Source organism: Crinia signifera, chromosome 9, assembly GCF_055691185.1.
Source record: "Crinia signifera chromosome 9, ASM5569118v1, whole genome shotgun sequence".
Lineage (NCBI taxonomy): Eukaryota > Metazoa > Chordata > Amphibia > Anura > Myobatrachidae > Crinia > Crinia signifera.
Genome location: NC_139225.1, coordinates 61,885,286 through 61,957,374, shown reverse-complemented (window position 1 = coordinate 61,957,374; position 72,089 = coordinate 61,885,286). Strand labels below are relative to the sequence as shown.

The following is a 72,089-nucleotide window of genomic DNA, read 5'->3' as shown; positions in this document are numbered from 1 at the left end:
GGCTCCCTTATATTTTAGACTTTGCCTGGCCAAACACAATAAAAATGTAGAGAAAAAATATAAAAATGAATAAAAATATATTTAGTACCCCTCTCTTAGGTTAGAGATGAAGAGAGGGGAAGAGAAAAAAAATAAAAATAAAAATCCAAAGGGAGAAATCTCCCTGTTCCTGCTGTATGTGCACCGGTGCAGTTTTATGGGCTGTGTTGCAGCAGTCTTTTTAAAGTTCCTGGAAGCCCGGGCACCGGGTTAGATTGAAAGTGGTGTGGTTACCAAACCCAGGAGATTTGCTGCAGGTAACAGGGCTCTATTTCTCTGGCACTCCGGAGAGGAGGTTGCTCAGTCAGAATTAGCGGTATGATGCGTTTCCCCACCTCCTTAGGGGTTCGGCGGCTTCTTCAGATAGTGAGCTGGTCAATATCTCATCTCCGGAGTGCCAGAGAAATAGAGCCCTGTATGGGGTTTCTCAGACCAACATACATCCAAGGAAAAGGACTGTCCTAGGGCGGTCAGAGGGCGCTGTTTATGGGATGTGAGTCAAGTACAGCTGCTACTTAGAGGGACTGAGTGGGTCCCTAAAAATGTAAGTAATAGAAAAAAGAAAAAAGTAGCGCTTGCCAATGAGGAATATCAATGTAAAAAACAATTTATTAAACATATAAAACAATTGCATGAACAAGATAAACAATAAAATATATAATATATAATAAAAGTATATAATAAAAGCTCAGATGGGCCCTCTCTATGTGCCACTGTGCAGGAAGTGTTAATAGGATCCGTCCTATTTATGCCGTTTAGGTGAAGAGTCCCAATTGGACCGATACAGTTCTTTTGAACAGAGAATGTATTAAAGCTTTCCACTGGATTCAAATAAGCGTGATGGAAGATGGATATAGTTACCACTGACTGTCCCTTGGGAGTCTTGTGTCCATGTAGGACTGCTGAACAAGCTTTGATCTCCGTAAAGGGGATGGGTGGAATCTTCTCCGCTTGGAAATCGCAATGACTTGTGGAGAGCCAGATGGAAGGTCTCAGAGGGTAATTTTCTCCAAAGATGGAGGGATGAAAAACGGCTGGTTGGATCCAGAACTGACACGGTGTGGCGATGGCAGTGAGGGGCCTTTGAGAGCAAGCAGCTTCCAACGCGTTTCACTGCCTCTAGGGGCAGCTTTGTCAAGGATATGCTGCTATCAGTCCTTTGGGGGTATTTATACCTGTGTTTGATAATCAAACTTGGTGCACTTGTGTGCTAAAAAACATCTCATTGGCTTTTACATATATCATTTCGATTCATGAAGAGCAATAGAAGGCAACAGTAAAAAAAGGAACACTCAGAATATATAGTTTAACCCGGCAGCTCCAAGCTCTCCACCTCAGGTGAGGTAATCCTGGATCCAACAGGTGCTTGTCTACAAATAAATAAGGAGAGCGAGCGCTCTATAGTGCATGAATCTGTATGATAAATTTATTCAAGGTACACACAGGTTTACAGGTTTACAGATGGCTTAAAATCACGTACCAAACAATGCGGTACTAAACACCGCAGATATAAAGCATAGGCGTGCTGTCTCAGCAGCAGCCGGGTGTTGGAGAGGTTACACTCACACGGCAATCCGACTTAGCAGCAGCAGCAGCGGTGAGACTCCACACGTCTGAGCGGCACGATATCCCCACAGGTTACTCCGGTCAGAGACGACGCTAGGCCACGCCCCAACGCGTTTCGTAATCAACTTCGTCAGAGGGCTCGACTGCTGCTAAGTCGGATTGCCGTGTGAGTGTAACCTCTCCAACACCCGGCTGCTGAGACAGCACGCCTATGCTTTATATCTGCGGTGTTTAGTACCGCATTGTTTGGTACGTGATTTTAAGCCATTTGTAAACCTGTAAACCTGTGTGTACCTTGAATAAATTTATCATACAGATTCATGCACTATAGAGCGCTCGCTCTCCTTATTTCTTTGTATATATATATATATATATATATATAACTTCTTGGGTGGAGGACCGGCACTCCCAGCTTAGATCACTAGACACTGTACTGTCGTTTATTTGCTGTAAGACCTGAGTGCCGCACCATCGTTCTCCTATATATATATATATATAGAAGAGTTGAAAAAGGGCACTCACCAATTTTTGTAAAATCTCAAAAGGTATTTATTGGCAACAATGAACTGTTATACCACCATCAACGTAACGTGACATTTCGGCCCACAATGGACCATCATCAGGATAAGGTACAGCATTTAGGTACAGCAAAACACAACAAGCAACCTGGCATCCATCCTCCAGAGAGGACACGGATGCCATTGTGGGCCGAAACGTCACGTTACGTCGATGGTGGTATAACAGTTCATTGATGCCAATAAAAACCTTTTGAGATTTTACAAAAATTGGTGAGTGCCCTTTTTCAACTCTTCTATACCTTGATGTTTTGTCATCAGTAGGAGCACCCCCCTTACTTGATATCTAATAGAGTGCGGATCACCTGGAAATATATACATATATATATATATATATATATACAGTCACATACAATCCTGCGTTACTAAAAACAAAACGTACTGGTGGAGGGAGGCAAGGCGCTGTACACACCATACAGAATGCATCAGTACAATATAATCAATAAGACATAGGAAAGCATATACAAATTACATGAATACGAAGTAAAAAAAATATATGTGCATATGCTAATTGGATAAACACTCACAGGAGAAAAAATAACCATTCATAAAAAAGCATGGAGACCTAAATGGTCATTGAGTCCAAATGGTATCATCGTCCGAAGACGATGGATCCAACGGGACTCGCAGCGGAGGAGCGCAAGAGATCGATTGCCACCTCTTAACTTAGGGGGAACATGGTCTATAATAATATATTTAAGATTAGCCATACTGTGACCAGCCTGGGCAAAGTGTCTTGCCACAGGCTGGTCACTGGTACCGCTACTGAGGGCGGTCCGGATTGCCATGCGATGTCCGGCCATCCTCTCCCGTAAGGTTCTGTCCGTCTTCCCCACATAGTGAAGGCCACACGGACAAGAGATTAAATAGACAATAAATCGTGTAGTACAAGTCACTTTAAATCTGATTTTATAACGTTTCCCGGAAAAAGGATGACAAAAACTATCACTCACAGTAAGACTTCTACATGTAATGCAGTTAAGGCATCTGAAACAGCCATTGCGTCTCCCCAAGAAGGCACAGTCTGGTGCCCTATCCTTGCGTGGTGTGACATCCGTCCCGATGACCCAATCCCTGATATTTTTACCACGCGTATAACAGGGCATGAGATCAACAGTAGACAGGTTGAGATCCTCATCAGAGGCAATAATAGGCCAATGTTTTTTGGCTATCCTACGTACTTGCTCGCTACCTGTGCTGTAGTGATTCACCCATGGTAGTATAGATCTGGTAGAATTCCCAGATTCATCCTTAGGTTTAAGTAACTCGCTCCTAGGGATAGACATCGCCCTAGACTTTGCTTTCAGAAGAAGCTGTAGATCATAGCCCCTTACCAGGAAATTACCAATCATAATCTCAATTTGTTCTTCTGCCTGTTTGATGTCACTACAGATACGGCAAGCTCGAACAAACTGTGAAAAAGGAAGACCAAACTTCAAAGGCTGTGGGTGGAAACTAGCACAATGAAGTATGGTATTCCGGTCAGTTTCTTTTCTAAATAAATTGGTCGCAATCCGACCCTGTGTGATACTAACTGCCACATCAAGAAAATTGACCCTAGTTTTACTGGTACAAAAAGTAAATTTCAAGGGGGATGTCGACTGGTTGTGTCGACACATGAAATCAGTAAACTGTTTTTCAGTGCCCGTCCAAATTAAGAAGACATCATCTATGTATCTGGCATAGTAGAAGACCATGCCAGACACACAGGGATCATCAAAAAAGATCTGCTCCTCTGCCCCAAACATATACGCATTGGCATACGATGGGGCCACATTCGACCCTATCGCACACCCTGATTTCTGGAGGTAAAACCTCCCATCGTGTATAAAGTAGTTGTGAGTAAGCAGCAGAAGGAGCAGATCACATACAAAATCAATGGGCGGGCCAGCATATTTAGAGTTATTGGTCAGCAGATTCCTGACCGCAAGTATCCCCTCAGTGTTAGGTATAACCGTATATAGGCTGGACACGTCCACACTACACAATAGACTGCCCACAGGAATAACACCTAATTGTAGCAGACCATTAATGAAGGTGGTAGTATCCAGTATATATCTAGGGTGATCCCTGATGCATGGTTGCATAACCGCATCCAGGTACAGTATACAGCACAATTCTGAAAAAGAGAGTCATTGGCCGCTATAATGGGCCGGCCAGGGGGTACAGTCGAGTGCTTATGTATTTTTGGGAGGGTATAGATAATAGGTGTCACTGGCCACGCAGGGACCAGAGCCTCACCCAATGTAGCACTAATATGGCCATCAGAGACTGATTGTTTTACCATATTTTTAAGCATAGTACTGTAAGGTCCAGAGGGATCTTTGGGCAAAAGTTGATATACAGCACCATCCGCCAATTGGCGTTCAATCTCCGACTTATATGAACCCAAGTCCTGTATCACCACCGCCCCACCTTTATCAGCCGGGCGGATGATGATTTCAGGGTTATCGGCCAATGATTTTAATGCACAGTACTCAGCATGCAGGAGATTACCAACCCTAGGGGAAAATACATCTGATTTCGATATCACATCAACATCATGCTCCAACATTCTGGTAAAGGTTTTAATTGATGTATTATTAGACAAAGGATCGAACTTAGACTTAGGCAACAATTTACGTAATTGCAAAGGAATCTCATTGTCCACATTACCATCATTGCAAGTAATAGGTTGCTTTTTAGCAAAATGTTCACGTAAGCGTAATTGTCTATTTAAACGAAATTTCTCGACCTGCCAATTAAAGTCACAAAAACTGTTAGTAGGTACAAAAGATAGGCCACGACTGAGTACCTTAGTTTCATTGGGGGTGAGAGAGTATGATGACAGGTTGAACACTATCGGGGCCTCCTGTTCAAGGGCGGCCTTCCGCGCCTTCTTCGCTCGCCACTTCCTACCACCCCTCCTTGTTCTGTGTCGTTTCCTCTTAATAACTGGGTGCGGGTTCGCACCCCTAAAGGGACCGACGATTGGAAGGAGGAGGAGGGTCCACTGTGTTGATCATAGCCATAGTCGGAGTCGCTGGTGGTATATTGTTCGCCAGGTCGAGCATAGCGTCTATTGCTCTGGCGATTGTCGCGTCTCCTTCTCTGGCCACGCCCCCGTACATCAGAATTGGTCCATAAATACACAGTATTCCGTTCATAATCAGACACCACCTTCTCCAGTTTCTGGCGTTTATATATAATAGCAGATCTCTTTTATATGTTGCTAATTGCGTCTTAAGTCTTTCACACCAGTCAGTACTGGAATCCGCCTCTAGGGTCTGCTTGTTAATCAGCTCAAATGCAGTTAGTTTTTCACGTGTATTTTTCAGCTCACGTCCTGCCTCCTCAATAACGAGGAGCATTAGATCATAGCTGCATTTGTTCAGCACCCAGATGTTTCAGATGCCTTAACTGCATTACATGTAGAAGTCTTACTGTGAGTGATAGTTTTTGTCATCCTTTTTCCGGGAAACGTTATAAAATCAGATTTAAAGTGACTTGTACTACACGATTTATTGTCTATTTAATCTCTTGTCCGTGTGGCCTTCACTATGTGGGGAAGACGGACAGAACCTTACGGGAGAGGATGGCCGGACATCGCATGGCAATCCGGACCGCCCTCAGTAGCGGTACCAGTGACCAGCCTATGGCAAGACACTTTGCCCAGGCTGGTCACAGTATGGCTAATCTTAAATATATTATTATAGACCATGTTCCCCCTAAGTTAAGAGGTGGCAATCGATCTCTTGCGCTCCCCTGCTGCGAGTCCCGTTGGATCCATCGTCATCGGACGATGGTACCATTTGGACTCAATGACCATTTAGGTCTCCATGCTTTTTTATGAATGGTTATTTTTTCTCCTGTGAGTGTTTATCCAATTAGCATATGCACATATATTTTTCTTTACTTCGTATTCATGTAATTTGTATATGCTTTCCTATGTCTTATTGATTATATTGTACTGATGCATTCTGTATGGTGTGTACAGCGCCTTGCCTCCCTCCACCAGTACGTTTTGTTTTTAGTAACGCAGGATTGTATGTGACTGGCGCTACTGTTCCCGTCCCGACGTGACGTTGTTGTCCGGCTGCGGGTGTCCATGGCGACCATGTGTGCGTGTGTACACCGGTTGCCATGACACCAGGGGGAAACGTAATCCTGGTGCTGGGATATAAGGTGAGTGATGTCTATTGTATTTTATGCCTGATGACGATTTGACTGAATAAAATCGAAACGTTGCTAGACCTGCTTAAGTGATTCCTTCCTTTGGAGCCGGGTGCTGCTGCTACTGTGATTCTACAGTTGAAGGTGATATATATATATATATATATATATATATATATATATATATATATATATATATATATATATATAAAACCAGGAAAATCCGGCACTCCTGATCAATCAAACAAAAGCAATTGCTGTGGTACCTTCCTTAGGATTTTGTAGGATCCATTAACATGGGTACACAGGAGGCGGCACTCGACAGGCTTGATGAAGAAGTTCCTGACGACGGTGACTACACCGAAACGGCCGTCGGGCATCAGTGGCTTGACAGCGGACCACCATGCTTCTGCTACTGGATTGTGGTAACCTTTTACATGGACTGTAATTTTGGTGTGTCCAAGCCTTTCTCCTTTTCCTGATATTAAAATTTTTTTCCTCTATTGGACTGGATGTGCTGGCTTCTTTGTTTTTCCTATATATATATATATATATATATATATATATATATATATATATATATATATATATATATACAGTAACCTTCAGAAGGAAAGAAATCCGCACACCTTATGAAAAGTATTCAAAAAACTTTTATATGCATAGAAAGAATTCAAAAGCACATGGCAACATATTGGGTACAAAAAAGTAGCTTAGTACAGGTACACTTATCTATTTGAGTCCACTCGTTCATGGTGAAACCCCAGACCTGTAGTTCATATTGCAGCCCAGTGAGCCCGATAGTCCTGTTTCGGTGGGGCATCCACCTTTGTCAAGAGGCCCCACCAAAACAGGACTATATGTACATTCTCTTGTAGCATGTTAGCCAGCAGGCCTTGATAAAAATGCCAGTCCGGCATTGAAACGTCGGCCGTCAAGCCTGGCCATTTAGTGCACCATTTTGATTATCTTCACATTGCTGTTATGCAATAAAATCTTCTACTTGTTAAAAAGACCCTTGGAGTGACGCAGATTTCTGTGCAATCTACCTAATGTTTGCTGAAGGCACCCAGGGCAGGAATACTTGAATATTCGAGTGGCGATTCTACTCCACACACATATATATATATATATATTATATATATATATATATATATATATATATATATATATATATATATATATATCAGGAGGAAAAACAAACAGGTTCAATAAAATTTGTGTGTCCATGTAGGCCACAGGCTGCTTTAGGAATGTAGAATTTTCTGATGATGTCAGCACCCGCTCCCTTTTTGGTGATCTCCGATGGAAATAAAAGTCAGTTCTGACTAACTTTTATTACCTGATTTCTCTCCTCTTTGACCACATGTGAGGAGCTGTGTTCTTGTGCACATCCCCTTATTTATCTAGAATTTTTTTTTTATTTGGAGATGAAAATCAATTCACTTTGAATATATATATATATATATATATATATATATATATATATATATATATATATATATATATATCTATATATATATATATATATATATAGATATATATATATAGATATATATATATATAGATATATATATATAGATATATATATATATATCTATATATATATATATATATATATATATATATATATATATATATATATATATATATATATATATATATATATATATATATATATATATATATATATATATATATATATAGATATATATATATAAATACAGGTTGAGTATCCCGTATCCAAAATGCTCGGGACCAGGAGAATTTTGGATAACGGATTATTCCGTATTTCGGAATATTTTAATATTTCAATTATGTATTTTGAAGTATCTTGCATGTATGCTGTATAAACACATAAAATACACACAAATATATTTTATTACCACATAAAATACACACAAATATATTTTATTTGTTCAAAAAACAAGGTTTCAAAACATGAAACAAAATTTGTGTACTATCTCAGATATTGAATTTGAATACAAAGCAATCATTTTCTTGCACATATATAGTGCCAGTTACATATCGGGCCAAATGTAATAGGGTGAAAGTTTCAGAAAGTGAGAGATTTTGGGAGAGTTTTCCCATTTTTTTTTAAAGCAGCAATCAATTACACTGCAAAACCAGGTTGATTTTGCCATGTAATTGATTGCTGCTTTAAAACACATGGGAAAACTCTCCCAAAATCTCTCACTTTCTGAAACTCTCACCCTATTACATATGGCCCATCATGTTAGTGCTGTTACAAATGTCCCCAGTGAGTTTTTAGCAAAAAAAATATATTTTTTTCACTTTCTGGAATGTATGGTTTTCGGAATAATTTGGATAACGGATACTCGGATACGGGACACTCAACCTGTATGTATATATAACCTGAAATATGTCTAACTCAGAAGAGAGCGCCACACATCTGAACCATTGTTTCAAAAGATTTGTATAAAGATTTATTATATTTAAAAAAGAAGAAAAAAAAACAATAAAAATACATATAAAATCACAGTATGCAATATCTCAATAAAGATTATCCCAAATAGGGATGCAATAAAGGCATTAGCCAATAATTTTCACTTCATATATTACTGATAAACCCAGTTCTAAGATGGTATTCCTGCACAGAGAGTAGTATGGAATAATTTACTTGACATATGAGGAGTCAGTCAATGTTAGCCCTGTATAAATCAGGGTAGAGCGGTTGGATTTTTGTAAAGCCAATTGGATGATCTCTTAAGGCTCTTTCAATGCTCTTTTTAGTTGAAAAGTATGCACATCCTATGCATTAAATAGTTCCTTAGATTACAGGGGGTTCCCAGGATATAATTAGCGCTAATTTGTGCGATGAGACCAATACCTCTTAGGTGTTGAAATCAACTTTGTGCGATCCCTGCGGTAGCCTTCTGTGTGGGGTCGCTTCTACCCGCCTGGCTCTAGCTGATATCAGCGAGCCGTTGATGTTAGTAGCGTGGCGGGGAGCACCCTTACTGACCTCTCATGATAAACAGATCTTCTGTGTCCGGCTTCCCGAGTGAGCAGGTTCTTTTGTCGGCTGTTCGCCGCTTGTAAAGAGGAAGTGTCTCGCCCTTTTAGTGCGCAATCTCCTGGAGTAGCAAAGGGTCTCGGCAGACAAGAGATAGGTTTATAGGTATCAAATATAAATCCTTGATGCGTTTCTCCGCAGGATAAGAACAGCGGTTTCTTCAGAAGGAGCATAATAGCGGAGGAAGGTCTCCAATATTTAAAAGTCTAGGTAGCCAATCGGATCTCTTTAAATTGTAAAAGTTAATTAGTGTGTTCAGATGCGTATTTAACTCATCAAGAGCTATAGGTAATAGGAGCGGAGCATGGGTTCATATACTCAGTTAGCAGAACAATTCATAACCTGAACCAGATTATATATATATATATATATATATATATATATATATATATATATATATATATATATATATATATATATATTCTTGTGTTTCGTTTTTGTATTTGTCACTATGGCCCTTATTCTGATCGGTGCGGCCGGATCCGATTATGCGGCCAGGACCGTGCGTGCGAAACCCCGCCTTCCATACGGATCGCCAACTCCGTCCGTACGCGGTAAGAAGCTGGCCGAACGGACCGCACGTGTATTTTACACGGAATACGCCTCCTCCATCTAAGGGAACCTCCCCCATCATTCGATGGTCGCAGAGTGGTCCACCAGCTCCCGCAACCTCAGACCACACGGACATTTCTCCGTGCAAAAGCAGGGATCTGGGCGGGCAGCTGACATCCGGCGATGTCATATGTCCGCCCCCTACACGTGCGTCACGGCCGCATTACCATACGTACGCCCAGCGTTTGCATGGGAACGCCCATGAAACGCGGGGCGTATGCATATGGTAATGAGCCCAAATAGCCCTTCATGCCCCTCTCCACCCCCTGTTCGGAGTGTTCACATATCATGCGGGATTTGGCCGTACGCCCCGCTCGCACATGCGCAGAGACGCCTCTGCACATGCGCAGACACAAAACATCGGCAGGCCGAACGCACGCGGATATATCCGCACCAACCAGAATAAGGGCCTATGTCTGTCTCTTATTATATGTTTGAAATACAATGTATCTATCTGGTTCAGGTTATGAATATATGAAGTGAATATACGATCCCATGACCTCAGCGCTGTGAGGCAGTAATGCTAACCATTACACCGTCTGTACTGCCTTGCATGCTTATGGGCGGCGCTGACCTGTTTGCCAGGCTGCGATTGTACACAGCCTAGCGAAAAGGTCTGAATACGGCCCAATGTTCACCTCAGGGTTTTGTTTATTAAATAATTTAACTTGAGGGAAATTTCTGTGTTTGTGTAAAAATGTTTTTTTTTGTTTATTTGTTGTGGGTGACTTCACCCTCTCATACAGTCACTTTCTAATGTGTTGATGTACTGTAATTAATAACCCCTTCTGTAACATCTCGCCAGCAGGTTCTCTGATGTCATGTACAGTATAGTGCTTGGGGAATATTTAATTACAGCAAATAAAATCTGTGTTGTCTGAGGCCTCATGTCATCTTCCCAAGAGAAAGCGTTTCATCTAACACTCTCTTTATGCTTTATCATCTTTTCTGGGAAAGCTTACACCAGAACATACTGCAGGAAAGCTGGGGGCGAAACATGAATCTAGTCTGGGACTGATCTGATCATTTGTGGAAACAACAATCAGATTTCATTATGTGTGCTGCATGAAGGTTATTAAATATCATCTCAGAATGTAGTGATAAGGGTTTCTGCGTTTTCAATACAGTCATGTGGCTTTAAGTTAATAAAAAGATAGAGATGTCAAAGCTTTCAAGTATTATAAGTAGAGATGTGCACTGGCCACTTTTCGCGTTTTGGGTTCTGATTACCTTCAGGTTTTAGGTTCTACTGGGGTTTGCCAAAACAACGTTTTGGTTTCTTGGTTTTGGGTTCTGATTTTTTTTTCTAAAAACCATAAAAAACACTAAAATCACAGAATGTAGGTGTTTTTTTTTCTCCTACGCTATTATTGACCTCAATAGCATTCATCTCCACTCATTTCCAGTCTATTTTGAACACCTCACACCTCACACCTCACAATATTGTTTTTAGGCCAAAAGGTTGCACAGAAGTAGTTGGATAACTATGATAAGCGACACAAGTGGGCGACACAAACACTAGACTGATATGGCACACTTAATAGCACCCCTGGACTGATATGGCACACTTAGGGCGGGATGTATTAATATACATCGCCGCCCTTCGCCGGCTGTCCACCGTGATGCCAGCGCATATGTACTAACATATGCGGCTGGCATCGCAGTGCGGTAACGGAGCCCCCCGCGATACCTGTACTCTGGTCTGTGGGGGGTCTCCGTCACCTCCCAGCCGGCTCCTGATGCCTACAGCTAATCAGGCTGTCCCCGGCGCCTCCTCCTCCCCCCTGCAGCCGGAAGGAAGTCCGGCTGCGTTGATAGGGGGAGGAAGGGCTTACCTTCCGGGGTCCAGGAGGACCTGCAAGGAGGTAAGCCCAAGGGAGGGGGAGAGGGGGGGTGGCGACACGGCGGGCGGGGAAAAGAAGCCCATAGGCTTCTATAGGGTATCGCCACCCAAAGGTGGCATTACCCTGCCCTGCTATAACGGTGCGGCCGGGTAATAGTACATAGGAAAATGCGGTAAAACGGGGGTTTTACCGAATTTTCCCTTTAATACATCCCGCCCCTAGCATCACCCCTGGACTGATTTGGCACACATAGCATCACCCCTGGACTAATACAGCACACTTGGCAGCACCCCATGAATTATACGGCAGACTTGGATCACCCCAGGAATTATTTGGCAGACTTGTCTCACCCCTGGACTGATATGGCACACTTAGCATCACCCCTGGACTTATAGGGCACAATTAGCATCACCCCTGGACTAATACAGCACACTTGGCAGCACCCCATGAATTGGCTTACTTGGCAGACTTGGCTTACCCCAGGAATTATACAGCACAGATGGTGGCACCCCTGACCTGATACAGCACACATGACAGTACACATGGTATTATACGGCACAGATGGCGGAACCCCTAAAATGACACAGCACACATGGAATTATATGGCACACAAAGTGACACTCCTGCAGTGAAAATAATTATTCTTTGAATAAAAAAATGGCAGCACCCCTGGATTGATACAGCAGACTTAGCAGCACCCCATAAATTATACAGCACACTTGGCTCACCCCTGGACTAATACGGCACACTTAGCATCACCACTGGACTGTGACAGCACACTTAGCAGCACCTCATGAATTATACAGCAGACTTTGCAGCAACCCATGGATTATATGACACACTTGGCTCACCCCAGGAATTATGCGTCACACATGCGGGCATCCCTGACCTGATACGGCACACATGGCGCTAGGCATGGAATTAAACGGCAGACAAATTCCTGCAGTAAAAATAAAAAATTGTATTCTTTTAATTATAAAAAAGAGCAGCACACCTGGAATTATACGGCAGATTTAGCAACACCCCATGAATTATACAGCACGCTTGGCTCACCCCTGGACTACAGTGCATTTAACAGCCCTTGCAGTGAAACCCCCCCCCCCAAAAAAATATTTTTATTTTCATTAAAAAAAGGGCAGCTCCCTTGGTCTGATACGGGACACATGGGGGCACCCCTGGAATTATACGGCACACATGCGGGCACCCCAGGACTCATACAGGACACATGGGGGCAGCACCCATGGAATTATATAGCACACATGCGGGCACCCCTGGATAGATACAGCACACATGCGGGCACCCCCAGTGGCAAACGCAGGATTTTCAGAAGGGGGTTTCCAGAGGGGTGGAGCAAAGCACGGAGATGGACACTTAGGTGACCCAGTATATGCCGGGTCAGTTAAAGTATTATAGATAGACCAAATATATATAAATAATAATAAAAAAAAATGTATGTATATATATATATATATATATATATACATACATACATACATACATACATACATACAGGGGCATCAACAGCAGTATAGACCCCTGGGCATAGAAATGTATTGGGGCCACTACCGATCCTCCAGCGGTAGGGGAAGCTTTGAGTATTAAATGGGGTATTATATCAACCGCTCTGCATGTAGGGCCTGGATCAGTAATTTCCACTAATTACCCCTTTACTGCACAGATGGTGGGAGATGGAGTGGGAGAAGGGGGCTGAATGATGGGGCCCTGATACATAACTTACAGGATGTTTAATAGAGTGGAGTGGGCTCATTATTCATAATTTTCTGGTGGGAGGACAGCTTGCTTGACTGCAGATATCTCCAGTTCCCGGAAATAGATTTCTTAGATTTTAATAGAAAAACTAGAGAATCCCACCTACCAAATGGTATTGGGGACTAGGGGATCAGAGTTCAGGAGACAGAGCAAGTATGTACTAACATATGCGGCTGGCATATAATATACAAGGTGTGTGGAGCTGGAGCAGTAACCAGTTGCTGGAAGGCTGATATCTCTGGTTCTGGGAACAGTAGAGACAAGCTACTAGTGTCCTTCAAAGGGGAAGAGTCCCAGCATTTGGAATATATCCTCAGAAAAACTCTGAAATATCTGACTGGGAATAACAATTAACAGGCTTGGATGGGGACCACTGCTTTGTCAGTCAGATATCTCCGGTTCCCAGTGGCCGATTTTTACAATTCTTAAGGGCCCTACATACGCAGAGATGTGTGCCAGAGATACATAACGGGAGATTCAGCACAAGAGATTTCACTAATTGGCTCATTTCAGACAATGAGCCACATACAGAAAGATTTGTGTCAGAGATTCAAATTGGGAGATTCAGCACGGGAGATCTCAAATCTGTCACGACTGGACATTGTGCAGCTGGCTACTCTGGATGTGCCTGCCCAGACTGCGCTATATATATATATATATATATATATATATATATATACACACACAGTATATATATATATATATATATATATATATATATACACACACAGTATATATATATATATATATATATATATATATATATATATATATATATATACATACACATACATAGTGTATATATATATACCCATGGAAAGAGGGGACCCTCAGCTTTCAGATGAGAGTCCTTAGACTCCTGGGGGGGGGGTTCTGGGTACTCAGAAACCCCCCCCTGCGTGCGCTACTGACCCCTGGACAAATACAGTACACATGTGGGCACCCCTGGATGGATACAGTACACATGCAGGCACCCCTGGACTGACACAGCACACATGTGGGCACCCATGGACAAATACAGCAAACATGTGGGCACCCCTTGATGGATACAGTACACATACGGGCACCCCTGGACTGAAACAGCACATATGAGGGCACCCCTGGATGGATACAGTACACATGTGGGCACCCCTGGATGGATACAGTACACATGCATGCACCCCTGGACTGACACAGCACACATGTGGGCACCCATAAACAAATACAGCAAACATGTGGGCACCCCTTGATGGATACAGTACACATACGGGCACCCCTGGACTGAAACAGCACATATGAGGGCACCCCTGGATGGATACAGTACACATGTGGGCACCCCTGGATGGATACAGTACACATGCGTGCACCCCTGGACTGAAACAGCACACATGTGGGCACCCCTGGATGGAAACAGTACACATGTGGGCACCCCTATATGGATAAAGTACACATGCGGGCACCCCTGGACAAATACAGCACAAATGTAGGCACCCCTGGGTGGATATAGTACACATGCGGGCACCCCTGGACTGATGCAGCATCTCTAGGATCAAAACCCGCTCATCTCTAATTATAAGATATATAACTTTAAATAATGGTAAAATCAAAGTGAAACTTGAAATGGGACTGCACTGTGGTTTACAGACTGAGATTTGTAAACCCAGATAATTTCATCCACATCTCTTTCAAAGATTATCTCCCTCTCTCCTGTGTCCTCTGGAATGCCAGTAACTACCCATGACTTCTTCATCTTCAACTCCCTGAATCTTCTAGCCATTACAGAAACCTGGATTTCCCCACAGACACCACTTCTCCCGCTTCCCTCTCCGCTGGGGGCCTCACTTTCACACAAACACACACCCCAGCCCAGCCTGGGACTTGACAAAGTGGTGGTGGTGTTGGGGTTCTTCTGTCCTCCGGTTAAACCTACCACCCAATACATCCAGAACCCTTACATTCTCTACATTTGAGGTCCATGCCATAGGCCTGTTCACCTTCGTGTAGCTAAATTTATATTTTCCCTATCATTTCCCCCAAATTCCTTGATCACTTTGCATCCTGACTCACTCAGTTCCTCTTTTCAGACATATTCTCCATTATCTTATGTGAAATCCCAATGGATATCTCCACAGAATCCTCTGCCTCTAAACTCTTTCACTAAAATCATCACTTGGTCTTTCCCAGTGGACCTCCTCACCATCCCATTTAAGTGGGAACTCACTTGATCTAGTCTTAGGGGTTTATTCTAGTTCATTCTTTCTGACAAAATCCTTCTTAGATGGACAAAACCATGTGCACTGCAGGGGGGCAGATGTAACATGTGCAGAGAGAATTAGATTTGGGTGGGGTTTTTCTTCAAAGTGAGATCTATATTGCAGTGTAAAAATAAAGCAGTCAGTATTTTCCCTGCACAGAAACAAAATAACTCACCCAAATCTAATTCTATCTGCACATGTTACATCTGCCCCCCTGCAGTGCACATGGTTTTGTCCATCTAAGAAGGATTTTGTCAGAAAGAATGAACTAGAATAACCCCCTTAGTCTTAATCACTTACCTGCTGTGCTATTTATGACATCCAGGGCCGGCGCTGGCCGCTCAGCAAAACCTGCAATGCAGGGAGGCGCTGTGCTGGAGAGGCGCTTTCTCCCTGCTCCGCAACTCTGCTGATTTTATCTATCCCTGCCATCAGCTACTGTGCCTGCCCAACTCTGAGAGGCAGCGGCTCCCGCAGCGTGAGTCCAGAAGTGCCGCTCTCACATGCAGGAGGCTGGAGCAGTATGTAATTGATCTGCTCCTGGCACTGCTACAGAGGAAGCACGGAGACTGGCCACTACACAAGGCAGGAGCTAGGACCCAGCAGCTAAACCTCCCGGAGATCTCCTGCACAGGAGATAAGATTAATGGCCTCGCTCACTTTTCTCCCGACGCCTCGGACAGCAGAACAGAGGTCAGGTCAGTGAGAGGAATCGGAGTGCAGTCAAAGGGCATACATGCTGCAGTTACTGTACCTGCACTAATCACCAGTATCCTGCCTCAGCCTCACAATCATGACTGTATTCCTCACACTCATTACTGGGTACTGTACTGTACTCACTTATTGAGCCTATACACTAATATATATATATATATATATATATATATATATATATACATATATGTATATATATATATATATATATATATATATATATATATATATATATATATATATATATATATACAAATATGTGTCTTTGTAAGAGCTGGCACTCTGGTATAAAGTAGTAATGACCTGTGTCCCTTTACATTAAATAGTATATCTAGCAGGTATGGAAAACAAACAGGTCCTCCAAGTACGGCACTACAGGATTTGCATCAGGTGAAAAGAAGTTTTAATACTTTAGTATTAAAGTATTAAAACTTCCTTTCACCTGATGCAAATCCTGTAGTGCCGTACTTGGAGGACCTGTTTGTTTATATACAGTGGCATAGCTATAATACCAAATGTCCGCCCCCATAGCAGAAGAGGAGTCGGGACTGCAAGTCCGCAACGAATACAGAGACCTGTGGCGGCGTTACAGTAGCCCCGCAGCCCCCGACGCCCGCACTTATACAGCGCCTCCCTGCCACTGCGGGGCTTTTGTTATGCCACTGTGTGTATATATATATATATATATATATATATATATATATATATATATATATATATATATAATATATATATATATAGGTGTGTGTATATATATATATATATATATATATATATATATATTATATATATATATATATATTATATATATGTATATTATATATATACAGTATATTTGCAATACAGCATATAATATTTTCAAGTACTGGGGTTGGGGAAATTTACAGCATTATTACACTGTTTAATTTGTCATTGTAAATGGAATTGAGCAGCTCTTACCTCTGCGGAGGAGAAGGACTGCCTTGATGCCGCCCACCCCCTCCTCTGCCGCCCAGTCGTTCTCTCTCTCTCTCTCTGCCCCTGTTCTGTCTCTCTTCTTCACTCTCTCTGCCCCTGGCCTTTTTCTCTCTCTCTCTCTCTATCTGACCCTAGTTTCTTTCTTTCTCTCTCTATTAAATGCACAGCAGGTTATGGCACTAGGCTGGATACTGTAGGTGCTCTACCTGCTCTGCTGCCACCCTCTGTTGCGATCGGCTTCCACTGTGCCTGTCAGACTGAATAACAGGCATCGTCACTGGCAGCATGAATCACATTCCCAGCAGCAGTCCCAGCAGTGCCCCAGGTCAGACGGGCAATCCCCTGGGAGGACCCGTGAATAAGGGACACTACTAAGTGGAGTCATATGATTAAGGGCCAGTTTGTGTGGTGTAATGTGAATAAGATTTTGTTTATGCGCAGGGGCTCTACTTTGCGCAGTGTGCCTAAGGAGCTGTAGCTGGTGCAATGTGTATAAGTGGCAATACTGTGTGATGTAATGGACACTAATATGTGGTGTAATGTTAATTGGTACTATTATGTAGCCATGCCCATTCCCCATGAACCCCCTACCTAAATTTTTGATGCGCGCCTTCGGCGCGCACTGTCCCTTTTTTGGTTTCATGTGTGTGTTGAGGCACAAATTCCTTTTCTGTTACAGGGCACAAAATTGTCTAGTTATAGCAATGCTGCTACTGGGCACATTATGTGTATAAGAGGCACTTTTACTATGGACATTATACACTTTTTTTTTTCATAGAGTGCCATGGGCACACGCTGACTCTTTGTAGCATATAGGAGGGCGCAAATGTAAAGTTTGCAGGAGGGCGCCGAACACCCTAGCACCGGCCCTGATGACATCTCCAACTTCCCCTATTTGACTGTCACCTGCTTTCCTTTAACCTATCCCTCTTGCTTTTCCATCTCTAGCTCTTAAGGCTAAGCATAACTTTGAGGCCATTGACACAGTAGGGCAGATGTCTGAACTAGCGTTACATGCATTTCTGCAGATATTTCTCTCCTTAGCTCAGCACATGGCACTGAGCAGCGTGTGCTGAGCTGGGGAGAGAGGCTGTGTTGTCATCGCTCTCCCCACTGCCAAGCTCCCTGCAATGGGAGATCAGGGTCCATGCCCCTCCAGCTGACCCAGGCCCAGGTAAAGAGGATCTCTTCCTCCCATCTTACACTTCCCCCTCAGCCTTTAAGCATGCAGTTGTTTGACCTATTCTTAAAAACCTACCCTTGATCTTAACACCAACTTCTGACTCTTCTCTCTCTTAACGTAATCGGGCAGTACGGATGGTGTAATGGTTAGCATTACTGCCTCACAGCACTGAGGTCATGGGTTCGATTCCCACCATGGCTCTAACTGTGGGGAGTTTGTATATTCTCCCCGTACTTGCGTGGGTTTCCTCCGGGTACTCCGGTTTCCTCCCACAATCCAAAAATACACTGGTAGGTTAATTGGCTCCTACCAAAATGAACCCTAGAATGTCTGTGTGTGCATGTATATGTGTTAGGGAATATAGATTGTAAGCTCCACTGGGGCAGGGACTGATGTGAATGTTCAAATATTCTCTGTAAAGCGCTGCGGAATATGTATGCTCTATATAAGAAACTGTTAATAAATAAATAAATAACGTTTGCCTCCAAACTCCCTGAGCACATTGTCTATTATTGCCTTTCTTTCTTTGCTCCCACTACGTGCATGTTGTCTTACTACTTCTCCAACTGCTCCTTCTCTATCTCCTCTCATGATTCCATCTCCCTGCACTACCACAACAGTATGTGTCACCCAAGGCTCTGTCCTTTGTCCTCTAATATTCTCTCTCTATATGTTCTCTCTAGAAGAGCTTTATTGATAACACTCAAATCTACCTCTACTCTCCTGATCTCTCTCCACAACCATATTTCCAACTGTCTTTCCACTATCTCTTCTTGGATGTCCCAGCACTTTCTTATACTTAAGATGTTTAAGGCTGAGTTTAGCATCTTCCCACCCTCCTGCATAACCACACCTCCCACAATTTCACTATTTATTGATGGAACAACTATCTCATCTAGCCCCCAAGTACAAATGCTGCCTTGCCTTTATTCTTGATTCCTCCCTCTCCTTTAAACCACACATTCAACACCTCCCACAGTTCTCCATTTCCACCCAAATTTTTCCAGGATCAGACCCTTTCTCAACCTGGATGCTACAAAATCCTTCATCCACTCACTATCTATCTCCATATTGGACTACTGTTATCACCTCCTTTCTGCCCTCCCTGATGAGCACCTTTCCCCTTGAATCTTTCCTCAATGCTACTACCTGGCTCATCTTCCTCTCCAAATGTACTAAGTCCCCCATACCTCTCTTACAAGCCTGACACTTTCCTCCCACTACGTGCATGTAGAATATATATACTGTATATCTGCCACCCTAATAATTACTTCAATGTCCTGTCCCCTGATGATCTTTATTTACCATGTATTTGTTCTGAATTTCCTTTTACTGTAACTTGCTATTTTTTTATTTTTGCTCATTTATGTATTGTTAGGCAATGTTGAACCCTTTTGGTGCCATATAAATAAACAAAACATATAATATAATAAGCAATTACTAAAAGCAAAAGATTTTCTTCTTTTCGTTTTTAAATTATTTCATATCAAAGCATTTCCTTGAAAACGTCTTGATTTATCCTTAGGCTATACCTTGTGAGACATTGGGGTTTATTCTAGTTCATTCTTTCTGACAAAATCCTTCTTAGATGGACAAAACCATGTGCACTGCAGGGGGGCAGATGTAACATGTGCAGATAGAATTAGATTTTATGTGAGTTATTTTGTTTCTGTGCAGGGAAAATACTGACTGCTTTATTTTACACTGCAATATAGATCTCACTTTGAAGAAAAACTCCACCCAAATCTAATTCTCTCTGAACAAGTTTCATCTGCCCCACCCGCAGTGCACATGTTTTTGTCCATCTAAGAAAGATTTTGTCAGAAAGAATGAACTAGAATAACCCCCATTGTTGTACTTTTATTAAGCAAGTATGCAATATCTATACCTATATCTAAATCCCCTACAACTTAAGTAACTATTTGACTTAATGTTTCTCAATAATCTTTTCTCCACACACCTCAGTTTTCCATCTCATTGTCCATAAAACCACAAATTAATTAGATGCCATTCAAGCAGATCTTAAAGTTCAAGTACTGTAGTTCTCTATAAAGACTTAATGAAAAGTACAAGCTCAACTGTTAAGAGGGTATTTTCTAAAGCTTGGAGAGAGATTAAGTGGAGCGAGATAAAGTCGCTGCCATTCAGCATCTACTATTTTTCAATCACAGCCTGTAAAATTATAGTTAGAAGCTGATTTTATCTGTATCCAAGCTTTGGTAAATTCCCTGTGCCCACAGTATTGGGAGCTTGGTTAGGGGGTAAGACTAAAGTAGTGTGTGTGTAGGGTTAGGGGTGTAAGTGTGCAGTCAGTGAGTAAACTGTAGGGGGAAAACTACAATATTGGTTAGAGATTCAAGGGGAAAGAATACAGTATTTTTGACAGGGTTAGGATAAGGGTACAGTGGTGTAAAGGGTACAGTGGTGTAAACTAGTCCCATTTGCCCAGAGGCAAGATAAATATTGGTGCCTCCCAAATAGCTCAGTCAGTAAGGTGTCTGTCTCCACTAAGACAAGTCATGGGTTCTAATACAGAGTTACAGTATTATACACAAATGATTGTACAGTATGTTAGGAAGATGAGTCAGTCACATAAGCGATATCAACAGCTTTCTATTAACTGATTTAAACTTGCAGGGGAGGAGAGATGCCCCTTTGGAGTAGAAGCCCGGTGGCAGATAATTTCATTGCGTCCAAGAGTTACACCTCCGGGTAAAGAGTTGGGAAATAAGAACACAGTATTGGGTACAGTAGTGTGTGCAGGGTTAAGGGGTAAGGGTACAGTAGTGTGTGATGGATACACCAGCACAAATCCGGCCCATGCATATGTGAGGGAGTCCGTGTGATGTGGTGCCTGCTTCCATACTGGTGTAGCTTGACCACTTACCTGGCACCGCACCCTCTCATATTCAGGACATGATGAATCATGGTCCTGGTAACTCTCCAGGACCCAAACAAGTTCACCTAGGAGGTAGGAGAGGAGATGAGTAAGGAGAACAAATCAATGTGCCCTCCATCCCACGATGTTCATAAAAAAACAGGGTTTCGGGCCTCCGTGAAGGTTATCCTCTTGGCCTCGGAGCCCAAATTAGCACCTATCAGCACTTGTGCACCTTAGGTGAAATTTCACAGGGTGCAAGGTCCGCAGTCCGAAGAAGAAAGGGAGATAGGCAGAAACAGACACACAAAAGAAAGACAGAGATGAAACTCACCAGCACTTCTTCTGCTGCTCCACATATGGGTCCCACTCCCATCACTGGCAATATGGTCGCCTGCAACCATATTTCCAGCGATTTCAGCCCCTATCGCCCCTGTGTGTACACAGCTTAAATACTTTGCTAATCCCCTAACATATTATATTGCAGCTGAGAACAATAGGCCTTGGTGAGCCTATCCAGAGAAGGCTAGTTTAAGAAGGCTCCATCTGTATATACCCACGGGCCAGGAGGGCCCGATTAATTAGTCCCGGGCTGAGGGGGCCTGACTATGGCCACGGGTCTATTACCGGAACACCCAGTGGTTTAGGGAGGGAGAAGGGGTAGGTAGCCCGTGGCTGCCTTCCTGGGTAGGGAGAGGCTGTGGGGGTAGCTTTGTTAGCTCTTTTGCTTTCATCTCCCACAGACCTCTCCATTAGCCATCTTCTTTCTTCTGATGCTGGTCCATCCTGGCCAGCCACGGCATTGCTTCTTCTCCTCTTCCTGGCAGCGCCAACTATCTTACATGTTGAGCCCAGCGTCCTCTTGCATTTTCTGCGGCTTCCCGAGTTCTGCTCGCAGCTCCCACTGTCTTCAGGAGTGGCTACTGGCTTCACCGGCATCGTCACTTGTCTTTGGGAGCTCTTTTGCGCTCCCTCCCTGCAGACATACTTTGCCGGCTCCTGTCCCAGTGGCGTCTGATGTCAGACACTGGGGGCGGGGCTGATTTGGGAGTCGTGATTGGCTCCTGAATGGAAATTTGAACTGCTGCGGGTGATGGACAGAATGGCGCCATTTTGACCTGATCCGCCTCTTTTATATACAGTATTAGAATTTTAATGTATGTGTATATGATGTCATATAACAACTGATATAAACGTTAAGGCATAAATGGTATCCTTAGGAAGATGGGGAAAAGAAAAGTACAGGGAGTTAGACTTAATTCTTTCTGAGAGAAGAAGTTGACACACTGACAGATAAGTAGATGAATGTAAAGAGGACAGTTCTGTGAGTAGTGTTAGATCAGCCCTGATACTATCGTATTGCAGAGCTGAAATGCACTACCAGAAAGTCTCTCCTACACAGAATATAGAACTGATTGCTACTAATTACTTAACTCTTCATGGCAAATTGTGCATCATATGAAAATATAGAGTTATAATTATTTTAGATAATTGGAAATAAAAGCTATGTTTTATCTTATTCATTAACATCATCTCGTACCATTTAAAAGTGTGCCTCCCAAAAGGAATCCTTTCTGTGAACGGCGGCCCACCTCCTGTATATGGCCGTTTCCTTTCTCTGAGTATATAAGTACTTGATTCCTGGGGGCACCTCCAACACCGCTTAACTATTGTATTGTATTACTGTATGAATAATATTACTCCTTAAGTTGGTTTCTCAATATCATCTATTACACATTTTTTGTCCTGTGCATGATACTACCCACTTTTGCTAAATGATGTCATATTGATAGATTTAGGATGTATATATTTTTAAATAATCTTTTTTATGAAATAAATATCTATTTACTTTTATTCAATACAATATCAGTCTTGTCTCATTACATTATTACAGCACAGACTTTTCAAATATTTGGCATATGGTTGGTACATCTATGAGGTTATCTTATTGCAACATCACAGTCACAATTTACATTATGCAGCTGTGCTAATTAAATATTTTAAAGATTATACCTGTAAATCTGATTCATAGCATGTAATATTAAGTGTTGGGAGGTGATCGATAACAAATAATACTTGCTTTTGCTAAAATTTAACACATCAAAAATTGTCCGATAGTAAGAAAATGTCCCATATTATATATATCCATCTTACCTCATGGTGACTGGGCTGAAGTTACACCCCTGTGCCACCGTGTTCAGACCCATAACTAGACATTAGTGCTCTGTGCCACAGAAAGCATTGCAATACCCCCCCCCCCCCCCCCTATTTAAAATAGGAATAACATTCACCAAATATAAAGGGTCACAGCTATACAAAGGGAAACTGCATGACAAAAGAATAGTACCAATTCATATTAAACTTCACAGTAGTGTCTATTATTCACATTGCACCGCACAGTAGAGTAAATTATACACATTACACCATACAGTACCTTATACACATTACACCACACAGTAGAACACCAAAAGGGGTAGGCAGTTGTAACGCTGCCCACTTCAGTATGTAACTGTAGCAGTGTACCCAGCAGATGAGGAGATGGACACACCGTTACTATTTTACACTGCAACGGTTCAAAGCACAATCATGGATGGATGCGGACAATTCTACATGGCAAATGTGCTTTGACCTGGTACAACAGTCACATTATACTATTTAGGGCCCTAAGCATGTTTATTCATTGACACTTGTATAATAATAAAAAAGGTAATCTCAAATGAACCTTGTTAATAAAAGCAGATGTACAGGTATTTCTTTCATCACTATGTACTTTTAATATAAAATAGTGGTAATTATCGATAAATTGTACTCAGTGTCTTTTGTCTTTTTATGTTTTTGTTTAACTGCAAACGACACATGAATAGATCCTTTGCCTCTAGCCTACAGAATACTAACCCGACCATGACGATGAGTCAGGGCAGAGCATAATAACTGTCCCTGACAGGAACAGAGAACACAGATGAGCAGAAGGAGTTGCTGGAAAGAGATGGCTCTGTTCCTGCTGACTGTCCTTCCCTATCATCATGCGTGTTCTGTTGTCACTAAGCTGTACCTTGTATCACATAAACTGTCACACTGCATACACGCAGCAAGCAGTAATACATCATGTGGCATTGCAACGTCAATGCTACATAATAGATCAGATGCTCAAGACACTACAGTCCCTAGTATACTGCTGTACACTTACTGCATGGCTGTAGCTTCTTAAGGAAAACACTTTCCTGCTATTTCAGCACTGAAGCATATTAAAGAACAGACTTTTGGGGTATGGTATGGTATAAAAACTGGAACTGAACATGACCCTAGAATGCGGGACCAGACGTGCTCCATTCATCAATTTCTGTCATTCCTGAGCTTGTAGTGTCCAGTCCAGGGGGGGGGGGGGGGGGGGGGGGGGGGTTTGCCTGTGACATTTGTCACTAGGGAGTAGGGAGAGGAGGAGGGAGAGAATGAAGCCTGCCTGTATGGTCCGGGCATGTAGAAAGAACCGGAACGGTCCAGACCACACGGGGAGGCTGTAATCTTCCCTTGTCCCTAGTGAAAGCAGTAATCAACTCTTCCCCATGTCCCAGGTGAAAGCTATCACAGGCAGCCCCCCGGATGGGACACCCCCAGGACAGGCATTACAAATCCAGAAAGCAGAGTTAGATGTCCGGTCCGGCATTCCGGGGTCTTGTCCGGTTTTTACTTTATCCCGACTTTTGGCTACATATATATGTTTTACAATATAATTAAATAACTCCTTATGCCCCTCCACACTGCCTTAGCTAGATTTTGTTTAAGTTACTATGTACCCAGGTTTTGGCATATATACACCCAAATTAAAATATATGTACAGTATAATACCTTCTCTATATGTGATTTGATTGCAATTGCTGTTATTTATCGGATCTGTCCCCCCCCCCCACCTCTCTCCTCTCTAACCCCTAACTTCACTCCCTCTTCCCTCCCCTCATTTCTGTATGTCCCCTTCCCTGCGATACTCTACGTTACATTACTTGATGTTGTTGATGGTATCATTTTGCTGTACCGCAACTTTGTTTACTATGCTCAACTAAATTTTAATAAACATTTTTTGCTCTAAATAACTCCTTATGCTGTAGTGCAAACACAGTAACCTAACAATTATTATAAGTTTTGGCATATGGAATACATACATTAAATGTTTCACATTCTATAACAATGATACCCCAACATTACCCATTGTTTGGATGAAATATATTTATAGATAGATAGAGAGGTAGATAGATAAAGATGGAGCGTGCGCCAGTGGCTAGCTCCCTCCAGGGGACACACATGCACAAGACGCTCGCGCGCCCAGTAGCGACGGAGCTCCCCACTGCTGTCCCCTGCCGACAGAGACGGTCCCCACCACCTCCCTGACCCCCTTCCCCCCTAACCCAGTCCATCTCCCTGAAGCGGAGACGGGCAGTTACTCACTGCCCAGCTGCCGAGAGACTGGGTCACCCGTGCACTTGAGAGGCACGCGCGTCCAGAGGGGACGTTCTGGCAGGCACCGGCCAACAATGAGAGGGGCTCCATCTGTGGATAGATAGCTAGGTAGGTAGGTAGGTAGATAGATACATAGATAGATAGAGAGACAGACAATAGATAGATACAGTACATACATACATACATACATACATACTTACATACATAGGTAGAAAGAGTGATAGATAGATATATAATACTATAGAGAGAGAAGGAGGGATATACATATACTGTAGAGAGCGAGAGAGATACTGTAGAGAGGGAGAGATATACAGTACATATACTGTACAGAGCGAGAGAGATACTGTAGAGAGAGATACTGTAGAGAGGGAGAGATACATATACTGTAGAGAGAGAGAAATGTAATCTATACATGGCCAATATTTTCTATGTGATTTGAACTTTTCACCTGTGATATAGTATTGTAGAGATAGCAATGTAATTAATAGTAGCATATAAGAAGCATAATGTTTAGTAAATTATCCTTGAAATACCATAATAGGCTAATCCCTGGAATAATTTCCTTAATCCAATGAAGCAGTAAAACTGTTATGTAAAAATAAATTGTGTGTACAGTACTGCTATACATCCCTGCAATCAGCTGTGACTAAAGCATTGCTCAGAAATCTAGAAAGTAACATGTTAGAACAGAACAGCTATTACATGCAGAAGTCTATTGGCTGTGCTTGGTGGGGGCCGTCACTGCTCTGCAATCTATATAATGAGAACCAAGCTCAGTCTTTGATGTGACACTGGTGCACTACAGATGGAGACGGGGATGCTATGACCTTCATTCTGCCCGTCAGATGCTATGCTACAGGTGGGGGCTCCAATCATCTCCTATGCGCTTACTGAGAGACGTTCCTGCCTGCACTGAGCAGTGGGGATCTGCAATAACGCTATAAAGTACTGTACATCACCCTGCTATAGACACATTTTACTTCGGAGCAAGGAACTTGTGCCTAAACTCCACTATACGGCACAGAGCACAGTGGATGTAGCACAGCAACATCAGGACGGGAAGGTGACCAGCACATCATAATGCATAGCAGGCTGCCAAGGGGCACTTCACAAAGCACTGTGTGAACAGTTTGTGGAATACTATCTCAACTTCAGACAAGTTCAGAGGTTTACACCCCAGCTTACTAACATGACTAGACACATGTGGTTTGCCTTGCCATATGCCTCCAAACCCTTTAGGAGAACTGGTGTGGCTAACTCATCTGACATATTCTCTGCCTTCTATGGCTTTCCTAACATCTCATCACTTTTCAATGGGGATCTAAACATCAACGACATTGGAGACTTTGAGAACAACACCAAGTATGAGGCAGAGTCCCAGAGCTCCACTGTGAAAGCTCTGCTGATAGTTGCCTATTCTGTGATCATTGTCATCTCTCTGTTTGGGAATATCCTGGTTTGTCATGTCGTCATAAAGAACAAGAGAATTCAGTCGGCCACCAGTTTATTCATTGTCAACCTGGCAGTGGCAGATATAATGATCACCCTCCTCAACACCCCCTTCACCCTGGTGAGATACCATAGGGAGATATGATTACTGTACCAGCACACCGCTGACAGTTCTGATACTGTAACTGCTTCTTTGTGCTCTGGCTGCTGTGTCGTTTAGTTTATTGGTACTGTTTGAAAAGAGCCACGTTATGATTTTGTTGCAAAATAGATTTTATTAAGTGTAAGTGGCACTAAAAGTGTGACTCATGCTGATAAGACTATCAGTGCGCTAAACCATGTAGCTATTAAAGTAAGATCCCTGTGGTCGTTAAGTGCTAATCAAGTTCTCTGTCTCAGCATCAGTGATACAATAATGAAATAACCACAGTGCTTCTTTTACAGTGCTGCAGTTTATACTGTACTTCATCTTTCAGTACCACGGACAGAGCAGCATGCATGAAAACACAGTACGGGTATCTGCACATGGCCAATAACATTCTTTGCTTTTATTGTGAGTGTCAAAAACAGGTCATCACACTTTGCCCGTGTGGATGACAGATTTTAAAAATCTCTAAAACCCATCAGAAACGACCTTTGAGAAATTGGGAGATTTGTAAGTGAAGCTCTGTTGTCATAGCATTATAATGCTAATGCATCTCAAATATGCACAGTTTGTCAGAGGAGTAGTCTCAAACTTTATCTCTACTCTATTTAAAGGGTTAACATGATTCAAAATTATTGGTCGATGTATCAACATCTTAAACTCAAGATGCGGATGTGATGTGAGTGATAGCCCAGTCTGCAAAGCCATAATTGATTGCATCATCCAGGTGTATCAATTATCGCGTGCAGGGACACAACTTCGCATGCAGGGACAATCCGCAACCAAATCGTCATTTTCCTGAAATATACCCCACAGATGAGCTACACATGTGCCGATGCCGACACTGTCCCAACTGCTGACAGTGCTTACCAACAGCCAGGGGTTGGCGATTGGAGGACTGCTTGCCATCGGGACTGTCTGCTGCTGTGATCTTTGGTGTGGTAAACTGAACTGTTACTTTACTGTACTGGAGGTCCCAGAAGCAGTAGGGAGACCCTATGACAGGTAGTTCTCACCAGAGCACCGATCACCAGTTCCTGGAGGGGGGGGGGGGGGGGGGGGGGGGTAGGGGGGGTCATCAGCTTTCTGTGCGTGGTTATGCTGGCTAAAGCTGGAGACATATTGGGCCTTATTCTGGTCGGTGCGGCCGGAGCCGAATATGCGGCCAGGACCGTGCGTCCTAAACCCGCCTTTCGTACGGTTCGCTCACTCCGTCCGAATGCGGTAATACGCTGACCGCACGGAGCATGAGTGAATTTCTTACGGATACACCTCCTCCATCTCTTGGAACCTCCCCCATCATTCGATGGTCGCAGAACATTGAATGCAGGACCGAGTGGTCCGCCAGCTCCCGCAACCTCAGACCACACGGGAATTTCTCCGTGCAAAAGCAGGGATCTGGGCGGGCAGCTGACATCCGGCAATGTCATATGTCCGCCCCCTACACGTGCGTCACGGCCGCATTACCATAGGTACGCCCAGCGTTTGCATGGGAACGCCCATGAAACGCGGGGTGTAAACATATGGTAATGAGCCCAAACAGCCCTTCACGCCCCTCTCCACCCCCTGTTCGTAGTGTACACATTTCATGCGGAATTTGGACGTGTGTCCCGTTCGCACATGCGCAGAGACGCCTCTGCACATGCGCAGGCACAAAACATCGGCGGCACGAACGTACGCGGACATTTCCGCACCAACCAGAATAAGGGCCATTGTAACAAGGATCACTGTGTTTTCTTTTCTTTTTTTTTTGGGGGGGGGGGGGGGGAGGAGGGGATAATTTAAAGAAATTCATTCAGCCACATTTCCAATCATAAGTATGAGAAATGTGATCTGGTTACTGCAAATTAAAGTGTTTGGAGCAGTTTTTCATGATAACTGCTTCAAAGGCACTTACAGTAGGTAAAAGCAGCCCTTTTCACATCATTTTCATAAACTTATTATTTAAAAATATGTCCTTTATCTACCCATAGCCAATGCTTGTAAAGCTGTAGTAGCCCAGTATCAGAAAGGTTATTTGTATATAATTGTTATATGAAAGTCCTCTAATCTTGGATTATTTGTTACTATCCAAAACAGTTAACATTTACAATAGAATAAACAGTGGGTGGAAAAATGAAACGTGAATTTAGCCTAGAAGCCATTATCTGATTTGAGTGTAGAAAATGAGAATCCAAAAATGTGTTCTTTATAGAAAAAAAGTATCCCATATTGACCTGATTCCAACCTTAAATGTATTACGTTAATGCTAAAATGTTAACCTCTTCAGGGATATTGGAACATACAGTATGTGTACATTTACAGTACTTTTAATTAATGGATATATTTAAGTGAAATATTTTTAAAGTTAAAATATACAGAAAATCTAGAACTAAATCAGTGAGTATAATAAAAATTTAAATATTAATTTACAGACAACAAATTTATCATTTGTCTATATTTGATTGGGAGATATCACAATATTCAATAACATTTTGCAACACTAAAGTACTGTCTTTTTTTCAACATACTGTAATATAGTATCAGATTGTTGCAATGAAAACATGTACAATTGTGATTAAATTGACATAACAAGTTTTATTTATATTGTGTCTACTCAGTTCAGTGTAAATAGTAACTTCCACAGTGTGGACATTTATCGCTCGTAGGTATTTTTGAATTACCATATACTCTATGGCCCTTATTCTGGTTCACTCGCAAAGACAAAACCATGTGCACTGTGGGGGGGGGGGGGGGCATATGTGCAGAGAGATTTAGATCTGAGCAAGTTGTTTTGTGTGTGTGCAGGAAAAATATTGAGATCTCACTTTTAAGTAAATCCCCACCCAAATCTAATTATCTCTGCACAAGTTACATCCGCCTCACCTGCAGTGCACATGTTTTTTTTCCATTTGAGAAGGAATTTGCCTTTGCGAGTGAACCTGAATAAGGGCCTGTATGTATTTTTGTGCCAGTGCTCCTGCAGTCACAGACTGAGAAGCCAATTCTGGATTACACACAGCAATCCGAATTCAGCCCGTACCCTGATGGTCATGGTACATGTGCAAACCCCGACAGTGAATGGCCATGGTGAGTTACACACTCGCTGGCCCGGTTGCAGTGGGCTCGGAGGGCCGTGGGTGGTCAGTGGTATGGATGGGGATCGCCCATAGGAACACCCAGCATGAGTACACAGGCAGGTCGATGCCGGCCAAGGATGTCTGCCACCCTCCCCGTCTTCGGGCAGGCACGCACAAATAATATAACTTTTTTGAGGTTGCCCTCCTATTCAGGCGCTAATTGTATTTATTTCTATTAATTATCAATATGTAAATAGGTTTGTACCATTTCTATTATTTTTCTTCAGCAGCAGAATTGTGCTGTGACTGTGTAATCACACCTAATTAGGTGGTAATCCTACAAAAAACAGGTTTCCACCATAATGATAAAAAACTATACCCAATAATCTGCGCAGATTATTGGGTATAGTTTTTTACGTACAAATAAGTCAGTTCAGACTGACTTTTATTTGCAAAGGAAGGAGAAATCATTCGTTGGTCGGTGACTTGTGTACACATCCCCTTGCATGGTTGCGAGGGAAAGCAATGGTGGGGGAGGAGGGTATTCTGCCTGGCGCTCAGTAACTGCGATCTTTGTGGCTTTCTGAGCCAACCAGAGTCTGGCCCTCAGTGTGGGACTGTTATAGGCCTGCATATGATTTCATATCTAAAACAAGGAAAAATACACTGCACCTGGTGCCAAATAGTATCTAAATATCTGAAGCTTTCAAACAGGGTTTACTTCAGTGGTGGCTCTTACCCTTGTGGAGGAGGGGGACTGCCACAATGCACCTCCCGCTCCCGCTGCTGCCAGTTCCAGCCACTGATCCCCTGCACAGGGCCAGCGCATGCGCAGTAACTTGATACGTACTGTGCATGCGCTGGCCCAAGCCTCCATGGCTCTTTTAGGACAGCCCCGCATTTGCGCACATAGAGGCATCCCGGAGGGAGGGAACACCTCCCAATGGGACTGCCTTAAGTGACTGGCAGGTCAGACTCCCAATAGTAAGTCACTGCCAGTCACATTGAAGCCAGAGCAGTCTCACAGACTGCATATGGCTTTACTTATGCAGATAACAGTGGCAGAATTTAACTGGGGGGGGGGGGGGGGGTACTGTATATGTGCAAAAAAAGTGTGTATACTGGCCACAAAACAATGTGTGCGTATACTGGCCATAAAACAATGGCCCGTTTTCGGATCTGATCGCAGTAGAAATTTGTTCTTAAAATCGGCAAAAAAATGTGCACTGCAGGTGGGGCAAATGTAACATGTGCAGAGAGTTAAATTTGTGTGGGGTTAAATTTGGGTGGGGTGTGTTGAAACTGAAATTCACTCATACAAATCAAACTCTCTGTATACATGTTACATCTGCCCCACCTGCAGTGCACATAGTTTTGCCCGTTTTGAGAACAAATTTTTATGGCAATCCGATCTGAATAAGGGTCAATGTGTGTATATTGGCCACAAAACAATGTGTGTATATTGGCCACAAAACAATGAGCATATATTGGCCACTAAGAAAATCAATATACTTTAGCTATAATGTTTTCAAAGAACAGGAAGCTACAGTACAGTATTATTAGATGAAAAAAGCTTCCTCCATGATGTAGCAACAATTCATGGACAAATGTTATCAAGCTGGCTAAAAGAGCTACTTTGTGTCCAATGATGAAAAAAGAGAGATTAATCCCCCTTATGCAGCATTCATACAATCATATCAGCTCTTACTCTGGTTTATTGCGTATACTGTATGTATGGAAACCTCCCGCTCTCAGTCCTTATAAAGCCAGTCCTTATATGGAGATTTTTACATTGCAATTTCGATCCAAATTCAAATCTGCCCGGCCCCTGACATATTCGCACTGGGGACCAATGTTTGAGTTCTGGGCATGGGCATGTTCACATATGTGCTTGTATAGGGACACAGTGCACAGTTGCCGAGGAATTCGCACAGGGGGGTGGTATGGAGGTGGTATGGAGGTGGGCAGGCGTTGTTCACATGGGGACACCCAGTATTTCTTGGGTGTACCCACAGAAATGGTGGATGCACCCAGAAAAACACTGGGCATCCCCCTGAGAACACAGGGGGGCAGCTGCCTGCCAGGGGCTGGCGTCTGACATCACAGGATGTCAGCCGCCTGCCCCGTTCTCTGTATAGATCAGTCAACACTGACTTTGCCAACAGGGGAAAAATCATTTTTTACGCTCCCTTGCGAATGGATGTTTATTCAAAAGATCCATTTGTAAATCGGTGGGGATATTCGGGTGGTGGCGGGCAATTGCGTGCCTGGCGGGCATCATGAATTTGAATGAATTTATGCTGCTTTGCAAGTCAACCAGAATCACCCCCTTCATCCCAATGGACTTTAAGCATAAATTAAAAATGGCAAGGTATTTATACTCACTCTCATGATGATTTAATGATGGATACACAGTTCTGTAGCTGATGAGTTGCTATACATCATATCATGCAGTGGCCAGACAGTTGCTTCCATTATAAGCGGGGGTGTATTGTACCCGTGGTGTGTTGTTTAGCTGGCAGCATGTGAGCACTACTCCTACGACACTGGTACAGGTTCTGCTGCAATGATCTAATAGCATCTCCTACAGCATTTTGCGTCATGCTCAGCAGCGCTGAGATGGGTGGGTACATTTTATATGGGCACAGGTCTGATGGAGGGGCCTGGGGCCCGCTCCCCCTCCCCTGTTGTAGGAAGCTGGGTAATGGGATAAAGAGGACAGACTGCTGCTGCAGCATAGCCTCTCTCCCCAGCTAAGCACATGCTGCTCCGTTTAGTGTGGGAGAGAGTAGGCTGCAACGGCAGCTTGTCCTCTCTCCCTGAGCAGGTATCACACCTGCTGCCCAGCTGCCTGTGCATGCAAATGATAATTGTTTCTTTTGTACAGTGGAGTGGGCACGCCCCTCCAGTTGGCCACGCCCATTTTTTTTAACCTGGGCTTGGCAGCACTCTCAGTGGCCCTGGATGTGCTTTCTATCCATCTAATAGCAGATGTTTGTACAGGAGGTTTACCACTCGCCCAGTGATTTCTCATGCGTGTAATAGCTCAAATATAACATGTTTCTCCACCTGTGAGCTGATTCAGTGGCTTAATCAGAAAATTACTGTATTTAAAAAAAAAAAAAATTCTGATGAAGCCACTGAATCAGCTCACAGGTGGAGAATCGTGTTATATTTCAGCTATTACACGCATGAGAAATCACTGCCCGAGTGGTAAAGTGTTAGCAAACCTCTTATGCACCTCCTGTACAGTGATTCCAAACATTGACTGGCATTAGACTAATAGACATCATGGCACAGCATGCTTGTCTTTTATGCTTGTCCTATGTCTTATAGGCTGTTTGGTCATTGCAGCAGCACCTGTACTAGTGCTGTAGGAGTTAACGTGCTGCCAGATGAACAACACACTATGGGTATAATACACCACCCATTTGTAATGGGAGCAACAGGTCTGGCCACTGCATGTTATGATGTATAGCAACTTGTCTGCGACAGGACTGTGTATCTATCATGAAAACATCACGGCAGTGAGTATAAATGACAATATAGCTTCCTTGCCATTATTCATTTATGCTTAAAGTCCATTGGGTCTAAGGGCCTTATTCTGGTTCACTCCTTCTGGCAAATTCCTTCTTAGATGGACAAACCATGTGCACTGCAGGAGGGACAGATGTAACTTGTGCAGAGAGAATTAGATTTGGGTGGGGTTTTAGTTCAAAGTGATCTATATTGCAGTGTATAAATAAAGCAGTCCATATTTTACCTGCATAGAAACAAAATAAGTCACCCAAATCTAATTCTCTCTGCACATGTTACATCTGCCCCACCTGCAGTGCACATGGTTTTGTCCATCTAAATGCTAGTGACTCAAAGTAAAATACTCTAGATAAGGATTGCCTTAAATAAGGTGACAGTTGGAAGCTTAGCATACATATCCGCAATAAACTGGAGCGAGATCCCATATGACAGTACAAATTGTGCATAAGTGTGATACAGCTCTTGTTTTTTTTTTCCATCATTGGAAACAAAATATCTATTTCAACCAATTTGATGCCATTTGTCCATGAATTGTTGCAAATTCTTGGAGGAAAGCTTTCTTCATCTAATAATACTGTAGCTTATTGTTCTTTGAAAATGTTACAGCAAAAGTACAGTATATTGATTTTAATTGTGGCCACTAGATGGGACAGAAAATGAAAGGAGTGCATGCTGCGAACTGTACTGCAGCATGGCATACTGTGTAGGCACGTGTATGGATATTTGCATACTGTGACATGCTGAAAGAAAAGATGCAAATCAAATGGACACAACTCTATGCCCAAGTGAAAAAGCTGTTTGCTGTCAACCAATATGACAAGTTTATGGGGTGGGGTATATACATAGTAACATAGGGGTTTATTCTAGTTCATTCTTTCTGACAAAATCCTTCTTAGATGGACAAAACCATGTGCACTGCAGGGGGGCAGATGTAACATGTGCAGATAGAATTAGATTTGGGTGAGTTATTTTGTTTCTGTGCAGGGAAAATACTGACTGCTTTATTTTACACTGCAATATAGATCTCACTTTGAAGAAAAACCCCACCCAAATCCAATTCTCTCTGCACAAGTTACATCTGCCCCGCCCGCAGTGCACATGGTTTTGTCCATCTAAGAAGGATTTTGTCAGAAAGAATGAACTAGAATAACCCCCATAGTAACATAGTAATTAAGGTTGAAAAAAGTTGTTAGTTCATCAAGTTCAACCTATTTGACTTGTAACTACTGACTCGAGAAAGTCATATCTATAGGATTCCCTTATTGGCCAAAAATGTAGTTGCTGTAACTACCCCCAGCGGAAATGAGTTCCATAATTGTACTGCTCTAATGGTGAAGAATCCTCTTCTTAATTCAATACAGAATTTATTTTCATCAAGCCTCAGTACATGCCCGTGTGTCCTAATTATAGACCTGTTAGTGAACAAATCATCTCCCAGTTCCATTTGATTCCCATTTCTGTATTTGAACATGCTATCCATATCTACTCTCAACCTCTGTTTCTCCAGTGAAAACATATTCAGCCTGGTTAACCTACAAATGGATCCCCTCTCATTCAGGCAGGGGCTGGCGAAAGATTCAACAGCCGACAGAAGGGGATGCACGTGCACAAGATGCACGCTCAACCCCTTCAACTGGACCTCCCCCTGGGTCCCCGCCGCCTCATCCCCCTTCCCTGTCCCCCAACTCCCCACTCCTCCCCTAACCCTGCCCATCTCCCTGTAGTGGAAGCGGGCAGGGTTCCCATCCCCCGCCAACAGGAAACTGGGATGCGCATGCGTGTGGGACGCTTACGCATCCCAGTCAGAAGTAGCATCCGCTCGCCAGTGGGGGTAGTCTGGAGAGTCCCAGCACTGGATGAGCAGTGCTACATCTGTTCTGTATCTTTGTATTCTAGTGATTCGAGACCTTCTACTAGCTTAGTCGCCCTTCTCTGTACCTGTTCCTGTTCCAATTCATTTATGTCCTTTTTAAGGTGCAGTGCCCAGAACTGAACACGGTACACTCTCTGTCCCCGATTGTGCAACCAGTTTTTAATCCAATTACTAATTAAATCTCCTAACTGTAAATTACCTAGTTTTATTAACAACCTTTTAAGAGGTCATGTCAAAAGCTTTAGCGAAATCAAGAAGTAATACTGTACATCATTATCTATTATTATTCCTTCTAATATTTTTCCCACAATGGATGTAAGGCTGACCAGTGTATCATTTTCAGGGTTAGTTTTGCAACCTTTCTTCTATAATGGTACTACTGTACAGTATGTTAGCTATGCACGAGTCCCTTGGTACCATCCCTGTGTTTATTGATTCATCAAATATCAGATATAATGTTAGTGCTATGACAGAACTAAATTCTTTTAGTATCCTAGGTGTACTTCATCCGGGCCAGGATATTTGTTGCTATTCAGGTTCTGTAATCTATTTTTGACTATTCCTCACTCAAAGACAGATTGTGAACAATCAAGAGCCGAGCATTTAATCTGTCTGAGATCTTCTGCTTTATATATGGATATATGGACTTATATAGTCTGTCTCATATATATATATATATATATATATATATATATATCGCGCGGTGCAAATGCAAGCAGCGGCACTCCCAGGACTTTTCAAAAAAACTTTAATGTGATCCCGACGTTTCGGGGAACTGGGTCCCCGTTTTCAAGGTGTAAAACAACAATTGTTGTTTTACACCTTGTAAACGGGGACCCAGTTCCACCTTAAAAAGGGAGTGCCGCTGCTTGCATTTGCACCGCGCGATATACTGTTACTCCGGAGGGCACCCAGGCTGAAGTTGTCCCATTCCAGGGAGTGCCGGGCTGAAAACCCACTGTATATATATATATATATATATATATATATATATATATATATATATATATATATATATATATATATATAATCCCCAATATTCCTAAACGCGCTACCAGAAATGCAAATATAACAAGGTATACAAGTTAAAACAATCGGGACTTGGCTGCCTGACCACAAAATTCCCAGAGGGTTCAAGGAATAAAGTCCACAAAATGTTTTCCAATAGTGGAAAGGCGCCTATAATACAGAAACACAGTCCATAAGTGATAATTCTTTTTCAATGATGCAACGAGGATTTCATCCAATATTAGTTTTTCTTTTGTCCTTCAATGGAGAGTCAATAGTAAAATCAGATGTATAAAAAACGCCCCAACACGTTTCGTCTTTAAAAAGACTTCACCAGGGTTACCATGATACAATCAGAATATTAATGAGAAGTTTATCCTTGGGGGGTTGGTAAGGATAGCAAACAACCTCTGCAAATAGCCTCTGTCTCCTACAACTGTTTCTGCTGACCACAGTTGTAGGAGACAGAGGCTATTTGCAGAGGTTGTTTGCTATCCTTACCAACCCCCAAGGATAAACTTCTCATTAATATTCTGATTGTATCATGGTACCCCTGATGAAGTCTTTTTAAAGACGAAACGCGTTGGGACGTTTTTTATACATCTGATTGTACTATTGACTCTCCATTGAAGGACAAAATAAAAACTAATATTGGATGAAATCCCCGTTGCATCATTGAAAAAGAATTATCACTTATGGACTGTGTTTCTGTATTATAGGCGCCTTTCCACTATTGGAAAACATATATATATATATATATATATATTTTTTTTTTTTATTAACAGTTTCTTATATAGCGCATACAAATTCCGCAGCACTTTACAGAGAATATTTGACCATTCACATCAGTCCCTGCCCCAGTGGAGCTTACAATCTATATTCCCTACCACATGTACACGCACACTCATTCAATCTAGGGTTAATTTTGTTGGTAGCCAAATAACCTGCCAGTATATTTTTGGAATTTGGGCGGAAACCCACGCAAGTACGGGGAGAATATACAAACTCCGCACAGTTAGGGCTATGGTGGGAACCAAACCCATGACCTCACCATCCGTACTGGTATACATTTATATATAAGACTTGTAATGAGTAGCATGCCTTAGCATATAAAGATTGTGGTGCCCAAAGTCCCCAATATAGCTCTGCGATGGTGGCACTCACTGCAATGGAATCAGTTGGAGTGGGCAGTCATAGTCGACCTTTTCAGAGATTTTTAATCATGCTTCTTCATCAGGACAATTAAAAGCATAACATACATATAGACAATTTACAAATACCACCACTAGTACCTCCCATCCGCATGCAGACCTCTGGGCATATCGCACTACAATGACGTCAACGGCCTGAGCGGGCACCCCCATGACGCGTGTATGCCCGACATCCAACTATAGGAACTGATAACAAATATAGTTGGAGGAAAAACATAAACAGTGCAGCATATATATAAAAAACATATCAAAGGGAACCACAGCATCTTAAAGTAAACACAATTTATAAAGGCAACACATCCTATGTTAATATACAAGCATGACAAGTTGGTAAAGCAAGCTGAAATGTATCTTAATATAAACCAAATCTAGACAAATATAATTAGTATCGCAAAACATGGACCAAGATATAACAGGATATACAAAACCTAAATGAAAATAAAAAAAAAAAAACAATGGAGCCCAGCGAACTCATTGAGCCCTAGGGGTGCTGTACCCAACCTATGGATCCACTGCGCCTCGCATCTAAGTAACCAAAGAGGTTGTTTACCTTGTCTGTTGGATGGTGGTGCATGATCGATGATCATGTACCTCAACATGGGCAAAGTATGTCTGACTGTCAAAAAAGGGCAGGCCATGGGCTGATCACTAGATTCCTTCTCCAAAGCATCTTTAACGGACAGACTTACTTTACCAATGTTAAGAAACATGATCATTGTATGTTATGCTGATGAAGGAACTTTAAAATGTTGACTATGACTGCCAACTCTGACTGAAACCAATGATTCGTAAAAAAACTGCAGCACAACCCCTATATTCCCAGAGGGCTAGGGAATCAACAATCAAATACACAACTCAGTAGTGCTGTGGCACCTGAGACATATAATTAAACCATGAGATTCAGGCGAGAATGTCCACAAGTTCCAGTGAAGTAAGAAAAGGTGTTGTTTATCCAAAAGATGTGTTTATTAAATTCTTCTAATATTCGTTTAAAACATATGTTTTGATCCTCAATCAATCAGAACAGAAATATCCCAAAATGTTTTGTCAATAAAGACTTAATCAGTGGAATATTAACAAATCTATAAATGCAAACATTGCAGTCAGTACATAATCAGAATATATATGTATCTATCTATCTATCTATCTATGTATATATATATATATATATATATATATATATATATATATATATATATATGTACACTTAACAAAAAATTACAAAATTACAAGGTGTAAGGTGAAAAATAAAGTAGTGAAAACAGACAAAGACAGAGAGGTGGTGGAATGATCAGAAGCTATGTGACTTATAAGGAGGGGCATACCTTCCATCAGGGATGGTTTGTTTCCTATTATTATAAGACATCCAATACATGGAAAGGTTTTCTGGTACTTGTTTCCTAGCACGGCCACAATCGCGGGCATCGGGTGTAATTTTTAGTGGTCTGCGACGCGACCGACGCAATGCCCCCGATTTTCCCATTAAAATGCATTGAAAAAAGTCAAAATCGCGTCGGTCGCGTCGTATGCGGCTAAAAAAGGCTTAAATGGTCCAGACGTGATGCCCCCGATTTCCCATAGGAAACAATGTTAAATGCCTCAATTTACCCGCGATGCCCCCGATTTCCCATAAGAAACAATGTTAAATGGCTCAATTTCACCAAATCATCATAGGGAACAATGGTAAATGGGCCAGAAACCCCCCAAAACACCCCGGAACAGTGAAATGTCCCCCCAAAATTAGTTTACGCCACCCCACGATCAACGCGAACCCGAAGCGTGGCGAGCGCAGTGGTACGCGTCCTCCGACCTTTTCATACCCCCACTATCCACGTCGGCGTGGAGTTGAGAATAGAATAGTGTGGCGAGCGCAGCAAGCCCCACGAGGGGACGCGGATACCTTCACAGGTAAACGCGTCCCTTCGCAGGCTTCACAGGTATCCGCGTCCCCTCATGGGGCTCGCTGCGCTCGCCACACTTCGGGCTCGGTGGCTCGCTGCGCTCGCCACACTATTCTATTCTCAACTCCACGCCGACGTGGATAGTGGGGGTATGAAAAGGTCGGAGGATGCGTACCGCCGCCCCTCGTGGGCTCGCTGCGCTCGCCACGCTTCAGGTTCACGTTGATCGTGGGGTGGCGTAAACTACTTTTGGGGGGACATTTCACTGTTCAGGGGTGTTTTGGGGGGTTTCTGGCCCATTTACCATTGTTCCCTATGATGATTTTGTGAAATTGAGCCATTTAACATTGTTTCCTATGGGAAATCGGGGGCATCGCGGGTAAATTGAGGCATTTAACATTGTTCCCTATGGGAAATCGCGGGCATCGCGTCGGTGCCCCCGATTTTTACTCACGATGCCCACGATCATGATCGTTGTGGCCGTGCTAGGAAACAAGTACCGGTTTTCTTTATTATGAATGACCTATAATGCAATTTTATCATAAATGTATTATTTATTTATTAACAGTTTCTTATATAGCGCAGCATATTCCGTTGCGCTTTACAAAAGGGATCACAGTCATAAATGAATCATAGTCATTAACAATCAATAATCTATAATAGGAACTGGGGAGAAGGCGGCACCTACTCCGATATGTAATTCAGGAATTTAGGTCAAAGAAGGATAGCATTTTCTTTAAAGGGTACAGTGAATATATACCTGAAGGATATAAAAGGTATTATATGTTTTATACAGTATATAATTAGCTGAAAAAGATGTGACAGGAAACATACTGTATGTTATGATGTGTACATACCAATAAAATTAGAATGATGTTATCTCTCCCATTGATGTAACCAGAGTTTATTTTGTATTATTTAGTCCACCAAATCGATAAAAACACCTACAGTAAATAAGATGAAATTGAGTTAATAGTGCTATAATCATTGTGTAATAAAGATAAGAAGAAAGATATTTGTAGGAGAACATACCAGGATAAAATATACTGATGCCAAACTTTTACAGGAATAAGGCCTCAAAGTAGCCTAATTGAAAAATACATATAACTTTTTTTTAGAAAGAATTGAGGGCACCAACATTTAAAACAATCAAATAATTATGTCATAGCCAAATGGCCATAGACAATTAGGCTATTTTACCTTTAAAATGGAGCTCTGTCTCCTACAGGGATAGCAGTCAGAATGTTGGGCTATAGGCCCTGGTCTCTATTGATGCTTGGAAATATAGAGAAATTATATATTGATATTTCTTCAAAGAAGAAGAAAACAGCACACCACCATTTGAATGGTGAGAAGAGCCAGATATAACATTACATTCACTCAGTGGCTCAGGCCGACCACCAGGTTCTTCTGCTCTGCGCCGCCTGCACTTTCTGCAACTGAGCATAGCCAGCAGCCGGTTCTCCTGCTTAGCGGCTTGTTCTTCTGCTCCGCAATGCTGCCTGCACTGTATGCAGGTCAGCCATAACCAGGCCAACAGCTGCTTCTCCTACTTAGCAGATCCGGCTGCCAGCTCCGTGTCTCCTCCTTGGCAGCTCCGGATGGCTGCCAGGGTCTCCTGCTTAGCAATATTTTTTTAACACATCGAGAGGGTGCAGGAGATTGCCTTGAGGCCCTCCAAGCCGCCGGGCTCCATAGCAGTTGCATCCCCTGCATCCTCTATAGTTATGTCACTGGGCATATGTATGCAGCACTACTCTTATCATTGTGTGCATAAGTGGCGATATTCCTGTCGGCATTGTGTGCGTAAGTGGTGCTACTTCTGTGGTCATTGTGGGCATAAGCAGAGCTACTCCTGAGGACATTGTGCACATACATTGTGCTTGCCTAGTGGGATTTGTGTGTGTAAGGGGCACTTTTACTATGTGCATTATGTGCTCAAGGGTTTCATTTACTGTGGCAATATATGCAGAAGCAGGGTTTTTACTGGGGGAATTACAGTATATGTATAAGCGGTGCTAACACTGTGGGCATTATCAGTATAAGCAGTGTTACCAGTGTGGGTTATTATGTGTAAGTGGAGCTACTACTTTGGCATTATGTAAATAGGTGGTGCTACTACTGCGGGCATTAGGTGTGTCAGCTGTGCTACTACTGTGACTATTATGTGTGTAGGTGGCACAACTACTGTGGGATTTATGTGTACGAGGCACTACTGTGTAGCTTAACAGTAATAAGGTGTACTACTATGTGTTGTAATATGAATCAACGACACTACAGAAAGTGTAATTTAAATAAGATTGCGCTACTGTGTAGCATAATATAAAATAGGGTTAATATTGTGTGATCACGACCCTTCCTTGTGAGATGATACCCCTTTTTTCCTGGTGTGCGCTGTCACTGTATGGGAAAGTGCAAATTTATAGTTTGCCTTGGGGCGCCGAACATCACAGCATCATCTTTGCATAATGTCTAAGACAATCTACCCTGCTATAGTATGTAAAATGGGCTCTACCTGGTGCAGTATGTCTACAGGGCTCTATCTGCTCTTGTATGTCTAAGGCATAGGTCTTAAAACTGTGGCCCTCCAGATGTTGTGGAACTACATGTCCCAGCATGCCCTGACAGTTTGAGCATGCTCTTATAGGAAAAAATGTGGCAATGCATGTTGGAACATGTAGTTTCACAACATCTGGAGGGCTACAGTTTGAAGACCCATGGTCTAAGGTATTCTACCTGGTGCAATATGGTTATGGCAGGGGTGGCCCAATCGGTCCTCAAGATCTACCAACGGTCCATGTTTTCCACATCAACTAGCTGGTGCACAGTTGTAGTCCTTACCAACTGTCACATTTTCAAACATTCTGCATTCATTCCTACTATAGATCCACAGGTTGCCTGATATACATAGTTCATGTATATCAGGCAACCTGTGGATCTATAGTAGGAATGAATGCAGCATGTTTGAAAATGTGACAGTTGGTAAGGACTACAGCTGTGCACCAGCTGGTTGATGTGGAAAACATGGACCGTTGGTAGATCTTGAGGACCGGTTTGGCCACTCCTGCCAAGTTGGTAGATCTTGAGGACAGGTTTGGCCACACCTGGGTAACGGCATAGATGACAGTCACTAATGACATTATCAGAAGGTCGACACAAGCCTTATGACATCGACATGGTCAACATTAATATGGCCTACGTAGGTTTTTCAATTTTTTCGTGTCTATGTCGATCTATGTCGACATGGACACCTTATAAGTGTACCCCATCCCCTCGTATGGCTTGCTGCGCTCGCCATACGTTATCTGTGCACTGTCCATATCCATGTTTTGTGAGTGTGTGTGTGTGGGGGGGGGCACCAATTCCATTTCTGCCACAGGGCACCAAAATATCTAATACTGGTGCAGCTTAGTAGATTTGTGTAGCAATGCACCATTGTACCACCAATTGCAGGAACCCATCTGATCTCCAGCATTGATGCTAAACTATTGGACATCGGTGGGTAAGCTTTGACCATGCTTATAGCAGGGTCTGATGGAAAAATTGCCATCTTTCCTAAATTCAGAGCATGAACAATACCAGATAGAGGTAGTCTGTCATTTTGGACCATTTATAATAATGCCTGATGGAACTTTGCAGGGTTAGGGCATCTACTGTTCCTGAAAACATTTTCTGCATAACAGCATAAGGCAAGTACAAAATTTGAATGCAATGATATTGAACGAAAAACATTTTAGTTAATATTGCATTATTATTAGTATCCCTACTTTTGAGCATTTTTTCCCCCCTGCACTTAAGTTTATTTATTAAACTGCCTTAAGCTCCACTTATCATAGTTTAGATGATTATATGACCTTAAAAAAACCCGTGGACATGGGTGAATTTAGGGGTGTGACGCACCTAGGCGCAACGTTTTTGCCGCTCTCCCCCCCCCTTTTATATGTTTACAGTGATCAAATTTATACTTAAGCCACCACAACAAACCTCAATTTTTTTTTTAGTCTGGACTGGACGGACCTGAAGGGACTGAGGGGGAGGAACAACACACTGTGATCTGCAATGGGCGCGCCACTCGGCAGCTTGACTTAGCTGTACCTGCCCCTGCACACCCATTTTATACACAGCAGCCAATAGGATGTCTGTATAGTATATCCAAAAGGTGCCAGGTGGCAGTAGCTCAGCTCATCCTAAACTAGGGAATGTCAGAGGCTCCGGACTGGGACTGACCATGATTCATGTGCATGGCCGAGTGGGCAGTGGCGAGTGACATGAATCATGTTGACAACAGCTCCGCTCATCACTCACTGCTGCCCGCTTGGCCATGCTGCTGCCTGGTCAGGTCACTGAGTCTGGTCACAAGAAGTCTGCCGCCCGTAATAGGTGCCCCATGCCCATGGGGTCACATAAGCCAGCAGCTGCAGAAGCTACCAAGAGGCCAGAAAATTTCTGTCCTCTGATGAAGATCCTGGCCTGATCCCTCCACCCACAATAGCTGCTGTTTTGAGAAAATTAGACAGCCCTTGCCCCCTCCCATTGAAAGCAACTAATCAGAGAATCAAAATTGGACCAATTATAGAATGGCTGAGCATGCTTACCGAATGCATTGCACATGCGCAAGGATAAATAGTGACTAAAAATGTGTATAGATAGTAAAGGCAATGTGGCCAGAGCTTGACTGACAGGAAGTTGATGTTTGGGGGTGGAAACCTGGCATTTTCTGAGTGTGGTGGAAAAAAAAGGTAGGCATGCAAAGGCATTTTTTCAGAAGGCACTGCAGGCAGGGAGGAGAGCTGCAGGACGCTGGAAGGGTAGGGGGTCTGACAGTGAGCAGTAGCTGATCTGCTCTGAGCCAGCGCAGTGCATATTTAATATTACATTACATTACATATGCGCATATGTAATTACCAGCTTATTACATATGTGCATACGTAATGAGCGGCCGACTCATTAAATATGCACTACGCTGGGGACCAATAGTGTTCACTGCTGCCCGGGTACCGTTTCAGACAATGGGCGCCATCTTTTACTGTCTGGGCGGCAGCTTTCTCAATTAATTCCACTGCAAATTTTCACATTAGCGCTCAGTGCTGAAAATCACAACAAATGAACCTTCCAAAATGTGGAGCTGCTGATATAGATCACATTTATTGCCATCGATCAAACCCCTATTCTATGAATAAATAATTTTGTTTAAAAAAATATTGAAATGCATTATGGCCTGATTCAGGTTGTATCACATACTGTATGGGGAAGCTGCTCACAACAGATTATCATATGCGATCCTTAGCAATGCAAATGCAGGAAGAGGCGCATACCACTTCCTTCCTGCATTTGGGATTGCTAAAACTGTTATGCAATCGTGGTTCTAGATGAATATCTTGACCATTCATCGCGATGTTCATCTATGACTGCACACCTGAGTAAATCGGACCTTACTCAGACTTGCAGTCACAGGGGGCATTGCATGGCCAAGAAAAATTCCAGGTGCCCTAACATCAGGGGTGGGGAACCCCAGGTCCGGGGGCCATATGCGGCCCCCGTAGCCAGTCTGAGTGGCCCGTCCGCACGCCCGGCGGCATTGCTGGGAGTCAAGTACAGGGGAATTCTCGTGAGAGGTCGTAGTTCTCATGAGATTCCTCTTAATCAACAGCAGCAGGAGACTGTCATTCCTATTCAGCGGCAGCCGCTGGAGCATGGGACAGCTGCAGCAGGACAATTTGTAAAATACATTTTTACATATGGCCCCTGCAGGATTTTTTCCCCATACAAATGGCCCTTTGCACAAAAAAAAGGTTCCCCACCCCTGCCTTACATGGACAAAATCATTAATAAAATGTGACACTGCTGAGGCATAATACAACATTCTTGTTGACTGCATTTTGGTCATATTAAATAGAAAATGCAATATGAATATGATTCATAGCAGTGAAATCAATTACATTTCCTATACTTACATATTGTTTATCTTCCCCTAAAATTAGGTCACAATGAATAATAAGTTCAAGTCCACTCATCAGTCATTGACCTAGGTGAACATGAGAGGATTATACTATTCTTTCAAGAACAATTCAGAACACTCATTTCTCTGTGTGCTGGAACCACCTCTGACCCCTAATCATATCATGGCATCTCTGTAACTGTGTAGGCTAATTATGCTTCATGGTAGCTGAAGAAAAACACAGTCTATTAATCAGCAAAGTATGTGAGAATTGCATTGTTAGTGTGGGATGGTACGAGCAGGGAATTTAGCTAAGGATGGTTAGGTACAATCTAAGAAGAAAAGCAATACCTTTGTTTGCAGTTTGAATTAAACATCTGTTTATTTCTACTCAGAAGCAATTATTTTTAAATGTTCTAGCATTCATTGTAAGTAGCTGACTGTATTACTGGGTCTGAGTCATTAGATGCTAACATGAAAATATCCACACGAATGTCCATTATACACTTTTAATTTGTCAATGATCTTTTGTTTACAGGTTACCTGAACTTGCTTTGCTTAAACCTTTGAGTGCCAACATCTCTGTGAGAGATGTGCAAATTATCTGCTAAAAATGCCAGCATCATTCACATTTGTTATATAATTTCAAGTAGAAAATGTGTAAAAAAAAATCATATTTCCTCTATAAGGTAAACATTACAGGTCGTTATGAAGAATAAAAATGTTTGCTTGGCAGTTTTCACACCTATTTTGACTAAATCACTAGGCACTCAAAGTGTTAATATAATCCCTAAGTTTTGTGATGCTGTGCAGTGCACTGCTCTGAAAGGTCATTGGGAAACATTGTGGCCAGGGTAAAAGAAACTAACTACTGTGCATAAGGCATCAAAAATGTTAATTAGATAAGCTAACTTAAAATATAGTATAAGGGAGTTAACACTGCAAATAAAGACACTGACACAGAACTGCTTATATTTAAATAGTATAAAGTTCATATTAATTTTAGAGGAAGGCAAAGAAGTCCTGGACAAACACCAGCTCCAGTGAAATAGATCTTCTAATGCCATAATGAGATGACTGAAACCCCTCCCCACTGCATAACCAAAATTGTGCATTGTCTAAGCATGGACGTTCCTGCAGGAGAATGTCCATTTTCAATACTCGTCGTACTTCCAAAAGGAGTACCACACAATGACCTCTTATGCAGCAACTGTTGACCCCTGGTTAGTAATGATTTCCTACCTGCATGATTGTCATAGCCGACTAAAGTGAAACTGAAAATTAAAAAAAAAAACAGGACCAAAATAAAGGAAAATAGATAATAAACAGGGGCTTTCAAGCTGTAAAGAGGAAGGCCTGAAATTGTGACCTACAGTACTATAAATACCCCATAATGGTTTCCACCCACAAACTCCATGATAGGCCAGAGTAGCACAGTGCACAAATAACCTCACCCCCTCATAGAATCTACCTATCAACAGCATTGCAATTCCAACCGATCACAAAAATGAGGACTATTTCATGGCCTTGTGCTTATAAAGACCTTGGTTAACCTTATCAAAAGTGTATAGACATGGGGGGGGGGGCATGGTGAGGAAGTCACGTCATGTTGGACAGAGCAGGAGAGAAGCAGGAAGCCGATTCTCCTGGTCTCACCCAACATGTGCTGTAGCTGTGGAAGCAGCTGCAGAATGTAGCTTACGGATGCTGGCTTGTGCGTGGTTGGGCAGACTGCGATCACCAGAATGCTTCACACACATGTAGTGGGACCCGTGGATTGTGCACCAACAGCTACAAGCACATGGCTCGAAAGCTGTGGATGAGGAGATATGACACAGCTTGGCTCGGACCCCAGAGGCTGAAGGTGAGATGCTGGCACGACCCTCAGTTTGAAACTGAAGAGAGGTTGGGAGAGCTCCATCTGGGGCTCTTTGTGGGGAAGGGGTCTTAAAACAGTTCAGCCCATCTGAGAGGCTGGTGGATAGGGAAAGTTGGACTAGTAGGGACTGAGACACTACCCATACTGTTTAGCCCAGTGATAAACAGACCTGTTGATATACTAAAACCCCTGCTGCAGCAATAAGAAACCCCACAGCCCAAATGGTTGCCTAGGAATAATCCCAGTGAAAGCTATTGGAAGGTGACCCCACAAGTTGAAGCCTGGGAAACCTGTCTGAGCCTGATTGTAATATTAAATACACAGCTATAACATAAAATGGAAAAAAATAAAATAAATAAGTGACTCCCCAAACCAGCACATACTGAGATGTGTTTTATAGAAGAGATGAAAATTTAATTGGGAACATAATTTAACATGACAATCCCTATCCTTTAAGGGATAAGAGAAGATAGAAGGGGAGAGAGTGAGACAAAATCACAATAGCCCCGAAAAAGTAAAAAAATTCCCATTGATTCATCAGTAAAAAAATTTAAACCCTTCACTACAAAGGTTAAAGAAAGTTACAACTGTTATCCGATTAAAAAAAAAAAAAAAAACATTTTCTGAGATTATGAGTAAAGTACAAGCATTAACTAAAGAAGTCTGTGAGCTAGGAAATATAACTTATCAACTTGAGGATAACATTTCAGAAATGGCTATAGCACATAACGATCTGTTAAAAACTTACCAGAATACCAAGCTAGAAATTAAGTCCCTAAGGGATAAAACAGCTAGCCTGGAACACCAAGCAATCAGGAATAACCTCAAAATAAAAGGAATACCTGAAACAATGCAGACAAAGGACTTAAAACAATATGTCTAAAATATGTTTCAAAAGTTGTTGCCAAATTCCCCCAAGACACAGTTACTGATAGAAGGAATACACCAACTTTCCATGGCAAAAAAGCCCCCCAAGATACCCCCAGAAATGTAATAATGAGGATACACTATCCACAAGTTAAGGATCAGATTTTGAGGGTCACTCGAGAAATGGCTGTGCTGGATATAATTTAGCCATCAAGAGTTTATCAGAAACATTACAGCAGAAGAGGATGGACTTAAGCAACTTCAGATACAGGCAATAACAAGCCCAAGAAAAATGGTGGAGGACCTCCAAATAGTCCAAATTCAATGGTCCAAAGTTGGACAGTAATAAAAGGGAATGTCTTCATTACAGTATGTGTTATGTATTAAAGTAATTGGGGGAAACTTGGAATCAGAGGCAAGCACATTCTGTTCATCAATGAAAAAAAGTATTTTATATTTCAATAAGCACGTGGACAATCCATATCATCAAAAGGTGCAGTCAAATATATGCAGTAATTGGGGTAAAGTATTCCCATAGAATGATAATTATGTACAGTTTAATGATACGCCTTAAATACCATTAAAATTTGAATATTTCTCTCTCCCTCCCCTTGTTATCCATTCTAGATCATAGAGATAAAAAGATAAAGATGACTAATTTATAGCTTAGGTGTTGGTTAAAAAACACTTCCCCTGAAATACTAAAGTCTCAATGTATAAAGACCAATAAAGCGCTAATAATAACAATATAGCTCAGTATATATGTAAGTGTTCTAAGTCTCAAATCCAATGTTTGTATGTCGATTTCTTGTTAGGATGTGAATGTTAGATATTCCAGGATTTAATTTAAGGAGAAACTTGCAGTTTTAAGGATATGGTAGAAAAGGTAAAGAAAATATATATAAAAATAAAATATATATTTAATAAATGATGATACATATATTAACTATTAATGCAAAGGCATTAAATTCACCACAAAAGAGGAAAAGGGTTCCCCAAAATTCATACTCACAAAAAATAGATATAGCAGCAATAAAAGAGACTGACTTCTCAAGGGTAAACTCACCCAAATTCGGAGATCATAATTACACAAAAACTAAAGCTGTGTACACAAGGGCAAAACATGCTGGCAATATGGTTGCTGAGCGACCATATTGCCAGCGATTGGAGTGTGCACCGGCGATAAATCTCCTGGTGCGCGCTCCCGTTTTTAGCCTCCTTATGATCGCTGGTCGCAGGAGCTTGCACAGATACTGTACAACTGAAATATGGAATTCCATATTGGTTGATCAAATGTCCTTAATCTGAGGATATGTTTAAACAACTGCCTAAAAATGAAATGAATAGGATTGTAAGTAGGAACCAGAGAGGAGGAATTACTTTTTGGTATATGCTTTTGATAAATATCAATCTGGAAAGGAAAATTAAACCGCAAGTTTCACATATCGAAAGATTTATGAAACTTATTTTATAGAGTATACTTCATTCCTGTCTGTTGGAGATGTAGTGAAGGAAGTTCAAATTTGATGCATCTATTTTGGACGTGTAATTTATTAAAAGGTTTTTGTATGAATTTGGAGAAACATTTTCCAAGTAACGGTGGTCGAAATTAAATTATCTCCCCAGATGGTACTCCTCCTTGTACAGACATTCCTCACTTAACGACCAGGTTCCGTTCCTACGACCCGGTTGTCAAGTGAATTGGTTGTTAAAAGAGCATATATAAAACCCCATAAGACTTCTGAGACGCGGGTCGCTAAACAGGCAGGGCAGGTCGTAACTGCGAGAGGGTAGGCGGGCAGGTCGTAAATCAGAGCAGGCGGGGTCGTAAGTCTGAGGAGTCACAGCACGGACGCTAAACGAAGGCCCGGGTCGTAAGTCCGGGTGGTCGGTAAACAGGAGGAGTGAGGAATGTCTGTATATACAATAGAGATCAAGCTGACCTTTATATATTTTTTAAATCATGTCTTTATAGCGACAAAAAACATCCATATCACTGATAATAAATAAAATAAATGATGCCTATAAAATGGAGACAACTGAAGGGATGGACAATAATAAATGAATTAAGAAATGGAATATTTTGAAAAGGTATATGGAACAGAGAGAGTGCCATCTAAGAATTTATGAACAAAGAGTAGGAAAATATTTTGCCCGAAGATTAAGAAGTATGTGTACGCAGCACATACTTTTTGTACTAGATCTCATCTCATCGCAAAACCAAGATACGATGAGATGTGATATTGTATACATTGTATACAATAATTGTAACGTGTATGGGCACCATTAGAAATATAAGATATTGATCCTGGAATATGTATGAATGTATATCTAGCCAGTACATGATGTATGTATAATGTTGTTTATCTTGTTTTTTTCTTAATTTTATTTTTGTTATGAATTGTAGTAGATATGTAATTAAAATATGAAACATATCTACTGTTTGTCTTAAAAATGTATAAAAATTTAAAAATAAAAAAGTGTACAGACAGGAAACATTGTTTAGCCAAATGGCATGATCTGGCAACTTCTAGAGACAAACGCATACATAACTTCATCACAATAATCCCCCTACCCCCCCACTACATTGCACTTCGGTAGTATTATGGCACCAAAATATCATTGTGAATGCAAACTGACATTTATTTCATAAAAAACTGTTGAGTTACAGTAAAATGCAGTATGATAGAAACAACCAGTAAATGTTTGTAAATTGAAGATATACAATATATAAGGTCATAAGGACTGAACATAATTAGAAGGGTATATCCTTTATGGATGCATCTAATAATAATGATGGAAAGTTATAAGGCCATATATTTAACAATATTTCCTAGTGTTACACTTAGGGCAGTATTCAATGCTCCCGATTCCCCATTTTTTTCCGGCGAATCGGGCTGTTTTCACTCCTTGCGGTGAATCTTTTTCACTGAAAATCTGATTCAGCCTATTCAATGTTCACTGTTCGCCGAAAGCGAACAGTGAATGCCGGCCAGTTCTCAGTTTTATGCTCGCTGCAATTTGCTGTTGTATTTCAATGGGGTTTTCACTGGGATTCGCCAAGAGTGTATTCAATGCTAGGATGGAGAACTGCTTTCAGCATGATTTTCGCCATGTTTCACCGTTTTGCATTCAACATCTTTTTAAGGTGAACTGGAATGTGATTGTTTAAAATAATGGGGTTTTTTTTGGTGTAAAAAAATCAGTAATTTTATTCTGTGAAGGCGCATGCTATTTTTATTCATTTACTCGCAGCACATGAATATATATTTAATTTTTAATTAATTTTGTTTACACATTCGCCAGCAGGGGGCGGTGAGCCACTCATTAGATATTCACTTCGCACTAGTCCCGCTCATTACATATGCATGAACGGGACCAGTGCAGCGGCTCCCTAACCGCATCCCCTGCCAGCTCTCTGGTGGGCAGCTTCTGCTACCTGTGTCCCCGGGAGCCCTCCTTCCCCCCACACATTCCGGCGCAGGCAGGGAGGCTTCCATCTTCCTGCCTGTTGCCGTGGTTAAAAATTGCCATAAGGGGCAGCGAGCCCCTGCGGTGTTTAATAGGGTGAGAGGGAGGGCTGGCAGCGAATGCTCCAGCCCTCCAAAACCCTGCGAATGTCCAGCGAATCCTAAACAGGATTCGCTGCACATAGCCATCAGCAGCATTGAATACTGGCCTGAGTGTATGTTCTCTTGTTGAGATGCAATACACTTTATGGTTACAAATATCTATCTATGACTTATGCTTATATGTTCTAACAATATACTGTATATTGTAAGGATGTGCATTGATCACTGTGTTTTGGTTCTAAATCATTACCGGGTTTTGGTTATAGCAAATCCACCCTCAAGTGTTTTGGTTTCAGTTTTAACTCTGGATTTCTTCAAAATTGATAATACAGTATGAAAAAATCTGAACTTGACGAGATGACCCAAACTGGGACCTAGTTTGATCTCTAACCCCAAAATTAAAGTGTGTTTGGTTTTCAGTAAGCCTGAGCTGCTTATATATGATAAATAGTATGGTATTTATGCTAACCGAGCTTTAGTACATGTGGTACTGTACAAATGAATGTTCGAATGAGCTTCATACACTTTTTTGTACGGGAGCCATTATTTTGTTAATGTTATCTGCTCAAAACTTATTAACTTGGTAACAGTTTTGTATTTTCCATTCTGTTTACAAAACAACATTATCATATAACACTTTCCCTCTTTTTCTTTAGGTTCGTTTTGTGAGCAGTACCTGGGTTTTTGGTAAACTCATGTGTCATGTGAGCCGTTTTGTTCAGTATTGCTCCGTCCACGTGTCTGTGCTTACCCTTACAGCTATCGCTCTGGACAGACATCAAGTAAGCAATTTGGTATCAAACATCTACTTTATAATGACTTTTGTTGATGCAGATGATAGTGGTGATTGATGACATCAATTAATTCTGATGGTCTAAAATATACCTGAATTGTTTTCTTTGTTGTCTAGGTAACAAATAATAACAAAGAAGTAATCTATAATGACTTGATAAACATACATCACACAACTTTGGTACATTTTAAAGTCGGAACATAGTGTTCACTTATTTTATTGTACAAAACAGAAATAGACGTGTCATAAAATAAAAGTAGTTAGTTATTTATATACTTTGGTTTCCCCAGCAACAATTTTACTTGCATAGAAATATCATTTAATTAAAAATGTTTCCCTGGCCTGGCATGACCAGCAAGTTTAGTCCATCACACTGTACAGAACAAATAAAAAATCAGATCCATCCTACCAATATCTTGTGCATAAGCAGTAGGCAACCTGTGAAACCCCATGCTGCGATGGGTAGTTCCACAGCAGCTGGAGTGCCACAGGTTGTCTATTCCTGTTGTACAACATGCATGCTATTCAACGAGATGTAACCTGACAAGGACACGGAGTCTAAACCCATCGGTGTGGTTTTCACCAAGAAGACTCTCACAAACCTATGGGTAGATTGCGGCCACCTGCCAGGGTTTCACTATTCATTCCCAAGGGACCAAGTCTAGTGTCACGCTGTGTACTGATATTACCAGGTATCGGGCTATGTACTGATCGCAGCTTGAATCGGGCTGTGTACCAATGGCACTGGGTATTGTGCTAAGTACCGATGACAACAGGTTATCGTACTGGGCACCAATGGCAACAGGTCATTGGACTTGATACCTATGGCAACAAGTTATTGGACTGGGCACCAATGGCAACAGATTCTCGGACTGGGTATCGGACTCCACTTACCTATTGTTCCTTTGAAGTCTCATCTACGGTATGGATGGCAGCCAAATCAAAGTACTACATCAAGAGTTTATTTAATTTTTAATTATTCCTAAGTAACATACAAAACAGTTCTAGGTATGCCGTGGCTCTGACTCTACAATCCTCAAATCAATTGCGCCACTCTACAAATAGGAGTGGAGCAAAAACTGCCATCAACATTGTTTAACTCCAGTTACACCTCTGAGACTAAGGGGTAGATTTATTATCTGGCATTGTGGGGCATCTGCGCTATCAGCCTGCGCTAAAGCAGGGGATAGCGATTCACTGCATCTATCAACCCCGCTGTGTGGGTACATTAACGGCGCCGATGTGTGGGCAGCGACGTAGTGCATGTACTATTTGAAGTACAAAGCTTAATTGTCATACCTAATTTATGAACGGTCAGCATCGCTGACCGTTCTGCCGCCTGCAGCTATCGATTTTAACAGGTGCAGGCGGAGATGCCCTATGCTCACAGCAGGGACAGCGCTTTCCCTGCTGCTGGCTCTGAGCTGCGCTGGGGATCTCTCGTGAGTAGCGAGATCCTGCGCATGCCGGGGACAAGACAGCATGTTAACTGGTGCGCTGTCAGCTGGAGGAGGCATTGTCGGAGGGGGGAGTTAGCGCTCCCCCGCTTCGGCGGGCAAGATCTTAGTAGATCTCGTCGCTCTCTCCTCCTGCTTTGCCTCGCTACTGAGGTGAAGCAGGAAGTGTTATAGCAGCGCATTTAGCACCGCTATAATAAATCTACCCCTACGTCTCTTAGATCGCAGCTCACCAAGCATCAGAGACACTGCCTGTATGAACGTCATTGAGGGGTTGTGTAATGAAGACACATCCCCTTGCATGTTTCCACTGAAAGAGAAATCATTCAATGGGTACTGAGTTTTATTTGTGAGAGCCGGTACGAAGATGGGGTGGGTGGCTGACGTTATGTGATGTCAGCGGCCCGCCCCAGGCACACATCATCCCACCTGCATTGGGGATGCCAATAATATATTGGGTGTTCCCATAGGCAAACCCTGTCCCCACTGCCATCCGCCCATGGCCTGGTCCGATGTATGTGAATGGCTCGGCAACTACACAAGTAGCAAAAGCCGTTTGCAAAGGAGGCCTGCACGTGCTCATAATAGACCATGTGCATGCGCAGTCCAAATAACATTGGGATGGGACCGAACTCACAGTACTGCGAGACAACCAAAATTACCCCCAAAAGTACCATCCAATCAGCTCCTGACTGCACTAATACATGCTGTGTTTGAAAAATGACAGACTCTGATTGGTTGCTACATTATTTCTCTCCACTTTGGGGGTTATTCTGGTTCACTCGCAAAGGCACAATCATTCTCTAATGGACAAAACCATGTGCACTGCAGGTGGGGCTGATGTAACATGTGCAGAGAGAAATAGATTTGGGTGGGATTTGTACTTCAAACTGATATCTATATTGCAGTATAAAAATAAAGCAGCCAGTATTTACCCTGCACAGAAATAATAAAATACCCAAATCTAACTCACTCTGCACATGTTACATCAGCCCCACCTGCAGTGCATATGGTTTTGTCCATTAGGGAGTGATTGTGCCTGTGCGAGTGAACCAGAATAAACCCTTTACAAGTTTTGATACATTTTCCCTTATGTCATGGAACTGCCCTCTTAATCCGACAAGTACAGTACTGTCATTTCCATGATTGTTTTATATCCATAAATGATAATTTTACCATCATTGATTATATCTATGTAGATTGCCCCATACACTTATACTCACCTTTCCTCCAGCTGTGGTCCTCTCTTGTAGTCACACAGTGAGTTTGCAGTTTGCTCTGATTAGGGATGGTTATTGACCATTTAAAGATTCTTAATCATAAACAATATTTTTTTGCAATTTGCTGAGGCATGGAGCATAGCTCTGCACCTGACATCCATAAAGCCAAACCCCCAGGAAGTGATTGTCCTGCGGGTCAAACACTGAAAGAACAGGGTTGACCCTGATGGCCAAAACTATCGATGGTCTCATTAAATAGATGGTGACCATCAATGGCCACTCACAATTTTGTTATCAATGGCAACCATCACTAGTGAGTACAATGATGGCATCCCTAACTCTGATTGAATAATATGAATATACTGTACCAGCATCAACCACCAAACAGCAATGTTAGCAGTTAGAACAGTGTACTGAGACTGTGGTGTGGCCTTACTGTGAATTTAGGGATAGAGGCGCACATGGGGGGGGGTTCTGAGTACCTAGAAACCCCCCAATAATAGCAGCTGGTGCCCTGACAAAATGGATACATAGACCAATGTAGGTGCAGCACTCATATCTTGTTGAATGGAATAAAACAGGAGTCTTACAAATGTTTAAATGTAAATATCTAGGAAATCCTGATGAAAATTTCGTAGAAAATGAAAAGTTGATAAGATTCCGGTGTCTGCCTGTTTTGTTTGATTTATTTATTTATATATATATATAGATATATATATATATATATATATCTATATATATATATATATATACACAGGATACCACCGCAATCACCATTCCCAAGAAAAGGGTGCAAACAGCACACGCCATTCCCAGGTTGGGGTGCAGTGGCCTGTGACCACATGCTCTATTAAATAAAAATACAGGGGGCCCAGCACTCACCATAATAAATTAACTTACCTTAATATACAACTAGTCAAATAAATAAATAATGGGATTTTAGTTCATGAATTGATCAATGCATTTAAGCTTGCAGCCCATCGCCAAGGGACCCCATTTCACTGCAAGTCCTGCACTAACAACTGGTCTCTTAAGAACCTGCCAACTGCTGACACATCATAGCTAAATTGACCAACTACTTTATGGCTTTTAAAGGAGAGACAATCACCAACACAACTCCATAATTAGTATTAAAAGGGCGGCTGTCACAGGTTTCAGATAAATGAGCTTACCTGGGTTGCATGAGAAAGCTATGATCACAGAACGATTAATTAAAAATTAAACCACATATATAGACGGATTCGGTATGAAATCCCAACGGTCAAAATCCCGACAGGGTCAAAATCCCGAATGGGTCATAATACCGACAAGGACAAATTCCCGACAAGGTCAAAATCCAGACATTTAAAATCCCGACAAGTACAAAATCCCGACAAGGTCAAAATACCGACATATAGAATGTACAGGTGAAACAGTTAACATGACTTTTTGTCGACAGGTCGCGAGGTCCATATGGGTTTTTTCACAGTTTTTTTACCCGAATATGGACACGGTCGACATGGACACAGTTGGAAGTGAACCGCAGTCCCTTGCATTGCTCGCTTCGTTTGCAATGCTTCGGGCACGGTGCCTCGCTGCGCTCGGCACGCTATTTTATTCACCCACCACACCCTAGTGGATGGTAGGGCATGAAAAACCGCCTGTCGGCACATGTTGGGTCAAAAAACAGTAAAAAAAAAACATTTCGACCTCCCGACCTGTCGACTCAAAGTCATGTTGACTGTTTCGCCTGTACATTCAATATGTCGGTATTTTGACCTTGTCGGGATTTTAAATGTCGGGACTTTGACCTTGTCGGGATTTTAAATGTTGGGATTTTGACCTTGTCGGGATTTTGTCCTTGTTGGTATTATGACCCATTCGGGATTTTGACCCTGTCGGGATTTTGACTGCATCCCATATAGACACAGGATACCACCATACTCGCCATTCCTACAAATGGGGTGCAAACAGCACCCGCCATTCCTAGGTTGGGGTGCAGTGGCCTGTGACCATATGCTCTAGTAAATACAAATACAGACCACATGCTCTAGTAAATACAAATACAGGGGGCTCAACACTCACCATAATAAACTAACTCACCTTAATATCCAAATCATCAAATAAATAAATTAAATTTTCTCTAAAATATTTCTTTCTTGTTGTAGGTTATAATGCACCCACTGAAACCCAGGATGTCTACAGTAAAAGGAATAATCTGTATTATTGTCATTTGGTTTATGGCAAGTGGATTTTCATTACCACATGCTGTCTACCAGAAGCTAGAGCAGTTTTATATTGGGTAAGATTGCCAAGTTATTGTTGTCTTCTTTCAAAAGCAAAATTGATTTCAGTTAACTTAATGCTAAATGTATTTTAATGAACTTGTTAATTTGGATCCCTGGAGTTAAATAAATTGAAAATGTGATCTTAGTTTTAAAACCATCCATGCTTGATACTGTGTTGTGACTTTGGGATATGCCAAACAGTGGTTCAGTGATTTATACAGTATGCCACAGTTTGTATACCGTGGCACATAAAAGGGCGAAGCTTCTGTGGAGGGGGAAACAGTTGGAGAGAGTGCAGCATGAAGTCATTGTACTTGTATTTTGATAATGTTTTTCTTAGCAAAAATATTTGTCCTTTAGGGAATATCTTGCTTATACAGGTTGAGTATCCCGTATCCAAAATGCTTGGGACCAGGAGAATTTTGGATAATGGATTATTCCGTCATTCGGAATATTTTAATATTTCAATTATGTATTTTGAAGTATCTTGCATGTATGCTGTATACACACATAAAATACACACAAATAAATTTTATTACCACATAAAATACACGCAAATAGATTTTATTTGGGCAAAAAACAAGGTTTCAAAACATGATTCATAATTTGTGTACTATCTCAGATATTGAATTAGAATGCCAAGCAATCATTTGCATGCACATATATAGTGCCAGTTACATATCATTCCCTCAGTAGTGCTATTATAAATGTCCCCAGTGAGTTTTAAGGAAAAATCAAAAAATGTTATCACTTTCAGGAATGTATGGTTTTCGGAATAATCCGGATAACGGATACTCGGATACGGGATACTCAACCTGTAATATATACATTAAATTGTACCATTGTAAATGTGCTATACTGGTAAAGTGTTGGGGAGAGTTACTGTAATGTATGTAAAATACAGAAATATTTTGTTTATTTAAATAGTGAATAACATAAATTGCATCATTAAGCTTGTTCACCTGTTTTTGTCAGAGCTGTTTTCCTCATTTCCCAGAATTACAGTAGTAACAATATGGTTTATGACATCAAAATATTTGTTGTGCATGGGAGTTTAACCATTTGAGTGCAGAGTTGTCAAAATAGGTGTGAAAATTGACAAGCAAACATTTTTATTCATCATAATGACCTGTAGTGTTGACCTTATATAGGCAATATGATCTATTTTTAAACAACATTTTTTATTTGAATTTATATAACAAATGTGAGCGACGCTGGCACTTTTATCAGATATTTTGAATATCTTTCACAGAGATGTTGGCACTCAAAGGGTTAAACAAAAGATAAACTCTGTAACTGTCTGCCATGACCCTAATTACAATATTATCATACTGTAGATAACTCTTTTATTGCATGCTATTTCTCAGGCAACACAGTACATACATTATTTTTCAGACACAGGTTCCATTATTGATAGGTATTGGGAGGCAAAGTGTAACTAATAGCCTATATACTGTAGCTCATGAATTGTTTCTAAATTCAGTTTACAGCTATTTTCATGGATAACGCATCCATCGGTATTATTGTGTCGATAGAAAAGTAGATCTTTAAATACTTTACCAATAATTTCTTAGATCCATTCACAAATCCAAATTCCATACATGGGAATATCCTGAGTGCACTGATTCAGATTTACATGCATGTCGGTCATAAATGAATTGCATATTCAGAATTAAAATATGGATCATAGCCCATGTTAAGAGTTGGCCTCATCAGTGAGAATGCACCACCCTTATGCAGTTGCCAGCGAAAGTAGCCAACATCTCTATGAGTGTGCAAAAGCACCAGCCCTTTCCTTTGTGCAATAGATTCGTATGAAATCAGGTGGATCTCAGCATACAGTGTACTCTGAATAATACACAGATGTATGAATACCCAAAACAACCCATGTCATACTTACTTGCCTTCTCTTTTTGTCTCCGTTCCAAGTTTTGGGGATGCGATATTACCATCTATTGTATCTAAGGGGGTTATTCTGGTTGACACACAGCGCTGCGAGGTTTGCAGTGCTGCATGTTATTTTCAGCCCGCCGTTCGCATATGCTGCCATCCCCCATTTGCAGGTACGAATTCGGCCATAAGGCTGCAAATGGATGTTTTGCATAAACATACATTCGCAGCCTACGGGGCCAAACCCACAACATTCCATTGTCGCCGACTATGAAATGATGTGGTAGATACACCGAAACTAAGACACACTCAGGTTAGTTTTGCTTGTGTGCACAAGGAGAAAATGGCGGACAGCTGACAACCGGTGATGTCACCTGCTCGCTCCTGGAACACCTTCACGGGTGATTACCATGGAAACACCTATGAATCACTAGGCATTCATATGGTCACATCCCCCTCTAGCCTGCCTCCCCATGCCCCCCACCCCCAATCTTGTGTGCGAGAGCCTGTCGAACAGTCTGTTCACCATGGCCGCTAGCAAACAGCGCATGTACAGGTGCAGAAATGCTCAAACGCAGTTCAAAAACATTGCAGACCACGCATGGACCAGAATATGGTCATAAATACCATACATTACTCATGTTTTCAAGTTGACCCATTACCTGAATTTAGGAGAGATGTATCAATCTTTTCAAAGAGATAAAGTGGAGAAGTGGCTATCAGGAACCAATAAGCTTCTAGCTATACTGTAATTGTAATACTTTTTATGAAATGAAAGAAGTTGTTATGGACAACATCTCAATTTTATATCTCTTGAATATTCATGTGAAAGATTCTGACTTCATCTAGTATGTTGTGTTTTTTCAGGAACACTGTGCGGATGGTCTGTCTTCCAAGTTTCCCATATCCTGCGGACCTGTTCTGGAAGTATCTGGATTTGGCTACATTTGTACTTCTTTATGTACTTCCTTTGATTGTCATTTCTATTACATATACTATGGTCGCAAAGAAACTTTGGCTTCGAAATGCAATAGGTGACATTACCATGGAGCAATACTATGCGCACAGACGAAAGAAAAAGATGACCCTCAAGATGTTGATGTTGGTAGTTGTGGTTTTTGCTGTTTGTTGGTTCCCACTAAACTGCTATCTTGTCCTGATGTCCAGCAAAGTCATCAGCAGCAATAATGCCTTATACTTTGCTTTTCACTGGTTTGCCATGAGCAGCACCTGCTACAATCCATTTATATATTGCTGGCTGAATGAAAGCTTCCGCTCAGAACTCAAATCACTTCTGTGTGTGTGCAGGAGGAGGAGCCCAGCTCAGAACCATGCTCTACAGTCCATCTCACCACCCTCTAGGCATGCCTGGACTGAAAACTGTCCCTTTAAACAAGGTAACAGCTCCCAGACTGCTGCTTCTGCCACAAACGTTAACTCAGGGAGGACTGACATCTCAAGTGTGGAGCCTATTGTAGCAGTCAGCTGAAAACAGTGTTGATGTGACAAGATTGCAAAGCAATTTAGGAATTTTCTGGCATCAAAGGAACCAGGAGTAGCTGGGTTATATTGATTCCATTTTCTTATTGTTTCAAGAAAGTAGTTTTTCAAGTGTTTATTCTAAGAGACTATTACACATAAGAGCACTAAGCACTAAGAGCACATAAACTATAAAAATATGGTATTGCTGTCCAAACTATTTCCAAATGACTATTTAAAGTGGCGTTATAAACAATGTGTAGAATCTACTATTTAAGTGACAACTAAGAGAATATCAAATACAGGAAATTTATTATATTGCATAAGTACAGTGGACATTGTATGTGCTTATCTGCTTAGGGATATTGGAGTAGGAAGTGAACAAGCAAAACACCTCTTATTCTTAGTGGTCCATTATCTGTGTACAGATAGGGCCATAAGGGCTCAGTCTATTTGGAACTACAGTATTTTCACATAAAGGGAAGGATCCAGGGGTCCAGTAGGTATAGTTACCCTCCCCACCTAACCCTCTCTGCCCACAGCCTGACTCTAACCCTCCCCTCTAGTACCTAACCCTAATCCCTGCACTCTACCAGCTAAACCTAACCCTACTCCACCCCGCAGCATGACCCCCACTTCTAAGTGCCTTACCCTACTCCATCTTCCCACAGCCTAACCTTAACCTTCCCCTCCCCACAGCCTAAACCTAAATCCCCGCACAAGTGCCTAAACCTAACCTCCCTATCCTGGCCACCCTCTCCAGCTTGCCTCAATCTTACCGATCAAGATGCCGGCTGTTGGTATTCAAGTGTCGGCATCCAAATCATTTCAGGTGGTCAATACACTGAATGCCAGTATCCTGACCACTGGAATGCTGTCAGCATCTCCTTGATATTTATCAATCTCTCTGTATCAAACAGGCTTATTTATTAACCCAAAGACAGTCATATAGTTTTAACTAGAAGGTAAATTGTATTCTTATGTATATTTGCTTACATAAAAATATACTTTTAGGCAGGGCCGTCAAGAGGGGTGGGTGGGTAGTTTTTACCCTGGCCTGGGTCCCGGGCATCCTTTCCCCACTGCACGGAGCTGGACAGTGGGCATGGAGGCCAGTCGGCGGCCAGCACTCCTGCTAATTTTTTTTTTAATCAGAACGTGGCCATGCCCCTCAAATTGGCAAAACCCCATGCCCCTTTTTACTAGGACCCATCGGCGCTGACGATGGCCCTGATTATAGGCACACTGAGATTTGTTGATCCTATACATTTTTATTACAAATACATGAATACTTTAACATGTGCATTCATACTCTGCAACAAACAGTCCTAAATTGGATATAATTGTTAATGTTACACTACATTTAATAAATGTACATGCTAAGAACATACTTAGGTATTCTACAATTTCTTCATTTGGAGGCAGTGTGTTTTCTTCCCCATCTGAATAACATTTCTGTGTGCAGAAACTGTGAAATGATAAATTGCTTGGGTACTATGACATGTGGTTAATCTATAACAAATTGGTTTGGACACAATAGTTTGTATTTTACCATTTCTATATGCACTGTGTGACTTATATTTGATTATAACAGCTAGATGTTATGTGTGTTATTCTACTGCACTGATTTAGATATTTTACGGTGATACATCATTCAGATTGTGATATAGATTGAGATGTTACAGTAACGTGAATCACAGGTGTACTGTTGTTGAACCCAGGAGTAATTAGTGAATACCATCATCCCATATATGGATACATTTCTAGGAAACCCATTCCCTAATAAATTACCCTATGTAATGGCATAGATTTACATACAGTTATAAAACATTTTCCCTGATTTACTCAGAACTTCAGTATTGCTTACATTTTCCACATCCCAATAGGAAGATCTTGTATGAAAGTTAGATCCCTGACTACTACAATTTCCAAACTTGTGTAGTGACAATGCCAGGACACATTTAAGTGGTAACTTACAGTATGATGGAAACATCTCCCTTTATAGTGGAAATATTGACATATTTTATTATTTATTTTATATTGTTTGCAAGGTATCTACCTCTTCTATCCATACTTATTAAAAGTCCATCTTTAATCTATTTATATACTTTATAAGAGTCTTCTTTACTTTGTTATATCTTTATTATTGACTCTCTGTTGTACCACCAACCTACCCTGATTTTTATGGGACAGCTACTGTTTTGGGACTGTCTCTTGTCCCACCCAGGGTCAGCAGTGGGGGGGGGGAAGGGAGTTGCGAGTCCCCCTTGTCAGTGCATTGGATAGATGCTGTGCACATGCGACAGTGTCTATTCAGGTAGTCAGAGAAGACAGGAGACATGACCAGCAGCTATCCCTATGCTAGCCAAAAACAAACAAAGAGTAAACAGATGGATTAGTGTATAGGCAGTCCAGAAATGCAAGCGGATAAATACAGGGGTGTCTGGAGACCTGCGCTTCGCCTGTTGTGCGGTGAGAGAAAGGCTGTCTAGACGTTGATGTGTATAACAAATGGTTTATTGAATAAAGCAAGAAAAAAAAAAACAATATTCTGCAAAGTGGCAGGTATTGGGTTAAATGTGCCAAAGAAGCTGGGGGGGGGGGGAGGGGAAAAAAAAAAGGGGTGGTGGTTGTCGGCTCACTGTTGCACCTGAAGAGGTGTCTGCAGCCTGGCTGACTAGGTAACAAGAGGAAAAACAATCGGGGCGAATGTGTGTAATAACTGTTTTAATGTTCACAGGATTGCATGCCTTTAGTTAAGAATAGGGGAGGGAAGAACCATGTAATGATGTCCTGGAGGTTCCTTCTATGCGGATAAATGAAATGAAAGTCCGGGGGGGGGGGGGTTTGAGGATAAGTCACACTGATAGCTGGTGATGGTGCAAATAGTGTCACCAGTGGCTGGCGTCCCTGCACTGCTGGTGGTGCACTAGCACATACCTTTAATCCTTGGCTTTCTCTCTGACCGTCCCACGTAGTTCCAGTCTGTGTGCGCCTGCAGAGCCCTGCAAGACGCTGTCTGTTCCCCACGCTGCTTCTAACACTGGTATCCGCTACTTCCGGGTTCTGCCTGTCAGCATGAGCCGGGAGCGCGGTACAGCGGAGTAGCGTGCGCTCGACTCCCTTGTTGGAGGGAGGAGACTTGGTGAGTGTAGGGTATAGCTCCAACGCGTGTCGACCTGCTGGAGGTCTTCTTCAGGGAGAGTGCAGAAATGAAAGCGGTCTGGGTTAGCTGTTTGAGGCACCGTCACTGGTTGAATTAGTTTGGTTAGTCAGTGGTCGCATTAATGGTATGTCCAAGGTTAAAAATAGAACAGTTATGCAACTATATTTACCAGACCTTTTTCAGTGATTCAATGGTATGCTTTATCAGCAGTGATTACCAGTCATCCTAGATAGTTGGAGACCAAAACTCTGAAGTCAATACGAGTTGTAAGGGACCGTCCAGCAATTCCTTGAAATTGCAATTCCTTGAAGTGAAAAAAAAAAAAAAGATTCAGTGTGCTGACCATGCTTCCACAGCATCAAAACAGGGGCTTTCTTGCTATCATGGGCATCCCCATGAGACCACACCCATTTCCTTGAGGCCATGCCTCTTTTCGGGAAAGAGAGTTGGGAGGTACAATATGATATGCTGTTCTAACTATGAGGGGTATTTGCCAATAACTCGCAGTCAGGGTATTCAATGAATCTCAGCTATTCGATGAGAAGAGTTACACTAGCCCTCTCCCTCCTCAACTGTTCCCTAAGGTGAGGAGGCAGAGGTGAGTTTAGCCATTAAAAGTGTGAGGCTTGCCACAAGATGCATCATTTGTGGCGAACCTCGCTGTGTAAGGGAATCCTCAATAAAAATGGCCTGTTAGGCCCAGCTGCCCTGGAAGTAGCAATGATCAAGATGGTGCTGCTAATGGCTTCCTAGGAATGTCATTCGAAGAATCAATGAACTTGGGGACGGTACAAGGGACTGGCACATAACTAAGATAGTACCAATATGGAAGAAAAATAGCAAAACTAACCCTGAAAATTATAGACCGGTCCCAGTTAAAGACCGGTCCCATAGCAAGGGAAAGCTAGCCAGTGCCAATGGTGACCACTTCTGGAGATAGCTGGGCACTCTCAACCGCAGGGATGGATTAAGCAGGAGAAATGGTAGATGGTGGATAAACCAGATATCAGTAGCAGCAGCAGGACACTGAAGGTGGAATCGCCGGGAGCAATGGATAGATAAGCCTGGAAGTCTCAGTCTCTGGGGCAAGCACACAGGGAGCAGACAGAACAAGTTGTTCAAGGCAGGGAGGCAGGGCCATAACCCTGACTTATATCCCCCCTGCCTGTCTCTGATTGGTTGCAAGCCACAGCAGAAATCAGAACCAGGAAGTACCTGGAATTACCTGCATTCTGACACAGGTAACAGGGTCAGAGTTCAGGCCAGCAGACATCGTGATTGGCCCATACTGTCAGCTGACCACAGGTGTCATGGCGGCGCCCATGCAGCATGGTCCCGGTGTGGAACCAGCAAGGGACGCCACGCAGAGGCCCAGGGGGTGCAAGGGACACAGGGGACATTGTGCCATGAGCTGCAGCCTGGAGTGACACAAGCATTGGGCCTGTGACGCAGCCTGGACCAACACGAAGGTAAGGAGTGTGGGCGCAAACGGGAATGCACACCACAATTTATGACACCACAGCCACATATATACATACAGTAAACACACACAGCTATATATAAACATAGCCACATATAAACCTACATACATGCAAACACACAGCCATATGTATATATACACATACTGTATACACATACATAGGTAGTGCCTCTCAGCCAGCTCAGGGAATCGCTATATTCCCAGAGCTGGCGCATGTTGGCGGAGAGGCGTTGCATCTGACGGGGAAGCATGAGGGTATTACACGCATGTGCATTCCCTTCACATGGCGGCAGGATTGCAGATTCCTTGCCCGTTTCCACTTCAGGGAGATGGACAGAGTAAGTGCGGGGTGCAGGCCGCGGCGGAGTAATGGGGAGTGGTGGGGAAGCGGGGGAGGGCAGTGACGGGCTCTGTCAGAACGGGGCACGCAAGCATCTAAAGCGCGCCCCCTTCTGACGGATGGCGAGCAACGGCGATTGGTGATAAAATGGGCAGGAGCAGCTCTAATGAGAGCTGTTTCATCTGTATGCATACACGTACACTAATAGCCATGCACACACAGCCATTGTACCAAATACTGAAATAGATTGAAAATAATGAACATACTATACGTGCAGTGCTTTTACTACCTGATGACCTGGGAGATGGGTTTGTGCTCCTCTGTGCAGCCTGCACTCCACCCCATCACTACCCCCATCAGACCTCCCCAACACTGCTGCTCTCTGAACTCTCCGTGCAGGATCCAGGCTGTCAGGATGTGGGAACTTTCCCTCACACTACCAGCAGACTCTGGTGCTCAACCCTATGTGGCAGTTCTGTTTTTATTAGCATGCCCCTCAGACCCTGGTGGCGCTGGCTCCCCCAAGCCACCACAGGGTCTGTGGTATGATGGTTACACCACTGTTGTTTATTAACAATGTTTAACTCCTACAAATGTTTGTCTGACCTAGAGAACTTGAGTGTTCCAGTGCTGCTGAGGAGATTAGGGGGTATATTTGATAAACTGTGGGATTAATGCTAGTTTCACAATCACAAATAACATCTAGAAAAGTGGGTTTAAAAACCTCCATCATACTGTATATTTCTATCCAATAAGCAGATTAGTAAACTTTTGTTGAGAGAATATTGAGAGCAATTCTGTTTTTAGTGGTAGCAAATAACAACAATCTTGAATTTTATGGCTTTTTTAATCAAAACCTTATTTTGATAAAAAGAATCATTTTCACATACAGTAAATGAATCAATAATTAGAGCTTACATAAATTTTCTGAAGAAACCGGATAATATTCATATTCTTAATACGAATGAATACGAATGGATACGGCTGTTTCAGCCGTATGCGAAGTCGTGTTCCGAGGGTAATTTACAAAGCAGTCAGATACGAATGCTTTGTAAACCCCCGATGGCGTATCCATTCGTATTAGCGGCTGTATATACGGACGCTAATACGAGTTCGTATAGGCATGCAGGCTTCAGTGTTAAAAAAAAATAGAAAAATAAATAAATAAACAAAAAAAAAAGGCATGGGGTCCCCCCCCCCAGGACCAGGCTGAAAGAGCCAGGGCTGGTAATAAAAAAATCAGGAAACTGGCCAAATAGGGGGACAAAATGACTAGGGGTACCCCGTATTTTAAGAACCAGCCCCAGGGCCAACCAGCCAACTGGGTAATGTCACAGCCGGGGGACACTTATAATAAAAGGTTCCGCTTCCAAAACATTAACCCTACTGACCAGTCAGCCTGGGCAGGGGTCCTGGGGGAGTGGGGACCCCCCCAACGAGTGAAGACCCACCCTCTCCCTGCCCAGCATCTGTCCCCCCTCCTCTCCCTGCCAGATTTGTATTTAACATTATATATACATATAGTGTTTCCTTTATCTTGTACTTATTAGTATTACAGGATGGGTCCAGGAGGGAGGGGGCTCAAAAATGGTTCAGGGGGTTGGGGGGGCCAAAATAGACAGATCTGGCCTGCCCTTTAAAACCCCTTGAGTGCTGGGTTCGTTGAGGCAGTAGAAACCTACAAGGGCAGGTATGTCCTGCCCCAGCAAGCGCCCATCAATCAATAATGTGTGTTTTGCATTGTTACTAGACCATTGTCATATCACTACATACCTGCGTCATCCATATATGTTTATGACTGTATTTGCCTGTACTGTTACACAGAGTAATTAGAAGATTAAAACTGAACTAGGCAGAAGATTATGGTGTAGCTGAGAGATGTTTTATATTGTAGTGAGTGCAAATAGCTGATGGTAGACACGTCTGATTGGTGGTGTTAGACACACCAAATGGGTGTCTAAGACACCCCCTAATTCAAAAGAATGGTGGTTCCTGATTTACTAAGCAGCCATATTGACAATAAGGCTGCTAATTGGTGTAAAACAGGCACGAAAATACGACAGGAAAATACACCTTGATTGTCCTGTCGTATTTGCTTTAAGCCTGCACGGATCAGTCAGATCCGTGCAGGCTTTAGTGTAAAAAAATAGAAAAATAAATACATTTTTTTTTTAAACGGCGTGGGGTCCCCCCCACAGCCATAACCAGCACCAGGCTGAAAGAGCCGGGGCCGGTAATTAAAAATCAGGGAACCCGACAAATAGGGGTTCCCCGATTTTTAACAACCAGCCCCAGGCTCCAGGTCCGGGGCTGGTTCCCAAAATACGGGGGAAAAAATGACTACTGGTCCCCCCTATAAAAAGTATAAAAAGTCTCCCCCCAGCTGGTTTGGCCGGTGGCTGGTTCTAAAAATACGGGGAACCCCTATTTGTCGGGTTCCCTGATTTTTAATTACCGGCCCGGCTCTTTCAGCCTGGTGCTGGTTACAGCTGATTGGCTAGAATTCATTCTTAGTCCAGACGTCGAGGAGGAAACATCTCTGAAGCTCTGAAAGTCCCGGGAGCTGCCCGCAGCGTAAAGAAGAAGAATGAAGAAAGAAGATAAAAAAATAAGCCCTGGAAAAAAAGACAGAAGACACAAGACCATCCATGGAGGACCTGGTGAGTAGGATTTCCTTCCACGGGTCCACCATGGATTTTCTTCAGACAGGACGCCGACCCCGGAGCCGCCGACACCGGAGCCGCCAACACCGGAGCCGCCGACACCGGAGCCAGCGACCTACCGACGGGATCAAGATAGGTAAGTATCAGTGTGTGTGTGATGTGTGTATTAAACTTTTATTTAAAATTTGTGTCAGTGTGTTTTGTGTACTATTTTGGTTCTCCAAGTCCCAGCTTGCTGGGGAGGCTTGCTGGCACTTGTAGTGCCACAGTAAAAAACAATAGTTTAATCTTTTTTTTACACTTGAATCAGCCCGATGCCCACCGCCCAGGGGCATCGGGGACAGCACCAGGCTTCAGCCTGGTCAGGTAAGTCCTGGAGGGGGGGACCCCTTCATTGGGGGGGTCCCCACTCCCCCAGGGCCCCTGGCCAGGCTGACTGGTCGGTAGGGATGAATGCTTTGGCCGGGGGGACTTGAATAAAAAGTCTCCCCCCGGCTGTGGCATTACCCTGCTGGCTGGTTTTGCCTGGGGCTGGTTCTTAAAATACGGGGGACCCCTACTCATTTTGTCCCCCGTATTTTGGGAACCAGCCCCAGAGCAGGAGCCTGGGGCTGGTTGTTAAAAATCGGGGAACCAGTATTTGTCGGGGTCCCTGATTTTTAATTACCGGCTCCAGGCTCTGTCAGCCTGGTGCTGGTTTCGGCTGTGGGGGGGACCCCACGCTGGTTTTTTTAAATATTTATTTATTTTTCTATTTTTTTTTTTACACTCTGCAGCCTGCACGGATCTGACTGATCTGTGCAGACTGCTAGAAAAATTCGTATTAGCGGCCGTATATATGGCCAGCTAATACGAATGAATACGACATCGGAGGGTTACAAAGCAGTCGTATATGACTGCTTTGTAATTTCCCCTCCGGAACACGACTTTGCATACGACTGAAACAGTCGTATGCAGTCGTAGGGGAAATACCAATACGAAAAACTAGGTTTTTCATATTGGTAAATTTCCCCCTAAATGTCAAAAATAAGTGTATTTCTGGATACAAATACACCTATTTTTTACAAATTTCCTTTAGTAAATTTCCCCCTATATGTAAAATAGAACTATCTTAGTAAATTTCCCCCATAGTGTCTTTTTTTTCATTTACTTCATATTTCAAGTATAAGAAATATAAATATAAGACATGAATATGAACAATCCCCTTCCCCAAAATAAAACTTTCTACATCTTCAGTAACATCCTGTGCCTAAATCTCCTACACATATTTTAAATATATAGATGAATGTACAGTTGTAAAGAAAATGCAAATCAAAGATCTGTGTTAAAGTGGGAAACAAGTAGCACCCTAAACAAAGATAGTTCTTAATGTTTGAAACAAAGGATATGCTCCTCTGTATGCTTCAGCTGCCAAATAACTAATTGTTCTGCAGCTACTGCAATGAAATCCATTAAACATATTCAGCACCAGAATGTAGAGACATCAGAAATTTCCAAAACTCAACAGGAAATCAAGACTTACTGTACTTTTCTACTCAAAACTATGGGGTGATTCAGGTTAGTTTGCAAAAGCAAACTCCTTCTTTAATGGACAAAATCATGTGCCCTGGCAGGGGGACTGATTTAGCATGTGCAGAGAGAGAGAGAGATACATTTGGGGGAGTTATTTTGTTTCTGTGCAGAGTAAATACTGTCTGCATTATTTTTACACTGTAATTTAAATTTCAGTTTAAACATAGTCCACCCAAATGTAACTCTCACTGCACATGTCACATGTCGCCCACCTGCAGTGCACATGGTTTTGCTAATTAAAGAGAGATTTTTATTTTGCGGGCCAATCTGAATTAGGCCCTTTGTCTGGAAATTCATCTCTCTGGTTTTGTGTTCAGCAAATTCGACTTTCCTTTGCCATCTTATTTTCAATTGACAGTATTGCTAATCCTTGATTCCTTTTCTGCCCTATTGTGCTGCGTAGGTAGGTCTTAATTGTTTTTAGCTTTGTGAAGGAATGTTCCGCATTTGCTAATGTTATTGTGATTGACAAAAAAAGTAATCGCAGTACATACAGTACTTCTGAAAAACTTAAGGCTAAAACACTATTATCAATAATAAGTACTGTAGCTTTGTCAAGTCTTCAATTGTAGCTGATTTCATTATTTCTGCTTTCAAACATGCTCCGAATGCATCCTGGGAAATTACAAATTGTGTGGTGCTTAATAATAGATTTATAATAAAAATGACACAATTTATTATACAGTATGCAATAAATTATATGTACAAACAAATAAATAAATAAACTTCCCAGGGATATAAACAGAAACATAATAAGACCATATTGCAAGGTATCACACAATACTGGAGTAACCTTATATTCTTATTGGGGTACTGATTAAAACTAATGTTATTCCTTAGATAATATGTATTGATTCCAGGAGATAAGTAAGTTGATCAGCGAACAGTTCAAGTGCACAAAGATGTCCTTTTAGACAGTCAGAATTAGTATCTAAATCACCTCCATGTACAAGTAGGGGTACAAATATGCTGAAAGTGCCAGAGGCGGCCCCAAAGCTGTTTAGATCAGTGGTCCGCACCTACCCACACTCAGTGTTGCAAGTAAGGGGGTACGGCGTGGTACGGAGTTCCTGTAAGAAATATGTTGCAGGTACGCAGTACCACTTACCCCTGATCCACTGTCATTTCTATTTTCATTTTAAGTCTAAATATAATGCATCCGCAGCCCGCCCACCCAGCGTTATGATTGGTGCTGTATGCAGCTACCGGCTACTGCTGATTTAGCCTGTCACACTGACAGGCATCAGCAGCGCCGACAGCATGAAGAGCAGGCTCCACTATTGTAAGCACAAGCTGCCTGGCTCTCCCCC

General features: G+C 42.2%; 1 protein-coding gene across 1 annotated transcript; it reads left to right on the top strand.

The window, feature by feature from the left end:
* The first annotated feature begins 26,765 nt into the window (after positions 1 to 26,765).
* On the top strand, positions 26,766 to 63,636 carry LOC146035584 (G-protein coupled receptor 83-like). Its single transcript, XM_083159120.1, has 4 exons — positions 26,766 to 27,583; positions 53,109 to 53,234; positions 58,070 to 58,203; positions 60,947 to 63,636. The coding sequence occupies exons 1-4, from the start codon at positions 27,203 to 27,205 to the stop codon at positions 61,566 to 61,568; spliced, it is 1,263 nt and encodes a 420-aa protein (XP_083015246.1). The 5' UTR covers positions 26,766 to 27,202; the 3' UTR covers positions 61,569 to 63,636.
* Positions 63,637 to 72,089: the final 8,453 nt, after the last annotated feature.

Coding starts and splice junctions, on each gene's coding strand:
- LOC146035584 (XM_083159120.1), top strand. CDS start 27,203: ATGACTAGACACATGTGGTTTGCCTTGCCATATGCCTCCAAACCCTTT. Junction 27,584..53,108: donor TCAACACCCCCTTCACCCTG/GTGAGATACCAT, acceptor CTTTTTCTTTAG/GTTCGTTTTGTGAGCAGTAC. Junction 58,204..60,946: donor CTAGAGCAGTTTTATATTGG/GTAAGATTGCCA, acceptor GTGTTTTTTCAG/GAACACTGTGCGGATGGTCT.